The sequence below is a fragment of the Pyxicephalus adspersus genome, chromosome 3 (genome assembly GCF_032062135.1).
Source record: "Pyxicephalus adspersus chromosome 3, UCB_Pads_2.0, whole genome shotgun sequence".
NCBI lineage: Eukaryota > Metazoa > Chordata > Amphibia > Anura > Pyxicephalidae > Pyxicephalus > Pyxicephalus adspersus.
This window is the reverse complement of record NC_092860.1, coordinates 55498777-55570865: the sequence shown is the minus strand read 5'-3', so window position 1 is coordinate 55570865 and position 72089 is coordinate 55498777. Positions and strand designations below refer to the sequence as shown.

At 37.7% G+C, this 72089-nt stretch overlaps 1 protein-coding gene across 2 annotated transcripts; it reads left to right on the top strand.

Annotated features, from left to right (window-relative positions):
* Nucleotides 1-46927: 46927 nt before the first annotated feature.
* Nucleotides 46928-65756, top strand: SPMAP2 (sperm microtubule associated protein 2). 2 transcript variants are annotated; one of them, XM_072404749.1, is made up of 7 exons: nucleotides 46928-46987; nucleotides 47571-47690; nucleotides 58327-58373; nucleotides 58930-58996; nucleotides 61267-61393; nucleotides 61964-62147; nucleotides 63809-65756. In XM_072404749.1, the coding sequence occupies exons 2-7, from the start codon at nucleotides 47602-47604 to the stop codon at nucleotides 64054-64056; spliced, it is 762 nt and encodes a 253-aa protein (XP_072260850.1). In that variant the 5' UTR covers nucleotides 46928-46987; nucleotides 47571-47601; the 3' UTR covers nucleotides 64057-65756. The 2 variants fall into 2 exon arrangements, with proteins under 2 accessions (XP_072260850.1, XP_072260851.1); XM_072404750.1 differs by lacking the exons at nucleotides 58327-58373; nucleotides 58930-58996.
* The last annotated feature ends 6333 nt before the right edge of the window (nucleotides 65757-72089 follow it).

Genomic DNA, 72089 nt, shown 5'->3' with positions numbered 1-72089 from the left:
GAGTTAGGTAAAGTAGAGATAGGAAAACCCTTATGATTGACAGTAAAAATGGGTAAATAAATTATGTTAATGAAAAGTAGTATATGTATGCAGTAAAGAAAGAGTTAAACATTTTCTGAGCAAATCTGTCCATTTGTGGTGCTTTTTATGTGATCTAAAAAAGTACAAATAGCCTAATATAAAAAAAAACATTGTTACTGAACTGAGGAAAATCAGAATTTATTGTTATATATCGTGCAATGCTAATACAGAAAGTTATTAGGGAGACAAGCACAGAAGTGCAGGTGATACTCCAGGCAAAACTGAGGTGTGGGGGTGAATAAAAACGCTAGGTGAAGAAGTGATTCAGTCTTCTCCTGCAGTTTCTCTGAATCACTGGCTGTTATTAGCATCCTGGGGATGTGTGAGGATGAAATGAGATTACAACAGCTGCTCAGGGCTATTTATACCCACAGAGAGCTCCCAGAATCCTCTCTGCAAGCACTAGCATCTCTTTACTTAAATCTGTGTAAAGAGTTTGGGGGGCTTGTTTAAGCCAACACATTATCATAAACCTCAGCCACCCCCTGATGAAAACATAAGCAAACTCCCCATTGCCATTTTGCTCTGATTAACTGATAGGGTAATGAGATGATATAGTATAACTGCAACTGCTGGGAGGCTACCCCATAAATCCTGTCTCACAGGACAACAGCAGATAAACCATGCTTACAACTTTCAATGCACTGTGTCTTATTCTGTAAATCTTCTGATCCTGCTAGCTTGCTGACAGTCTTTTATTAAAGATATGTGTATTTAGAATCAGTGTTGTTTAAAAGGCTGGCATGTATAAGCCAATTTTTTGATACAGAAGAGGCTCAACTGAACAAAGAGCCTAAAGCAGATAAAAAACTGGGTCCACAAGTTTGTGATGAATTATGCATTTGAGCAAAATTAAGTGTTATGGTGTGTCAAGAAATTTATAGGGTAACTTGCAGCATGTGGAACACTGCAGCAATGGCTGTAGAGGCAAAGTATCAGGGTCCATATACATCTTGGTCTTGCTTTTAAAATAAACATATTAATATTGTTATTTCTACATTGTTCTTAAAAAAACGAAGAAAAAAATTCACGTATTAACACTACACACTAATGCGAGTTGAGGTTAGGCAGCCCTTTAATTTTAATATGCAACCCAATGCATTAAAAAACTAAAACAAGTGTATGTAGGATTCTGCTGCCATACATTACAGTAGTAAACACAGAAGTGTGCACTGGGATTAGATTCAAACTCGTAGACAGGTACTTCAGACTTTTGTTCCAATCTCTCTTCCCACTTTTATTGACAAAGCAGCAACATAATGCAAAATTCCAGGGTTTTTCTACAAATTTTAACCTCCTGGCTCTCTGACACTCTGTTCAGAGCTGCTGGTCCCAGACCTAAACTGTGGGAGACCTTTTACCAGCTCACAGGCTTCACACAGCCCTTCTGCTTGAGCCACACGTGGCTTCAGGCTGCTACTCCCCCCTGATTTATAGACCAGGGGCACCAGAACCAGTGCTTCTTTTGTAAGAAAAAAGGTGTCGGAACTCACATCTTGTTAATCCTCCAGAGTGCAGACATTCTCTGCCTCCCCCTCCTCCAGATACTGTGCCAGACCTTTCCCCATAGCACTCCATACAGAGATATGTAAAGAAAAGGGAATAAGGAAAGCTTTTATGAAAACTTTAAATTTGTAATTCTCCTTTACCTTTTTCCCAGCCCAGCCAGCATGTATCACTGCACTGTGAGCAGAATACTCTGAATCACTGTGTCGTCAGAAAATTGCCAGGCAAATTTAAACAACTGGCCCTCCTCAAATGTTGTCACAGGTCACGCAGCTCACGCTGCACATGATGACATTTCCCAAGCACTTAAGCTGCTCAGCCACTGTCCAGTATAAAAGCACACATCCGTCGGAAAAAGGTGCTGGAACTCCGTTCTGGTGGGTTCAATGGTAAAAAAAGCCCCGACCAGAGCCATCATGATTTTCTGGCCTGGAAAAAGGAGTGCCTGGCCCACTCAATGCTTCCAGGACACTCCGGGCCTGGATCTAAAAAAAAATTCTGCAGCAACACAATTACTAACAGCCTTAGCCAGGCCCTTTAGTCCCCATTTCAGGGACAAAATGAAGGTACATAATGCCAAACATCTCATCACGAAATATATTATGACTGGATTGTATACAAATCAAATGTAAATAGAATAGAAAAAGTTCACATTTAAAGAGATATCCAATGAACTGGCAATCTTCAGAGTATGAATAATTAACATTAAGGTGCAACTCTGTCTCTACATTCAACTTTTTCTGTAGTGTATTAAACATTTCAACATATTTTTATTCTTAGATTTCCCTCCATAGTTCAGCATTTTTATGTGTTCTTTGCTGAGCTGATGCTAGTGGCATAAGTGAGGGAGGGAGGTAAGGACTAAATAACACACATAGTGTGGAAGTTAGAAGTAAGTTATATAAAGAGATTAGAGAAGATGACAAGTAACAGAGTGAAGGCTTGGAGTACATAATTTATAGAGCAGAAAAACTTGTAAGTAATCCACAAACTGCAGGGGTAAGAAATAAGTAATGTGCAGAGTGCAGGGGTGACAAGTTGGTAAAGCACAGAGTCCAGGGGTCAGGAGTAAGTAACACACACCATGACAAAAAAATAACAGAGTCCAAGGGTCAAGGGTAAGTAATTCCCAGAGTTCAGGGGTAAAGAATAAAAAAGCACAGAGTGCATTGGTGAGACATAAGTCATGTATTGCATGCAGGGGCGACAAGTAATGCACATTGCGCAGAGGTGATAAGTAGGCAAAACAAAAAAGGAGAAAAAGAAGAAACATATAGGCTGCAGATGTAAAATGTTAGTGAAGTAAGAGTACATCCCAAGAAAAAATTCCACCCTGGAAATTCCACATGTGCAGCTGCCACTATTTTTACAAATATCTATTTTCTGCTCAGGTATTTGACCAAACATGAGTTCCTGTCCTTTAAGCAAGCTGTCAGTGGCAAAGTGCACCTGGCAATGGATATAAGGTTTAGTAAGCATAGGCAGGGTTGTTACATGTCTATTACAGGACACGGAGTACATAAAATGTCAGATGCATAGCAAGCCACAAGGGGTACACCTGCATCTTTGGTACCACCAAGAGTTTTAGGAGATTCAACCACCTCAAATATCTGTAGCACCTCCTCCTTATCCTACTCAAATACATTTGCTTACTCCTCACCCTTTGGTGCCATTCTGTGCCTAAACTACTCTGGCTAGGAAACCGCAGCCATACAGAACAAAAACTGGTGAATACTCTGCAGACCTAAACTGACATGTAGCACAAGCTCCGATCAGAGAAGCAGCAGTAAGAAAAGTACTAAAATATTCTCTTCAAGTAAAATTACCTATTCAAAAATCTATTTTTTTTAAAAAAGACACTCATTTAAAATGTACCTAACAGCATGATGGGGGATATATATAAGATATATTAGTGCAGTGACAAAATAAAACATGTTTTGTTTTGTTACTGCACTTTTAATTGAAGTATCAGGGAACTTTAGGCTGTCATAAGAGAAAACACAGTCTTCAAAACACAGTCAGTGTTAAAGCAAAACATGTCAAATAAATTTCAGACATGTAAAATGAACCATATGACAGGTGCTATATTTTTTTTTTAAATTGTCCTGTCCTACTGTATTTGTAGTAAATCTGCACATCTATATTTGAACAATTTGTGCCTGCTCACATCTTGCTGAAACAGAAGTTGGAAAGCTCTACTCCAATAATTCAATAGAAATATGCAGCTGCACATATAAAAGATAAAATGCCTGGACTGGCTACAAATCCAGAATATCTACTAATTTAACAGACTCTGATGTGTTGGGTACATTTTTATTTAATTTCAATATTGTCTCTTCAACAGAATAATGTAACATACATACAATTTTCACAAGGCCATCATAGAGGAATGCAACTCATCCTTTAGCTGTAAATCCTATAGATTTAATGTTGTTAGGGAAAAACTGTGATATAAATTATATGTGTGACATAACAGATAAAGCAACAAAACTTTTATTATTATTATTATTATTATTATTATTAAACAGGATTTATATAGCGCCAACATATTACGCAGCGCTGTACATTAAATAGGGATTGCAAATGAAGGTTTTCTTTTGCTGTTTTGTTATTTTATCTGCAACCTTCAATAAACCTGGCTGCAAGCCAGCTTAAGGCTGATACCTTGGTGTGTGATCTGAGTTGGATGAACCAGACAAGTGTCCTTTGACCCCAGCAAAGGCGATCCTGAGCGTAACCCCTCACACTATGGACTGTAAAGTGCTGCATATTGTGTTCCCCCTATATAAATACAAGTAAGTAATAAATGTTACTCTACATCTCATTCCTACACATTTTTCTTATTACACATGGTTCTGCCGAAAAGCAGCACAAAGCCTGCATGTACCATGTGTTATAGTGCGAATGGTGTCAATGTAAATTAAAAAGTGCTGTGCTATCTCAGATGTGAAGCCAGGCTTAGAGCAAATGTTTACTGACCATGCTAGCTGTAGCCACTTTAGTATCATTGATCCTTAAACTTTGTGGCAGAATCTTTTTAGTAATTATTAATTAATTTACATTCTTCTTTGCACACAGAAAGCAGGATGGACAGTGTGCTAGGATCTCACTTAAACAACAGAAGCACTTCTATTGTAAACTTTGGGGATTAATTAATTCAGAGTACCTGCAGCTACATAGTTCAGTGACAGAGTTTAAAAATGTATTTACTTCTCATTTGAGTGTCCATAGCCTGGCTAGTGTTATGCTTTCTGAAAGGCAGTTTGCTAAAGCACTTATAGCAGTATTTATTTACTTTGATTTTTATTAAGCAGTATGGGCAGATAATGCAATACAAATTTATGAACAACCAACAGCAAGTGCACTATAGATGCAAGCTTCTCTAAGAAAAAGCTTTTCTTTACATATTTACTATTGAACCCTCCTAATTTAAATTATTTAGAATCCCCTCACCCAGATACTTATTATGTAATGTTCTAGATTATATGGGGCAGTCCTAAGATTCCGAACACTGTCTTTTGCCTCTGGAGTCTGACAGTATATAACAGGCACCTTATAAATTGGAGAGTTAGGTAGCTGACCCTTCTCACCCATACCATCTATCAGGCAGTCACATGGTATTTTGCAATAGCTTCATCTACAGGAGCTAGGTAGTAGTTGGGGTGTAGGCAGCACAGTGAAGTAAAGAACCACATGTGGAGCATGGTAATGGAACCCACTGTTGTATCTTCGGTGAGGAGGGATTCAGAAGTCACTTTGGTGAAATAGGGCCTTCAGAATTAAGCAGTGGTGAAATTAGGGTGCAAACATGATCAGTGGCAGAAGGGAAGAAGGGTGCAGAGGTTGGCAGTAATAGAAGAGGATGCATTGTTTGAAAAGGTGAGCAGTATTAAAAGAAGGTTGCAGAGGTAAGCAATGTAAGAGAAAGGGAGAGAAAGTAAATTTTGGGCCCTTCTGGATGGACTGCACTTCATACCAATAACACTTACCCATGCTTGTTTCTTTAAATAACATATGTGATCATATTGTTCTTTCCATGATACAAAATGGGTTTTCCTTAAACCCACAATCTTTGACCTGAGCTAACACTACCTGCAAGAACAACCTGAACCCTAGTTAGCCCTAAGATGAGTGCATAGCCCCAAGTAAGAAAGGGTCCAGGCTGTGCTTGCAGATAGCACTAACTAGAGTTTAAGAGCATAGATTTGTGCACTGCAAAGAAAAAGTATAGCCTCAGTGTTGGTAGATCCTAATGCAAACCTTTCAGGCTAACAATTCTGCTGGGAATAATTGTTTCACTGGCTAGCATTCTTACCCTTGCAGCGTTAGGGTCCAAGTTTCTAATCTAGGCCAAGACGCTATTTTCATAAAGTAGGTTTGTATTTTCACCCTGTGTTTGTGTAAGTTTCCTCTGGACTTCCCAGTTTCCTACACATCTCAAAAACCTGTGGGCAGGGTTATTGGTTTCCCTCAGAAATTGACCTTAGAATGTGGTAATGACATATGATTACTGTATGGATTTTAGATTGTGAGCCCCTCCAAAAGACAGTTAGTGACATGACTAGTGACTTTCTAAAGAGCCACATGTGTCCTCCCCCTTCTTTAAACACTGCAAACAATGTTCAAACAAATACAGTAAGTATATTACCCTATTTACTGTGGTTTTGCCTCATGCATATGTGAATAAAGGAGTAACCACTGAATTCTTCCATAATCAAATTGAGAGCTATCAACAGCACAAAGCCATATTCCAGGTAATGTCAGATTTTAAACTCAATACAGCAACATAGTTTAGCATTCCAAAGATTTTACAATGACTAAAGATGATGTGTAATAGCCCACCAAGTTTTGTGTTTGCATTCTGTATGATTATTCAGTGCATTGGAGGCCTTTGTATATGGGTTTTTCTTAAGGTCAGGAGTAGAAGGAGGTTAAATTCAAGTCAGAATGGGTTCAATTGCAGGTAATTAGCACATAAAATGAAGTTATGATTATTGAATGCAGAAGAATCTCAAACTCTCTTTAATTCTTCAAACTCAAAGTATTTGAAAGCAAACTACATTTGATCACCTAAGCAGCACTACACAAAAAATGTGATTACACAATAAAGGTATCTGCTTTAATAAAATGTTGATACTAACAGGCATTCACAATGCTGTGAAAACCAGTTTGGTAAGATCCACAAAGTCACAGCAACCAGACATATTTTTCCTTGATTGGACTAATAACAAAATGTAGTATGTTGTTATGGATCACAACACCTAACAAAAAATATGTATTGTGGGCAATCCAAATTCATGTAGAATAAGTTAAATGCAATAATCTGTGTCTTTGTAGCTATTTCTTAAAATTTAAATTTATGTGTCAAAACAATTAAATGAAGGAACTGAAATATTAATATAAAGAGCAATATTCATCTTTCAGAAATAAAAAAATATGTTTTTATTTATATTAAGGGGACTGTGGGTAGTGTTTCAAGGGGGCTGTTATAAATAGATGGATGGAGTGAATATGAGATTGTCATCTTTCCTCCATCCCTCCTTAGTTTTCTTATCATAAACAGTTAAATCACTGTATCTCAATATAGCTCTCTGAAATTACCTGCTTTTGTCCTGCACAGGATGTGGGAGACAGTGAAGCTTCTCTATTCAGCTTGTAATCTTTGACAGCAGTGGTAAGATATAACAAAAGGGGGTCAATCTGGGAAGAAAGGCACACGTGAGAGCCCATTTTTTTTATTACCAGTCTGTATAATCTCAAATCCTTTTTTTTCAGAGGTGCCTGCTGACATCCAAAGCTTTAATCCTGTCTATATGAAATGAGCAGTTTACCAGGGTCACTGCTACCACAAGTAGGTCTATTCAGTAAGGCAGTGTTATTCTGTAAGGCAGAGCAATGATGATGTGCAAAATTCAGTAGCATGTGAAGACCTACTGGAAATCTCCCCCTCACGGATCTGATTACCTTAACTGACAGCTTATCATACAAGTTTTTTGTTATCTCCAGGGGTGACTGAATGTTAGCAACAAATGATCCCTAGAGAATACATTTAATTTTGCTATTGTTAATTGTAATCTCCAATTTAAAGAAATTACTAATTCACTTCAAATCAGTATTTGTCTACAGAGATGAAAACAAAGGAAGCAAATATGTCAGTTAAGAGGTAAAATGTTTGCTATACACAAACACAGACCTTTGATGGGTGCAAAACCTTAGTGAATTCCACTTTATTATAGTAAATATAGTTAATTACTGCAGACATAAATGATATTTTCCAGGGATACCTATCCTCCCCTGAGCTACCAGATTTTTGAAACATTTGATATCAGTTAAACTCACATTAATGATGTTTGTTATATTCAAAAAAAATGCTTCAATCTTTTGTTTAATCAGAAAAATGTATTGCATGTGTTTTTAAGGAAGCAAGTAAGAATTACATCTTGGCATATGTTTGCGGTAGAATTTTAGTCCTCTAATTAGACTATTTTTTGTGTTCCCTATATTTTAAAAACCAGCTGCTTGGGGATGTGGTTACAGGAGAAAATATATCTATATGTGAGTGCTGATTACGGTAATATGCTGCAGGGACATGAAATGCAGCTGTCCAAATTCTCAGGGTAACAGCATTCATTGTGTCTGCTGGTTGTACACCAGTCTAGAAATTCAGACTGAACAATCCTCAAAACAAGCTGAGGCAAATTTCAGCAATGCTAGCCTTAAGTTTAGATGTTGTGTATACCTGTGGCATACACCAACCAAGATCTAGTTCACGATCTCTCCTATAGTCTTTACCAATGCAGGATATCACAAATCATGGTCTTTCTACATCTTCAAGTGGATAATATTACAAAGGCTGTGCCTCCATTTTGCTTGCATAGGACACACCGCCAATAACATACACTAATGTTTACTGCAATCTCATATTTATCAATTAATCTTTTGAGAGAACGTGTACAGAGGCAAAAAATGCACTACATCCTTTTATGGTTTTTCTACAGAATACCCAAAACATCACAGAAAGAAGTGAAAGTCAAATGGCGTAGATGTAAACACATCAGCAGCTGTTCAGCAGGCTTCAAACACATCCTTTTATACAAGCTCTATGTTTATCTGAAACATCTATGCCACTGAAAGTTAAAGGTTGCTTTTATATGTAAAACAAGTCAGAAGCCCCAGGCAAAATATACCAGGCAGATAAATAATAGATATAAATTATATTAAAACCTAAAGTACTATAAAATAAGCAAAGCCTTTTTTCTGAAATGTTTTCTATTTTTTGCTGTATATTGTTTAATTTAGGATGTCATTTGCAAGTTACATATCTTGGTTCTGGTGCAATAACTATTGTTGCACTTTTCATATCTAGTAGCCTTTTAGCAATGTTTCATGGATGCTTTGAAACTTAAGCAATTGTGAAAACTTGGTGGAATATAGAACATAAGTTATGGAACAATGGTGCAAACCAGATAATAAAACCAGCCAAGCATAGATGATGGCCAAGGCTGAGATTAAAATATAGTTATAAACAGTGTGACCGAGTGTGGCCAGGGGTAACTAGAACTGAAGGTCAGAACAAGGAGAGCATTACAGGCAGTAAGGAGTCAGACTGGGACTGGGGTATAAACAGGTTAAACAACTAGGTCAAGCTGAGACCAACAGAGTCACACAATACAATATGGCCCAAAGAATGCAAGCATATAGAAGGAAGCAAAATCAGTCACGGCAATAAGTGAACACAAATATAATCAATTTCAAGGAAACAGAAAGAACCATTAGGAATATGCACCCACTAAGACCAGACTCCAGTAGACCACACAACACCTGGCTGTACCTTAGAGGAACAACCACTTCAATAAAAAAAAATTGCAGTGGTTATAAAGAATGATGATTATTAGATGTTAGTGACTATTAAAAGTCACTTGTTTATGAGTCTAATAACCTCTTCTCAGATCAGGTGCATACTGGGGAGTGAAGGAAACCCCTTCAACTTTTTCATATTTCTTGTATGGTCTAATGACTAGAATTCAAATGTAGAGAAAAGTTTTTGCTCAGTGCCTGGAACTCTGACCTGAGAAGATGTCTTTTTTTCTTCCTATTTACTAACAAACACTACAGGCTTCAGGTCCAGTTTCTGATGTTCTTCTTGGCTCCCAGGACTAATGGACCTAGTGTAAGGTTGGGTCCTGAGGGTGGGTCTTGGCCCTACCCTGCTTTGTCCTGTCCCTGCTGTACTAAAAGATGGGGCCTGCATGTGACATATTCTACAAGATCTCCTCATGAAGAAATAAGCATGAAAGTGACCATCAGAGTGGTACACCTTTCAGGTTGAGTCTTCTACTAAATCAGTGTTTTTCAACCTTTTTTAAGCCACAGCACATTTTTTAGATTGAAAAACCACACAAATCAAAAATGTTACAAAATTACACTCTGTAGCTAACATTTTTGTCTCTTAGAAAAAACAAGGCAATTAAGCTACCTACTGTCACCCACTAACATGGAAGTATTACATTACTCTGCCAGTCACCACAGCACAGACACTCGACAATGGTAATTGGGTAATTTCCCACGGTACACCTGAAGATTGTAAGTTTATAGGAGCAGTATAGAATTTCCAGTCTGACATTGTACCTTTCTTGAAGCCATCCTCTTCAGCTAACTAGCCCTTAAAATTATTTTCCTTTTAATATTTTGCTTGGTTCTAATAGACCCTGGGCTATTCTTTAGATAATGCAGATCAAACACTCCTTTACTATTACAAAATGCAGAAAAAGCAATGACAATGATGTTGATAATTCCGCATTAATTTAATTTCAAATAAACAGGGCCAGCAGTATCCATGCCCATGATTGCTGGAATCTTCTAAAAGACCTTACCAATGGTTTATCTACACTGAACTGCTAGGTCAATATAAAACTCCTGCACAAATTAGGCCAGGACCTCACATTGAGCACTCCCATTGGTGTTAATATGCCAAAAGCCTCTGTCTCTTAGTAGCACATTACTTAAAATATTCAACTTTGGCAAAAAGAGGACTGGGAATTGCAATACTATTGTTTAATTTTTGTATTTTTTTATTTACATTCCTTTTAAAATGCAGGGTATAAACAGCAAAATAGTTTGTAGCGATAATATCAATAAATGTCCGTTTGGAATGATTGCAGATCTAAGGTAAAAGTGGTGATCTTTTCAGCTAATTACTACTTTTATAATTGTGGCGAATAAAAAAATGGTATTATTTCAGTGTAAATATTGTTTTTTTTTTCTGTCAAACATTCTCTTTGCCTCCTTATAAGTAGCGTCACTTGTTTACAGTAACAGTACAAATTGCTAAATTGTATTTAAGCACAGCAGAGTTTACACTGATCTCAGACTGTGATAACAGCTTTAAAATGACAACTTCATTTTTTTGACTATCGTGTTTAAACATAAAAAGTTACATTTAAACATACCGGTAGTTAAAGTAATTGTGCAGATGAAAATGTGTTTTCCAGTAAAGTGCAGTTATGTGCAAATAACTTTTACTCTATTTAACTTTTGTAACATTTTATAACTTTTATATTAACCTCCCTAGCGGTAACCCCGAGTGTGACTCGGGGTAGAAAAAAGTTGCTAAAAGCGCTAACCTAGGTAACATAGGTAATAGTAAATACAGCCTTACCTGATCCGCCGGCAACCCGCACCATTTATTGCCGCGATCTCCGTCTTCTAACGTCTTCCTCCTGCCGGCTTCTGCACCCGATGAGTCACCGGGAAGTTCCTGGTGACGTCGGTGCGTGTGTACGTTGCCGGCGGGGCGGGGCGGGAAATTCAAAATCCATTTGTATTGCATTCAATTCCAAATAACTGTATTGAATACAATTCATTGGATTTATATGTGTAAAAGCAGTACATTGTTTTCAAGAACATTTATTTTACAGTATATCTATTAGTATTAGTATATTATGTATTTTTTTTTAAAAATTAAAAAAATTAAAAATATATTTTTTAAATATATAGATTTTTTAATTTATTATTTTTACATGATTTTGTGTTTCAAACTTTATTATACTCATTCTATTATATTATACTGTAAAATAAATTTTCATGAAAAACAACGTAAGGCTTTTAAACATACAAAACCGGAAAGAAATGAACCACTAGAACAAATGTCTATGGAGCCTTTATTAAAAAAGTAGCAATCAGATAACAGATTCCCTTCCTACTTCTTTGTTTGCCTTTTTTATTTTTCTAAATGACAGATTTGTAAACACAGATTTATAAAAGGGTGATAAGTGAATATTGGTTGTAATGTAATTAACCTGAATTGGGGATGAGAATTTCCAGTGACTTTTGTCACTTTATTTTAGCCAGGATCTCTTTTAAAAGTGTCCACAGACATTGAAAAAAGTGCTAATCTTGCACTTTGATTTACATTGTGGCTTATGGTACTCTCCGCTTTTGAAGTGGGAAATGCTTTTTGGCTAACTACAGTGATTATTAAGTTGATTGTCATTTTAATAATATAGAGAACACCATATTTCAGTTTCTTACAGTAAATCCTATTTGTGAATATATAGTATGCCATTATTCTGGAAAGCAGTGGGCCTGATTTTATAAAGCTTTCTAAGGCTGGAGAAGATAGACTATCATGGGTAAACCTGTGTGATCTAGCAAACCTGGAATGGATCTGGTCCAAGATTTAAAACATTTTCCAATCAATATCAAAACATATGTAAAAGAAATCCATTCTAGGTTTGCTGGATCACCCAGGTTCTCCCATAATAGTCTATCTTCACCATTCTTGGGGAGCTTTAGTAAATCAGGCCCATTGTGCATGGCAGTTTATAAACATACATACTTTATACAACATTAATATTACAAAAGATAAAGCATGTAGAAATGTAAAAAGTTCTACTGGAAATCACTTTAATTTAAACACTGCAATAATACCTCAAAATACATGCACTTTGCCCTCTATTCTCTTCCTTGTGTAATAACTTTTGCCTTAACATGTAATACACAGGGATGATATTGCACAATCTGCATTTCACTTTTAAGGTATGAATAGAACAATGACCAAGAGCCTTTTACCATCAAAAGCATTGCTCCTTTATCCCATACATCTATGTAATATACCCTGCTAAGTAACCTGTATTTTTTGTATTTATTGAAACTTTAGTATTGAGATTTTAACTTTGTTCTTATCTACCTAACTTAACTTTTAGGATAGTACTGCCCATTTTTGGATTTTCGTTCATTTTCAGATGTTAATAAAATTAAGAAATCCATTGAAATTTGTTCACTTGACAGGAACTGCCTTAATAGGCATAATATTGAGCACCCTGGCGTTACCATAAAACTGGTAAATGTCAGTGCTTAAAACAAAAGAGCTTGCATATACTGTACATAGAACATATGAAGTTATAAAGGGGTATGACCACATGTTAACAGTGAAAATTCTAAATTAACTCTCTGTGCACTGCTATGCAGGTTTACATATTTTTAACAAACTTGTGTAAATCAGGAATTGTTTTCTCTTTATTGCAATACATAGTAAAGTTGGCCAGTTTCAACCTCTTTGGCCAACCCTTGCTCTACTGCAATCATTCCTCATCCTTTTAACCTGGGGAACTCTTAAAATAACTTTTATATCTTCAGGGAACCCCTGCTATAAATACAATACCCACAGATCACAGTATATTAACATGATGGTCAGTGAACAGAATGCCTCTTACATTGCTGGCCAGTGGGAAGAACATCATCCTACAGGTAGCTAAAAAGAATATTGGTGTCACTAAAGCTGCGTACACACTTCTACAAATTATCGTTGGAAACGAACGACGAAAGGCCGATTGGCTGAAACTGTTCAAAAAAAGGTGACCAATGACGCCGACGAACAAGGACTGTTGAAGCATAAACTGCTGTTTTTTCAGTAATTATTATATAAATAATTGAAGTAATTACTTGTTCAAAGCACGCTTTAAAGCAGAAGTAAACTGAAAAAAAAATCACTCGCCTTTACCTTCGCAGATCCGCCGATCCCTCAGGAGGTTTCCTGGATTGGGTTCCATGTCGTCCTGGTATCCTCCTTTGTCCAAGAGTGGAGGAAGCGTTGGGCACTGCCATCTTCTTTGCCCTTCTTCCTGCTTCACTTGCTGCACTGCGGAGGTGTGAGATTAGGTGACATAGATGGGAAAAAAGGAATGTTGATCTAACTGCGCATGCATGGGATTGGCATTTTTTTTACTTCTTTGAAGAAAAAGCTCCTTCGGAGTAGAAGGAGCAGACAGGAGCCTCCTGGGGCGCAAGACCTATGTATCACGGGATGCTGTGCTCTCCCATTCTGTCTTGATCGCTGCGGCAAGCAAGACAGAAGGAGAGGGGCTTTGCCCTTTTTTAACCCCACCCCCCCCAAAAAAAAGTACCAATATGGGATGAACTGACAAAGCTGGGGAAATCCTAAAGGCATGGTCTGGTCACTGACCTTCATCAGGCTTTGGAACTGGAGAAATGTTATTTATTTAATATGTTAATATTTAAATATGTTTTTTATGTTTTATATGTTAATATTTAAATAGCTCCAGAATTGTCACTGTAGATGTGCAAACCTAAGGACTCCTGCACAGTGATAATCCTTGAATAATGTTAAAATATGATAGATGATGTAATACTTTCATGATAGAAGCTGATTTATCTATGCTGAATTAAAGGTTTGCATCAAAAATAAACTGCAGAGGTTTATGTATGGTTCTAGGTATAAAAAGCAGACCCTCAGATTCACAGAGGATTTAACATATGTTTAACAAATAATTAATTTATTTCAAAATTTATTATCACCTACTGATTTACATATGTAGGAGATGGAAGTTACAACATTTGACTGTTCACATATAGAAACATCACATTTGGCCTGTTCCAGATATACAAGACTTTTTCCTTTGTCAATTTTACTGCATTTTCAATCCATGTTTGCTAGTACACAAATGGTTCCCTAAGAATAAATTCTTTGGGCCTGATTTATTAAACCTCCCCTAGACTGATACACTTTCATTGTTGAACTTGAGATATCCAGCAGACCTGAAATGGATTTCATAAACGTAATTTGCTATTTGTTAGCAAATGTTTTTAATCTTGGACCAGATCTATTCCAAGTTTGTTAGAATACCCAGGTTCACAGATAAAAGTTTATCTTCTCCAGTCTTGGGGAGGTTTATTAAATAAGGGCCCTTTATTTGTATTTATTTTTATTTGCATTTACAAGACTTGCCAGCCAGTTTTAGGAATCCAGTAGTTGTTTCTGAGTAATACAGATGAATCCAGGCAATGAATGTGGGTGGATTTGTCTACCTTTTAAAATTAGAACCCTTACTGTACTCAATTAAAAATGTTATTGGAATATCTTATTTTGAGAACATTTAATAATAGATTAGGCATTTGTTCAGAATATTTAGCTACTCATATTTTTAATTTGAACTGTGGGTTGTTGCACATCATTATTCTTTGTACTGCGTTATTAAAAATTGCATAACATACCACACAAATGAAAGGTTGTGTGACCCATTTCTTCAAGTTGTCTCACATCCTTATTGCTAAAAACTGGGGGTTGATATTGAGAACATACAACCTCTCCACAAGACCCCTCCCTACCTTCAAACTACCATCCTATCTCCCTTCTCCCACATGTATCCAAACTGACCTGAGCATAAACTCTCCACTCTCCTTGACCCTCTCCAGTCTGGTTTTCAAGCTGCCCATTCCACCAAAACAGCCCTTACTAAAGTGGCCAATGACCTCATAAGTTAAGCTAAGTCTCAAGGCAACTTTTCCCTTCTCCTTGATCTTTCCTCTTTCTTTTGACACTGTTGATCACCCCCTTCTAATACAAATCATGCGCTCCATTTTTATCAGTGACACTGCTCACTCTTGGTTTGCCTCCTATCTGTCTGACCGTTCCTTTCAAGTTTCTTACAATGGTAATTCCTCCTCGCCCACTCTCCTCCCTGTTGGTGTTACCCAACGGTAAGTCCTTGGACCGGTTCTCTTTTCTCTGAACACCTCCTCTCAGTGGTCTAATTTTTTCTTTTGGTTTATAGTACCATCTGTATGCTGATGACACTCAAATCTATCTGTCCACCCCTGACTTGTCTCCCTCGGTCCTGGATAAGGTCTCATGCTGTCTGTCAGCCATCTCGTCATGAATGCCTGACAGATTTCTGAAACTCAACCAGGATAAAACCAAACTGATCATCTTCCCAGACTCACATTCCAAATCTACCAGACATATATCCTAACTGTTAACAACACTAATTTTTGTACCTCCCCTCAAGCACGTTGTCTTGGTGTCACCTTTGATTCTGCCCTCTCATATACCCCTCATATTCAGAACATTTCCAGGTCCAATCACTTTCACATGCGCAACATCTCCAAAATCCACCCCTACCTGTCCCCAGAGACCATCAAACTCCTTATACACGCTCTTATCACCTATCATGAACTACTGTAACCTCTTCCTCTCTGATATTCCACTAACCTGACTCTACTACAAACTAATATGAATGCTGCAGCCAGACTTATTCATTTCACCCTCTTCTGCTGCATCTCCTTGTAGTTCTCTTAATTGGCTTTCATTTCACCTTAGAATCATATTCAAGCTCCTGTGCTCTGCCTTCAAATCCCTCCACAGTTCTTTTCCCACTTACATTTCTCACCTGGTAAAAAAAATTCTCCCCTAGCCACTATCTTCGCTCCTCTAATGGCCTACTACTGATTTCCTCATTCATAACCCCATCACGCGCAAGACTCCAAGACTTTTCTAGAGCTGCCCCAACTCTCTGAGATAGTCTTCCTCATCCTTTTCGGCTTGCTCCTACTTTCTGCTCATTTAAAAGGGCACTGAAAACCCATTTTTTCAACCTTGCTTACCCGTCTTCTTCTGTCTTTTGAAACCTGCACTACTTCCCACCACTACATGTCCCCCAGATGTGTGTTACTTCCCCCACCTCCTAGATTGTAAGCTCTTCGGGGCAGGGTCCTCTCCTCCTGTGTCACTGTCTCTATTTGTCTGTCATTTGCAACCCCTTTTTAATGTGGAGCGCTGCCTAATATGTTGGTACTATGTTTATTAATAATAAAAATAATAATAAGAAGAAGAATGATAATAATAACCTACCCAGGCTCTTATTACAGAAGGCACATTTAAAAGCAATGCATTATCCAGATAAAATACATGTAACAATCAATAAATCAATACACAACAATATTGCATTTTTTTCAATGTCTGTCAAGTATTCAGGTAAAAAAGTGATGAAAAGTAATTAGGATAATATAGCCTGTTTTGAATAGCATTGAGTTTGAGACTAAACACAGAATATTATGCATTATGGTGAACCTCCAGCTCCTTGTTTTATGTCATGTGCTATAGACTGTTGCCACCTTATGGTTTGTGGGTATATTGCATATATTGCTCTGCAACAAAGGTCTAGAATCTCTAAGAATTTAAGTACCTATGCCAGGACAATCTCCACTTATGTGTAAAGAATGTCTTTCCCTGGCGTAATAAAAGTATTATACCCATAAAATGTACATCAATAGACTGCAACTATGTGCACACTGGGTATGAATTTTCATGGGTGTATGCAGCAGTTTCCAAAATTATTATTAAGATGAAGCTGAAGAAGTCTGCAGTAGGGATGAGCGGGAAGGCCTCTGACAGTCTCGCAAAAATTTCTCCGAACTTCCGGTGGGTTCGCGAAATTTCAATAGGCCGACTTTAAACATTAATAGCAAAGCCCGTATACATGTTAGAACCACCAAATTTGCTAGGTAAGTTTAGAAGAACAGTGGCAACAATAAAAAAATAAACAAGTTTCAAAAGACTTTGTGTTTTTTTAGAAAAAGGCAGGCAAAGTGACAGCAGGCAAATTGGATTTTTGTGTGATTGACAGTGTCCAGAAGGCAGCACAAACATTAGGACATGGAGAAAGGGTGAACTCAACCCACTAGCAACAGTCTCTTCTGTCGAAACAACCAGACAACGCGTTAATATTTAATGTACGCACCCCTATTTAATTTATATAGCTGCATAATTTGTTTATGTTATAGAAATCCTGTTTATTAATAATATTATTTGCAAGCTGGCATCATGACCTGGATGACGTGTTAGGAATGCCACCCATAAAGTTGTGGTTTTCCAGAAAATGGCAAGCAAAGTGACAGCAGGCAAATAGGATTTTTGCGTGATGGACAGCATCTAGAAGGCAGTATAAACATTAGGACATTGAGAAAGGATGAACTCAACCCACTAGCAACAGTCTCTGCTGTCAAAACACCAGAAAAATGCATTGCTTTTTATTGTATGCACCCCTATTGAATTTACATAGCTGCATAATTTGTTTACGCTATAGCTATACATAGCTGCATAATTTGTTTATAAATCCTGTTTATTATTATTATTATTATTATTAGTGCGGTGACATTAGGCAAAGGGATGGAGGACCAGAGACGGAGCGTGGGTCAGCGAGAGCAGTAGCAATGTGTGGCCTCTGGTCAGCTATCGCCAGGGAGACTGTATTGGTAAGAGTCATGGAGAGCTGGGTGTAGTGCATCGTCAATGCCACCCAGAAGTGTACAATTTTAGTGAATGGAGTACTGACAGGCAGCAGCAGCAACAGCAGGAGAAGGAGGCGGTGGGCCCTGAGACAGAGTAGGGACCGCATTGGTAACTGGCATCTCGAGCTAGGTGTAGTGCAGCATCAATGCCACCTAGAAGTCTCTAATACAATTTTTGTGAATAGAATACTGACAGGCGGCAGCAGCAGGAGGAGGACGCGATGGGCCCTGAGATGGAGCATGGATGGCATTGGTAACTGGCACCTAGAGCGGGTGTAGTACATCATCAATGTCACCATGAAGTGTACTATTTTAGTGAATGTTGTACTGACAGGCGGCAGCAGCAACAGCAGGAGGAGGAAGGGGAGGGCCCTGAGACATAGCGTGGACCGTATTGGTAACTGGCATCTAGAGCTGGGTGTAGTACATCATCAATGTCACCATGAAGTGTACTATTTTAGTGAATGTTGTACTGACAGGCGGCAGCAGCAACAGCAGGAGGAGGCGGTGGGCCCTGAGACATAGCGTGGACCGTATTGGTAACTGGCATCTAGAGCTGGGTGTAGTGCATCATCAATGACACCCAGAAGTGTGTAATACAATTTTTCTGAATGAAGTACTGACAGGCGGCAGCAGCAACAGCAGGAGGAGGAGGCGGTGGGCCCTGAGACGGAGCGTGGACGGCATTGGTAACTGGCATCTAGAGCTGGGTGTAGTGCATCATCCATGCCACCCCGAAGTGTGTAATGCAAATATATGAAATTTGTGATTAAACATAGAAGGGCCAGACCAAATTGTTTTGTGCGCCAGTTCTGCTGCTGTGGTGCCGGAAGCGTTAGGAAGGTAGACGGTATTGCTAGTTTGCATCATGAAGTGGATGACATGAATGCCAACCCTTAATCTTACAATACTTAGCTGAAAAATCAGGCAAAGGCAATGGTACCTATCAGTGTGGCAGTACTGGGGTTTGCATCTGCAGTTTGTTGGCCACCCGGAAGCAGCAGAAATGTAAAGTATATTGCTGGCTGGCACAATGGCAGGCATGACACTGGCGATGAATGCAACCCCTGGACGTTGCGATAACTAGCGGAAAAATGCAACCGAGGCAGGCTCAGCTGACAGGGTGTTTGGTGATAGGCGGCCACAGACTCAGCACAGAAGCGGTGTGGGTTCACAGAGGCATGTTGGTTGGCCAGTGAGTCCTTGTGTCAGTCAATCAGTGACATCTGCAGTGGGGATATAATAGTTGTTAGTAACCCACCTTTCGTTCATTTTCAAAAAGGTGAACGGATTGACATTTTCCGGCGACAGTCATGATCAGTTGTTTGTTACCACTAAGCCAGCGGCACTGAAGGTTCTTTCGGAGCACTGGATGCCGGGCATGAAAGAAGCTTGATGGCATACTGTGCCTACTGTGGGCAAATTTCAAGCCTGTTGATCCAAAAATTTGTGGCATCACTACTGTCAGGACAGGCATCCTCCTCATAACTGCTGTTGTCAACACCACCACTACCAGCCAGAAAATAGCCAACATAATCGTGCACCATGCGCTTTGGTTCTTGATGAATATGCCCCTGCACTTCACTTGTTTGAGGTGGCTGCATCAGGTTTCACCAGGCATCCAGACAATCCAGAAAATGTGGTGCGCATAACTCCTCACACAGCCAGTCACATAGTATTCTGCTCAGGCGGGTCATCTTTATCTTGCGCCGGGTTGGGTAGAAACTGTGACATTTTGTCTATGTAGCAGTGATCCAGAAGGGTGGCCAGCCAGTAATCATCCTGGTTTTTGATGCTGCAAACGCAGGGGTCTCTCCGTAGGCATCAGAACATGTGGACACAATATGTATGAGGGGTTCTCTGGGCTCATCCTCCTCTTGTCCCCCAGTAGGCGCCAAAACATCTTCCTCCTCATCACCCACCTCCTCCTCTTCAAGCTGCAGCAGTTCCTGTTGTTCCATCGCCTGCACAATGCCTGGGGAGTGATAGCACAAATGCGGGTTGAACGGGTCCTGTCCAGCAATCATCTTCCTCCTCTTCCTCCTCCTCTTGAAACTCCTGATGCTGGCTATGCACTCTGAAGTGTAATGTTACCCCCATCCTCCTCCCCCATTTAATCCCCTCCTCTCCCATCGCCACTTTCTATCAGCCCACACAGGGTATTATCAAGCAGAAAGATGATGGGTATGACATCCTTCCAGCCTGACCACTTCCAACTCACAACGTTTGTGGCCTGCTCAATGGAGGCCAGTACTTTGCACAGCGTCTCCATCTGCAGCCACTGGTCACTGCTAAAATAGCTCAGTTGTGTGGCTGTACCAAGGGCCCCGCTGCCTCCATGCACCGCGCCGACCAAGTAATGACGGACGGCTAGCTTTTGCTCACACAGAAGCTAGAGCGTGCTCAGAGTGGAGTTCCATCTAGTTACAGTGTCACAAATGAGTCTATGCTGTGGCAGCCTCTGTTGGCGCTGGATCTTGCTAAGCGCCGCAGCTGCAGTAGGGGACCGGAGGGCATGGCTTCTGATGGAGTGAGCCTGTCTCAGTATGTCCTGCAGTTCTGGGTACGTGCGGAGGAACTTCTGTAGCACCAGGTTCAGTACTTGCGCAAAGCAGGGCACATGTGTTATGTGGCCCATGCACAGAGCGGCCACAAGGTTGGCCCCGTTGTCGCACACTACGTTGCCTGTTGTGAGCCGGGAGGACATCAGCCAAGCCTCAACCTCTCTGTGCAAAGCAGACAAGAGTTCTCAGGCGGTGTGACTTTTCTCCCCCAAGGACACCAATTTCAGCACTGCCTGGCAACACGTGCGCTTGAGGGAGCCGTAGTGGCATGCCTGCTTAACCACAGTGTCCTCCGCTGCTGGTCTTTCAAGAAGCGTATCAAAAAGAGAGGGTTTGCCGGTAGAAGGAATGAAGAAGGAGGAGGGAGAGGACTGGGGTGGCCAATGTTTTCCCACCACTCCCCTCGGCAGGGGTACCCAGTGAGCAATGCAGGACAAGTTGCGTCCCACTCCGTGCCTGGTTGTCGAGGTGTCCATGGAGACGTGGATTTGGCTAGACACCGAGAATGCCAATACCCGAGAGAGGTTACCCATTACATGAGCATGTAAACTGGATACACCTGTGCAGGAGAAGTAATGCCTGCTTGGAATATTCCACTGCCGCTAGGCACAGGCCATCAGATCAGGGAAGGGAGCCGAGTCCACAATGCTGTACGGCAGTAGCTACAAGGCCAATATGTTGGCTAGACACCAATTGAGCTCAATGACTCTTTTGTTGGTTGGGCCCATAGCCTGATGCCTTGCGCAGAACTCTGGTAGAGTGGCCTGAGAGGACTGGGAGCTAGGGGAGCTGAAGGGGTCACTGGAGTACCCATCATGCAGCGACAAACATCGTCTGACGCCACGAACCCTGCAGCCAGAAGCTGATACTTCCTTGCAGCTGAAAGTCTGGCTGGCACCAACCTCCTGAGATGTAGTAGCAATGACAGTTGGAGGTGGAGAAGGAGAAGGAGTCAATGGAGGTTGAAGAACAGACGATGACGTGTTTGCAGCTCCTTCAAGAGAACGCAAGTATTGCTCCCACTTTTTGTGGTTTGTGGTTCTTGCCTATGTGGGAAAGCAGGGATGTTGTACCCAAATGTGATCCAGCCTGTCCTCTGTGAATCTGCCTGTGGCAGAGGATGCAGATTGCTACGCACCCATCATCGTCTTTCAACGTGAAAAAAAACCACACTGGAGAGGTGCGTGCAACCACTCTGCTGCTCTTTTTTTTTGCCTGCCTCTGCGTCTGCTGGGTGCCCTGCGTCTGCTCCAGCTTCATCTCCCCCCAGTCACATCATCTCTGACTATTCCCCAGCATGTGCCCACTCGTCTGTGTGATTTGCAGCCCCTTCCATCCCCAGTCTGTTGCTGCTGCCTTTCCTCTATGTCTGTTTCGAAACTGCTGCTAGCCCTTACACCCACAGGTGGTTCCCAGGTGACATCACAATCATCATCATCCTCATTTTCATCTAAGCCAGGGGTCGGCAAACTCCAGCCTAATGCCCCCTGGCCAATCCGCCCTAATGCTCTGGCCTAACGTCCCCTGGCCAATGCAGACTAATGCTCCGGAGCCGCCCCCTTGCAGTTGCTCCCCTATTTATCACGGCCGGCGTTGATACTTCTGCCACCGTGGTAAATAGGGAAAGCTCCCTTTAGGTAAATCTCTTCCCTGGTGGTGGGCGGGGCCATTAGGGCCGGTTTGGCCTGGTGTGCTCCTGCCCACCCTTTAAATCGCCTAGTGGCCATAAATTTTTGCCAACCCCTGATCTAAGCCAACCTCTGCAAATGTAGCCACTGATGCAGAACCCTCACCCAGCAAGTGCTGACCACATTCTCCAAGGGTCTCAAAGTCTGCCTCCTGCTCTGAAATTCGCATTGACAGACCCTCAGGCTGTTCGTCAAACAACAAGGGAAAGTCATTGGGAGGTACAGGCACATTAGCGACACTAACTCCTGTCTTTGCTCCTGTCATGGCTGAGCTGGTTGCTGCTGCTGATGCTGCAGAAGAAGAGCCTGCTGCACTTGAGACCCCTGAGACCCAGTCCACAATACTCTCCTTATGACGTGACTGTATAATTGTAGTATGCCTCTCAATAAATCTACTAGCGTACTGGTGCTCCGCACATATCTCAGACCTGTTTGACAACTTGTGCTGCTGTCTCCAACAGTTTGCTGCTGCTGCTGTCCTACAGTGGCAGACTCCCGGGGAGTATGCCCCCTACCAGATGCAGCAGGTCGCCCAACTCCACGCCTTCCTCTGCGTCTACCATTCATCTTTTATTTATTTGGGCAAAAATGCACCTGTACCAAACAGTCTTCTTTTGTAAATAGCAAGAGCTATCAAATAGTAAAATATCTGTATTTTTTTTGAGGGAAATACAGACATTTTTCTGGCTTTTTTGATAGATAGTAAGTGGTATCAGAATGAAATATCGGTATTTTTTTGAGAGAAATACAGACATTTTTCTGGCTTTTTTGATAGCATGTGGTATCAGAATTAAATATCTATATTTTTGTGTGAGAAATATAGAAATTGTTTTGGCTTTTTAATAGATAGCAAGTCGTATCAGAATGAAATATCTGTATTTTTTTAGAGAAATACAGAAATTTTTCTGGCGTTCTTGATAGATAGCAAGTGGTATCAGAATGAAATGTCTGTATTTTTTTGAGAGAAGCACAAACATTTTTCTAGCTTTTTTGATAGCAAGTGGTATCAGAATAAAATACCTGTATTTTTTGAGAGAAATACAGACATTTTTTTGGCTTTTTTGATAGATAGCAAGTGGTATCAGAATTAAATATTTGTATTTTTTTAGAGAATTACATACATTTTTATGGCTTTTTTGATAGATAGCAAGTGGTATCAGATTGAAATATCTGTATTTGTCAGAGAGAAATACAGAACTTTTTCTGGCTTTTGTGATGCAAGAGGTATCAGAATTAAATATCTGTATTTTTTGGAGTAGGACAGAAATGTTTCTGCCTTTTGTGATAGATAGCAAGAAGTAGCATCAAAAACTGCACAATCTGTATATTTCTATAGAAATATACAGATTGATCTACGGAAGGATTGTAACCTGTATAGATCTACTGAAGTCTCCTAACCTGTCCCTGTCACAACGCACTTCTCTCCCTGCTTCTTTCCCTCACACAGATCACAAAATGGAGTGACTAACCCCTCCCTCCTTCCCTGTATATATGCCTGTGCTCAGATCTCTCCTGATTGGGCTGCTGGGCCGTGCTGTGCATCCTGGGAGCAAATCATTTGCTCCCAGCTGCTCTATTCCCGCTGGAAATAGTAAATGAGAAAGGCCTGATTCGCAGCGAGATCAAACTTACATATCTCACTCGCTCATCCCTAGTCTGCAGCGAACATACACCCCTGTTCATATATGTGTGTTTAGATTTGCCATCAGCATACACTGCTAATATCTAGAAGATTTTGCACTTTCCTTTGTAAGCATTGATAAACAGATGCAATTTTGCATGCTCATATTCTCATTATGAAAAATCCTGCTTTTTTGAAAGTAACAGAGCGAGAAACTGACATTCAAATCAAAGTAAAATAAAGTAACAAGAGACTTAAAATGTCATTTATAGTTGCTAAGAGTACTAAATCATCCTTGTGTTACATCTTAATATTTAAAGTAAAAACTAAAAACTAAAAATGTCTATATATTCCTGTAAACAAAGTAGTGTATATAAGTGCAAAATTGCTCTTACCATATGTTCTTATGATAAGTGATTCTGCCAGGCTTCCAGTCTGTTTTTCTCTATTAGGGGGTAACAACACGGCAGGTCCTATTTTGAGCATGTAATGAAGTCTGTCATATATATATGTACTTATAGTACTTGATGATCTTATTAATAGGTATCTTTTTTTTTACATTCCTTTAACAGACCAAACTGTCCTTCAAACAAAGCAATGAGAAGGCTGAGAGGAACCTTTAAACATGACATAGGTACATACAATAATATACAAAGAAAAGTACTGCAACCACCACATCTAAGGACTCTTGAGCTGCAATATATTCTGTTTTTATTCTTAGGGTTTACATACACTCTCTTAGATAATAGAAGGAACAGCCCTGCTTCTATGATAAATGCTTCTGATGAGCAAAGATCTCAGTAGCCCACGTGATGATTTCACAGGGGCAAAGATATAGACCTATCTCCTACATAGCAAAAGGTAAAAAAGGAGTATTACTTTACCATAAAGAGGGGACTACTTAAACAGAAAGAGAAAAATCTTTTTTACATTTTTTGCATTATTGTGTTGGAAATGATTCATCATGCACCAGTTTTCATCGGATAACAATTCAACATGGCGAGCTACATCAGTAGCTCACAAAGTACATCAGCAACCATTAAAAAGTTTTGTTTTTAAAGGAAATTGAGCATTGCTTGTTCTCACAGAAAATGTTTTTAATAATCTAAGGGGCATTTATTTATTTTCAAAAGACTAACAGAATGTTTTTCATTCCAACGCCCTACTCAAACGCAATCTGGCTTCCAAACAGCATGCTTGACTGATATATCTCTCACAAAGCCGACCAATGATCTCCTTAGAGCAAGGCAAATTTTTTTTTTTACCTCCTCCTGAAACATCCAGTTGCAGTTATTAGGGTATGCTCTTTGTTGTTTAGGTCTTTTACCCTGTAAGCTGAGCTAGATGCAGGGGCATCTCAACAAAATCTGAGACCTAAAACAAATGTAAAAATGATGGCATAACACTGCAAAAAAAAGGGCTTGTTTATGAAAAGAATCTGGCCACAGAGTGGGCATAGATAAAATGTGATTTTTTATAGTTATAGTAAATAGTTACTTATTTACATTTTTTTACTATTCATTAATTTTACTAAAATTCATATTTTCAGCCATGCAACTTATAAATAAACAATAAATAACTTCTGTTCCATGCATGGCACAGTGATAGGGTGTAATTGAATCAATGTGGCTTCACAAAGTTTTTCTAGCCAATAAGTTACCTGTGTAGAAATAAGCACTGATGTATGTTCGAAAAACTCATTAGAACCAAAGAAGCTACTTGGAAAAGCAGACTTTTATTTTTTTAAATGTAAATAACTATTAGGTTAATTCACAAATAGTATTTCATTAGCTAGTTTCTTTAATTCATCTGTTGTATAGTAAATCCATAAACCCGGCAATTTGCTTTACACGTTTTGCATTAAAAAAAGCTCCAATCACAAAGTACAAGTAGTAAGTGCCTTACTAATGCATTCTAGTTTATACAATTAAAACATTAATCTAAGTTCGCTGTAATGCATTGCATCCCAAGAACACACAGACCACCCCAAAGGGTCAGCATAGGCCATTGGATCCGTACTTAATAAGGCCTGCTTTATGGCAAGAGACATCAAGATTTTGTGTGTGACAACAGCAAAGAGAATGTTCCACCATCACAACCAGGTACATGCCAAGATCCCCCAGACAAAGAGATTTATGTCCTGTTTTTACAGTTTACAGTGTAAAAACAGGGAAAATTCAGGCACTAAAGCAATGCCAGGATGAAAAACGTAAATGATGAGCAAGAAGATTGTTCTCCCTGTATGCATCTCAAACCTGAATTTAATTGCAGCTAAAAATGTATATTATGCTGTTTAATCACCAAACAAGTAGGACATGCAGTGAATAAGCCACATTCCAATACTAAACTTCCCTAACACTGTAAACTGTCAAACCCAGTGTCTGTTTAAACATTCTTGCATTTCACATATTCACCCAACAAGGGTGATGACACTTATTCCATGTAATTAAAAAAGTGAGGAGATGCAACACTAAAAGCTGAATTATAAACCGGGATGTAGATGAATCTGAAAACAAGCTTTGAAAGGTAAAACATTTACCATTCTTGTATTTAGTTTTTTGTCTGGGGTTTCCATTTAAAGTAAAGCAGAAATTTGGTTTAAAAAATGTCCATGACTCTTTCTGTTTTTTGTAAATACCACTTTTACATACCATCCATAAAACTAAAAAATCTCAGGTCCTCTTTTTCCAACAGTAGCAGTGGTCATTCTTCTATCTACAGTGTTCTACTGTGATCCCAATCCAAGGTGATGTTGGCCATTACTGAAACCAAAACAGGAACGGCACTGAATGTCTGGAGCTGCAAATCTTTCAGGTTCATTAATGCATATTTTTTATATTTTTTACTTGCTAAACTCACTAATTTCATATTTACTAATTGGATGTAGATTGCCATCTGAATACTGTCTTTGTTTTCTCACACACAACTGCAAATGCACATGCACCATACAAAAATGTCTGCTCTGACTACAATGTAGTTTTTTTTGCCTTAAGCACCAAAAGGGAGCTTGGCAGGTGGTGGGAATATATACCAGGTGTCTCATTTTCATACCTGTGTTTACACGGCTTGAAATGGTAAATTTGCAAATGATGCTTAGTGGCTGCAGCACTAATTGTGACATGATGAAAACAACCAAATATTGGGACATTCATATCAGAGTGTTGGCTGTGTCCCAGAAACATGTGTAAAAACATAGGACAGTTGCTTTGGTAGCAATATTTTCCATGAAAAAAACAAATAAATAAGGCCTTACCAGACTGGAAAGAAAATCCACTTTTTCTAACTACCGGTAAATATTATGATTTTATATAGTTTATAAAGAATTCCACAGAAACACAGTTTACTTCTTGGCACGGTGCACATTTTTATTGTTTCAGTTGTGTTTTTCACATTATTAACCCCCCTAGCGTTCTAATTCTGTCTGTATTTTCACGCAAAAAGCATTAAATGTTTTTGCATGGAAATTTATTTTACATTGTAGGCTTATAATTCTCAGGCATAACTCACTGAAATATGTCCAATATTTAATAAATTCTATAATAAACTTTAAATATAAAAAACACAAAAAAATACAGAAACCTGTAATATAACTCTACAGTAGCATGTATTACATATATAATATTAATATATATATATATATTTATATGGCCCCGAAGTCACACTCGGGAATACCGCTAGGGGCGTTAAAGAACTTTAGTTAGGCTAAAAAAGTGAAAGACCTTTTGGAATAAGTTAGTATTTCATCAGAGTCATATTTTATTGGCTATTTAGAAATCTACTTGGTCACCTTTGGTTGATTTATAGGAGGTTTGCTAGTTGTTAGTAAGAACCAATAGACATAAAACTGTATAAGGATTTTATTCAACCATGTAAAAACCATATTCATATATATGTGCAGTTTTGAACATATAATATGACAATGGTAAAATAAATTGTCATTTTATTTTTTGGTGGGATATTGCTCAAAAAGGACCAGTCGATAGCTAATCACAATTAATTTTTTCTTAAGTCCTATTCTAATTATTTGCCCTATCTGATCATTTCATTTAGGAGAAAAGAAGAGGAAGACATACTTAACTTACTCTTGATTTCCCAACTTCCCTCTCCAGTCACCCTAATGATGTGGATTGGCCCTCAATATCTATAAATATAAGATTAGATGTATGTATGTGTGTATGTATGTATGTATGTTTCACCACCACTCGAAAACACATGGAGACATTTCAACCAAACTTGCTATACATATGACTGAGACCTATATGAGTGCACCAGTCATCTTTGTACAGCGCTGTAGTATATGTCAGAGCTATATATGGATGTATGTATGTATGTATGTGTGTATGTCATCACTAGGAAATGCATGGAGACATTTCAACCAAACTTGCTATGTTCCACCATCACTCAACAAATCAACACATTTCAACCATTTGTGGCTGTCAATATTCCTCGGTATACTCTCTTTCTGTCACGGTCGCTTCCGTGACTGAAGTTTGAGGATCTGTCAGACAAGCCTCATGTGAGATTATCTGACAGTCTCTTTGTTTTTACTTGTTTCTGTGTTGTTGTTTGTAATGACCACACCCCTTGTATCAGGTGCAGCTGGTGGTCATTACTGCTCCTCCATTTAGTCTGGCCTCACACTTCATGCTGTGCGGTTGATATTCACTGCTGGGTTGTGAAGAGCTGGAGTGGTGTGCCATCCTGAGTTCCTGTTTATATCTGCTAATACGATAAGTTGCTTTACTTTTGGTCTTTTGGGGTTTTAGGGAGACACTGGGTCCTTCATAGGGGAAGGAACCAGCAGTCTCAAGCCAGACACTACTGCTAGGGCTTTAAAGGGCTAGTAGGGACTAGGTTCCTGTGTATGAGTATCTCCACCATCAGGGGATACTCATACGGTTAGGAGTTAGGGCAAGGTTAGGGTGTCTGCAAGGGGGGACCATTCCCTTTTCCCTAGCCACTGGAGGCCTAGTCCAGAGTATAACCCTTTCTGTTTCCCTCCCCTCCCCTGTTATCCGTGACACTTTCGTAAAGACACAGTAAAACAAAAGGGTGGTGGTGTCTGTATGTGAGAAGTGATCTAAAAGTGAATGTGAAAGAAGAAATTGTGGATGGAACAAGCGATGAGGTTGAGTGCGGGGTTGAATACCACCCAAATAATTATTGGAGTCTGCTATAGGCCCCTCAAGTGCTAGGAAAGAAATAGAAAATCCACTACTAGCACAGATAGAAAAAGCAGCAAAAATTAGAAATATTTTAATTATGGAAGATTTCAACTACCCTGACATTGACTCGAGTAATGGCACTACAGGAACAGCAAAAGGGAGGAAAATTGTGAATTTTATGGTAGAGTTTATAGAAGCCCCAACTAGAAATGATACTCTACTCAACCTAGTTCTTTCTAACAATGCAGAGTTTATAACAAATGTGCATATAAAAGAGAATCTGGGTAGCAGTGACAATAATATGATTTAACTTAAAAAGTGGAAAGCAACTGATCATTTTACAACAAAAGGATAAACATCTGCCAGCTTCCCAATCACTTAAGACTTTAAAATCGAAGCCTTACACAGAATTAGTTTCCTCAACGTTACCAAATTTGATGAACCCTTACAGCTTAATACAATTACTCCATTTATTAAGCAATAAGGTACCAAGTCCTAGTTTAATCACGCTATCCAGTGAGATGTCACTCTTGCCTTAAGCAGTTGAAAAACAACAGATCCCCAACCAATGAAATACAGCCCAAAGCCTCCAAATTTGTCATACTTTTGTATTTCTTTTTGGATACTGGGAATAAACTCTCCATTCTTTCCTTGGGGTGATTATACCAAGGTCTCAAAATCCCCTGAGGAAGCCCACGAGGGCGAAACAAATTATTTTTGGCATATTTGTTCTACAACATTATGGACTCTGAACATGTGAGAGCATCTTTAAAAACTAATGTTTGGTCAAATCTGAGAGGAAATGTCAGTATTTTGTCAGCTTTTTCTTAAAAATATGTGTTGTGTACATAATTGTGTATTTTATTTATAAGTTATATAAATTATAAGTTGAATAAATGATTTTAAGACAATTTAGATCTATGATCTTGCCATAAAGAGATGCTATCTCTTTCATCTCTTTTTCCCTTGGCTAATAATATTTGGCTCGGCAACTACCTCAGTAGTGTACTATAAACAAAACCACCGTGGGATTAGTTTTCTAGTGTGTAATTACTATGTTCCACCATCACTCAAAAGCGCATCAACACATTTCAACTAAACTTGCTAGACATATGACTCAGGCTCATGTGAGTGCATCGCTGATCTTTGTACAGTGCTGTGGTATACGTCAGACGTATATTTACATGTATGTATGTATGTTTGTATGTATGTGTGTATGTATTGATCAGTGACAGTGTGCCTTTTGCTTATATTTTTACATACTTTTTTTGGACTCTTTTACAAATTTCTTGCCTGTAATAATGCCTTAAAGAAAATGTAAGGCAATTGGCAAAGTACAATCAAAGGCAAAAAAATGAAACAACACCGTAGACAAGAAGGACAGGAATAGAAGACTTGCCACGCTGCGCGAGAGAGCTACTACGTCTAGAGCTTCAGAGACAGTACAACAGCATGAGGCCTGACTACAGGATAACAAAGATAGTGCTACTATATCTAGAGCTTCAGAGACGGTACAACAGGGTGAGACCCGACTACAGGATAAGAGAGATAGAGCTACTACATCTAGAGCTTTAGAGACAGTACAGAAGCGTGAGACCCCAATACAGGAAATGAAAGAAAGAGCTACTCCATCTAGAGCTTCAGAGACAGTACAACAGCATGAGGCCCAACTACAGGAAATGAGGGAAAGAGCTACTACATCTAGAGCTTCAGAGACAGTACAACAGCATGAGGCCCAACTACAGGATAAGAGAGATAGAGCTACTACATCTAGAGTTTCAGAAACAGTACAACAACGTGAGACCCGAGTACATGATATTAGAGCCAGACGATCATTCATCCCATGGCTCACAAGAAAGCTCTTGAGGCTCTTCATGTCACTCTGAGAGATCTGAGAAGAAATGACAACCTGATAGGAGGAGCTCTGGTACTCCTCTGTGGAGTATTCGTCAAACTCATCATCCCGTCAACAGCGGCTGATGAGATCCATGCATGTTTAAAACATTCATCTTTATGGAGACATGTGCAACAGATAACTTTAAAGCAAACATGAGAGTACATCTGGGGGATGAAAGTATCCTAATTTTCTTTAAAAAACTACTTGAAATTGGAGAAGGTAGGTTACCAGTTGAGTCTTCTGGCAAGATAAAATTGACATTCGATTTCTGTAATCTAGTGTCATTCATTGCAGAGCTAATAGATGCAGTCTATCCTGCAGTTTTACAAAACTAATTAGTTAATTACAATTTTAACTGTTTGTGAGAGAGGGCCATTCTTGCTGCTAAAAATAAGAGTTGTCCACGAAATAAACAATCAAATACTTGCCATGTTACCAGGCGCAGTCACTGAATACAAGTCTATCGATACCGTAGTAGATGCTGATGAGGTCAACAATTTCCCAACAGAATTCCTAAACTCACTTGATCTGGCTTGATTACCACCACATCTTCTTTTACTTAAAGTTCTCTCCAATTATTTTACTACGCAACCTCGACCCACCAAAACTTTGCAAAGGCACAAGGCTTTGTGTTAAGAAGCAACGGCCAATGTAATTGAAGCCATTGCCCCTGATTCATCAATGAAATCCGCGCTCGCTGGAAGTGCGAAAGTACGCGCGGCCAGCGATCGCGGATTACCGCGGTCCGGACTCGAGTATGCGCGTACAGTGAAACCGTTTTTAACCCACGGATACCACTCATTCCCATGGATCTCCCTTTTCAATTTGAAAGATTACAAATTCCAGTCAGACTTGCGTTCTCTATTACAATCAAGAAGTCACGGGCAGACTATTATGTACTGCAGAGTGGATTTGAGATCGCCTTGTTTCTCCCACGGACAACTCTATGTTGTTCGCTCAAAGGTGCTCATGAATTTATTTATTCTTGCTCCTGGAGGTGAAATTAAAAATGTTGTTTATATTCAAGTTTTGTATAAAGTAATATTATAGTCAATTTGTCAAAGATTTTACATTATAATTTGTATATTGCACCTATACTTTTAAAACCTGTAAAAAAAACATTTTTTTGATTTAACACTATAGCTTTATTCAGCTATTTATAACTGATTCCTTTTCCTGTATATTATAAGATTGCAATGAATAAATACTTGGGCAATGCCGGGTAATCAGCTAGTCCCTAATAAATGCAGGACTGTACACCAGTTTTGTAGATTGCAAGTCCTTTTAAAGACAGCAAAGTCTTCCAGAGCTCAGCTAGGTATTTCTGCATGTAGAGTAGTCTGTATTGTGTAGAAGCCTAAAGATCCATATATAAGAGAAACAAGGGCAAGTATAATGTGCTTCATTGTACTTAACTGCCCCCAAGATCTTTATATCCTGAAGTTAACAGATTAACATACAACTTAGGAAATAGACTCTATTAAGGTACAGTTCATTAAACAATGAAGCTGAGTATGAAGGCAATTCCAGCCTAAACATTTTCTAATTATGTGGATCAAATAACTGTATTAACTTCTTGCATCAGTCACTTTACTTGTATGAGCACCATGTTTGTGACTTCTTTTACATTCAAAAATATAATATGCAGATCATCTGTAATTCGTATCATCTACTGCTTTTTGTGTGACTTTCCTCCAAAAGTTAAATGACTAAATTGACCATAGGATTTGTATTTGTGTGTAAGACTGTAATGTGGGCCATGTAGGCTTTTTGGGGATGTTGGCTCCACTTAATCTCCTTAGTAATATTCTGCAATATACAAATATATAAACAGTGTACTATTTGCCCCTGATTCATCAATAAAATCCGCGCTCGCTGGAAGCGCGAAAGTACGCGCGGCCAGCGATCGCGGTTTACCGCGGTCCAGACTCGAGTGTGCGCGTACACTCGCCTCCTCACTGCATGCCGGATTCCTGCCTTCATAATAATGAGCAATAGGGGGCACGAATCTGCGAATTAAGGCGATTAGATTTCAGCTGCCCGATTAAGGAGGATCTGTTAAGCTCAATGGTGCGATCATAGCAATTAATTAGCGCGCACCTGCTCTCTGTTCTGTGCTTATTTACAGTCCTTTACAGGTCAATTAGAATCTTTAATGATGATTTTTTAGGGGAACAGTGACTTTTAATGCAAGCTCGCCAGTGTAAAGCTGCCGGAGATGCGCGGCTCCGGCCGCGAGCTTTTTCAGTTGCTGAATAGCGCGACTGCGTACGATTTCGGATCGCGAATACGAATGCGCGAGCGATCATCCGATTCTGCTTGATGAATCAGGGGCATTGTGTCTGCAGTACTGCATGCTTTTTTTCCTATGGTTTCTTTAGAAAACAGTCACTGGCGTTGCCCTGTTTGTATTTTAATATTTTTATTAGGTTTTCCACATAAAAAAGTAACAAAGAACATAAAGACATAACAATCGTATTCAACCAAATATTCACTTACTGCGTGCTAGCAGTGATTTTAATATTACAATCAACAGGAAGTAAAAGACAAATGTGACAACAAGGACATATAAAAACACAATAAACAAAGAAGAAAAGTGGTTATATTTGTTGTATGGTAGAGTTGTGAAAAACCAAATAATAAGTGCTTGATGACAACCCTTCATCAATATTCTTATCATGTTCGTTTTCCAAGCTTCTGCTAAAGTAATTGTTCCTGCTAACAGTATCATCAGCCAATTTTAGAGAAGGTTTAAGAAGAACCATACTTAAGTTACCGAACAAAGCACCTTTAGGGGAGATTGGAAACTCTTATCTTTAGTAGTGTAGACATAAGGTTAAATATTTCCTACCAGAAGCTCTGTGCTATCGAACAGGACCACGAAATGTGTTCCATGGTGCCCCTGGAGTTACAGACTCTAAAAAACAGTAGTGAAGCTGAGGGATAAAAGTTGGCTAAACATTCTGGAACTAGGTACCATTCTGTCATGTATTTAAGCTTCCCTTCTGGGGCAACTAGAGTTAAGTAAATTATAGAGATTTGCCCCTTGGTATCCGCTAGAGATGAGCATGTGCTCTCAAAGGGTAAGGACAGCATTGGTTTAATAGCCGGTCTGGAGCTTATAAATAATTTCAATTGTCTATGAAGTAAATTATCCTGACCTGGTAGCTCATTTACTAGAAAGGTATTCAAAGATCAGTATTGAATGCACATCAATTATATCCTTAAGTCGCATAAACCCCTTAGTTATCCATCCTTTAAATCTTTCTGAATCCAACCCGGAGAGAAATCAGGATTCCCCCAAAGTGATGTAAGAGGAGCATGCGTAGAACAAAGTTTGGGATTGTCACAATATTTGTCCCAAATTTGTATTAAGTGTATAGGGGGGGGGGGGCAACAAAGGGCCTTCCTAGATTTTTTTCCTTACCCACATTAGTGATTCTATGGAGCCATGGATATTATCAAGACCCTCCAATTTTACACATTGGGAACCCCCAGGCCCCCTTGTTTCTTTGGAGAGAACATGGTGGCTTTTTAAATTCTATTCTTTTTACCAGCCCAAATGATCATAATTAGAAATAGTTTATCTTTCCTCGTACTCTCTTTCAACTGAAGAGAAACAGATAATAAACCTTGGCTTATCGTTTTGTCCATATTCTAGTTTAAACAAATTTGAACTGATTAAAGATATTAATTTGTTCGCTAGAAACCTTACCTTAAAGGTTATGTATGATAAACCAGAACTGAAAGATCAATTTCAGATTTTAACAAAATTCAAGAATTTTAACATAGATTTCAAAATGTTCAAAACTTTATATTCACTTTTGGAAGTGAATGAGGAAATCTAAAGACAAGAAGTAGTATCTATTTTACCTGATATGGTGGAATCCAACAATACTACAATTCCCACAAGAGGTCCTAAATCTAACTTTTTTCCTCTATAACCTAATTTCCGCATATACAAACATTCATCAGCCTAGTTACCTAAAAAAACCTCCTGTTACCCAAACCTTCTACTCCTTTCCTAAAGTGCACAAGGATCTCCATAATCTAACACGACGACCAATTACATCTGGCATCAGATCAATCTTGTCTAATGCAGGTGGGTTGGTCAACTCCTACCTGAGACCCATAGTAACAACCTTACCTTCTTTTTTTAAAAGACACAATCGAGCTACATAAACTAACGTTGAACTTGAAGATTCCACCCAATTCACTCCTAGTAACAATCGATGTGTAGTGGTTGAAATTGATGGACTAATGTCTTTTTTCAACCTAACCTACTATGTAACTATGATGTGGAAGCACTTTATTGCAGCATACATCAAAAAGGCTAAGAAATCATCCAGAATCATCTGAACTAATATTACTTGAATAATACTTGAATGCTCTCCTTCCAGGCACTTTTAGATGCGGCAAATATTCCCAAAGTCAGCGGATTAAGGAACAATCCCCTATATTAGCCAATAGGTCAACACACAAATTACCCTATCATGTAAACTGTCCCACAACAGGCGTCATATACCTTATTACCTGTATATGTGGCTGTTTTTATGTGGGAAAGACTAAATGAACCTTTTAGGAAGGGATTTACAAGCACATTTATTCTAAAAACTCAGGTAAAATGGTTACTCCAATAAGTTATCGCATTGGGTCAAAACATAGGTTTGATAGTAAAGTCCTCTCATTTATAGCGTTGGATAGAATTCCTCCAAATCCCAGAGGAGGTGATTTGAATAAGTCCTTCCTACAACTGGAAACCAAATAGATTTTCAAACCTAAAGCCAATACTTAGTCAGGGCTTAATGATGTTTTTTTCATTTAAACCCTTTTTTGATGAGGATATACTCTCCCTCTATGTGATTCTAGTATTCCTATCTGATTGCAATATAGGCAGAAATGTTATAACATTAGATTACTTTTACACTTTTTTGGACTATTTTATTTGTGACAGTGTCTTTTTCATATGAACAGACATTTATGATGTAATATGATGTGGGGTATTTTACCTTGGCATCATGAGGACCACTATTTCTTAAAAAGCTGTGGACAAAACCACTAAAACCAATAAGTAACATCATTTAAACATTGTATCAAAAGACCATTTATAAAAAGTTGCAAGCCCTATTATAATATTACATGGTATATAGTAACTGTTTAGATTAGGTAAACCCTCGAGATTAGGACTACCGTATGTATTTGTAATTAGGTGACACTTTTCTATGATGTTCATACCAACTCCTATATAACACCTATGCTTTCTGATGTACTGACTGAAATTAATTTTTGATTGCAACAACATGGTATCACCTATGCCATTGTTGTCATCTGGAAATAATGCAAATTTGTGTTCCACTTGACCACACTTGATGCTTTTAATATTCTAACTAATATGGATAGCTATGGCCAAGGGCTCTATTGCTAGAGCGAATAGGAGCGGCGGCAAGGAGCAACCTTGTCTGGTCCCTTTTTAGATGGGAATGGTTGATGAGAGAAATCCCCCTAAAAATATTTTAGCTTCAGGCTTATCATACAAGAAGCGCAACAGATTGATAAAGTAGTGACTAAATCCCATTGTTGTTAAAACTGGAAATAGATATGACCAGGAAAGATAATCAAATGCCTTCTGTACGAGGTCAATTGAGAGTAGCATTGCTTGTCGAGGAGGACCCCCGTCTCAATTTGAGTGCACTGCTGAAATAAGATCAATTGATCTCCTTGTCTAATCAGTGGCCTGCCTGTGTTGTAGGAAGCCCACCTGTTCCAGATGGACACAGACTCCCAGAAAGAAGCTGAGATGAACTGATAAACTCTTTGTCATGATCTTCAGATCACAATTTATCAGAGAAATAGGCCTATACTTTGCAATTTCTGTAGCATCTTTCCAAGGTTTGGGGATAAAACTGATATATGATCTATTAGCATCAGGCAGTAAAGGATGGCCTTCTCTTAAATAGTTAACCTCCTTGCAGTTAAGCCCGACCTTCGCTCGGGCAAAAAAAAATTGCAAGGATGGTTAAGCCCGAGATTTTTCACTTACCTGGTCCCCCTGTGCTCATCCAGCGTCGTCCTCCATCGGTCATCGTCCGCCGATCTCTCCTGTAAGTTACAGGTCTACAATTTAAAAAAAAATTTCATGAAAAACAGTGGATCACTTTTGGTACAGAAATCTAGACCTCAGTGTAACGCTTAGGTGGTTAAAATAGTCAACCAAGTGGAGTATCAGTAACAGACCAAAGACCTTGTAGTAGGCTTTGGAGAATCCATCTGGACCAGGTGAGCTCCCAGTTTTAATTAGTTTAAAAACCCTCCCAACTTCCTCATTTGAAAAGGGTTTCTCAAGAATTTTTTTGTGTTTTGGCTTCAGCTCTAGGATATCTATAGTCTCAAAAAAAGTAAGCAAGCCCTTGTGTGAATCATACAGTTTTTTATAGAAAGCTTCAAATGCCAATAACATTTTTTCAGAATTTTGGGTTAACCTGCCATGCTTAAGCAGAAGACAGAGAGTGAATCTTGGATTTGGGATTAATTTGTTTGCTAATAGTCTACCTGGTTTGTCTCCCAAAAGAAAATATTTATGTAAAGCCCATGTTGGCACTAGTCATGATAAGTAGGTTAATTTCCGTATGTAATGTTTCTATCTGAGGCCTTAAATCTGTTTTTATTTAATATTTTATTTTTGTGGCAAAGCTGTAGTTTGTGATATTCTTTAAGTTTATCCTCCATGAGTTTGTTACGTGTTTTCTTACGCGTAGCTCCTATCCTAATAAGTTTTCCTCTTATATAGGCTTTATGAGTCTCCTAGTTATTTGCAAAAGAAGTATCACCTGGTTTATTAACTAGTAAGCTTTCAATCTCCGCATGAATTAAAGGATCAATTATTAGGCGTTCATTCAGTCCGCATCTAAATCCAGGTTGTTTTTGTTTTAAACCCAATAAATGTACAATTATTGGATCAGGGTCTGACCACAGTGTAGATCATTTACATACCCTCTCAACTACTTGAATAGCTTGTGATTGGAGAAATAAATGATCAATGCGAGAGTATTGATTATGTGCTACAGAGTAGTATGAATAATCTTTAGCAGATGGGTTAATTCCTCTCCAGATATCAATTAAATCAAATTATTTTAGTAAAAGGGATAGTTTGTGGTTTTTGGAATGGAATCGTAGGAGAAGTGTGTTTCTAGTAGAGAGAGGATATCATTAGGGAATTGTAATAATGAAAGGCTTTGGACCTTTTAGTTGGGGAAATTGAGCCCTTGGACATTATGGCAGAGTACTACCAGTTTAGGTGAGACTCCTAAATTATGTACTGTATTAACCGACAGATATTAATAGTTTGGTGAACGTTACCTCAAGAAGATCATATCTAGCAAAGTCTTCTGGAGAAGAAGAGTGAGTGGTGGGAAAGGGTGGGATTACAGAAAAAACAAAACACAGTCAATATTATATTTTTGGCGTGATTTTAACTTTAGAGACTGATGAGAATATATTTTCTACTCTATTTTACCAAATAAAATGCTTATGCATACAGGGGCAATCCCGCAAAATGTTGTTTTTTTTTGTAACACACTACTGTCACATATATTTTCAAATATTTGCAACAAATATTTCAGTTTTTATTATAATTGAAAACAGGAATAACAGGTCATCTTTGGTACTGTATGTTTAGTAACTTACCCTTCACTATATGCATTTCTTAAGCATGTTATGAATTAAAGAGGAAAGAAAGTTCCACTTTTTAAAATGTTGGATCAGGCATGTCATTATTGTAGAAAGGGACAGACAATGATGCCTAATCACTCGATGAAACTGTCAATCAAAATCAGCTTTTCATATGCTTGCCAGGACTGAATGAAATCCCACAAAACTCCATGAGGAGTTACGTCATCCTGGCCAATTCAGATGGTTGAAGAGCACAAGTAGAAAGTAAAAAAGGAAGAAGATAGCAGTGCCCTGCAAAGAAAAGGTCAAAAGGTTTAGCATCCTGAGCTTGCACTCTTGCTTATTATTCTGTTGTCAGGGTGTTTATTTTACACAGACTTCTGCTTAACTTACATGTGGTGGAGTCACAATTCATAAGTCATGGTACTAAAGGGTTATATCTCCTGTGTTAACAGAGCATAGAAAAAATACAGAGGAAGGTTTGTGATTTATTGTGCTGTCAGAAGTGGCAGAGGATAACAAAGGTTAGTGGAAAATCATTTGAGAAACAAACTCGGCATGGGGGCATGGAGGCATGGAGCAAGTTCTAGGTTTGATTAGAATTCAGTGTTAACAGGGGAGAGGATTGTCCTGATTTCAGTAAGTGGGAGATATAGAGTTGCCTGAACACTATAATGTACACCAGGGGTCCTCAAACTTTTTAAACAGGGGGCCGGTTCACGGTCCCTCAGACTGTTGGGGGGGCCGTACTATAGTTTGAAAAAAAACAGGAGAACATTCTTATGCACACTGCACAAAACGTATTTATTGTATAAAAAACATGAAAGAACAATACTATATGCACAGCACACTTGCCGATCATTAAAAAAAAAAGTGGCGTCTACTTTGGCTTTAAAATTGCCTGAGATTATTCCTTTGCATGGAAAATGCACAGATAAATTTCAATTTTCACTGTGTGTATTGAAAATGCAAATTTATCTTGCATTTTCCATGCAAATGAATAATCTCAAGCAATTCATTCATTTAGTGGTGTCACGTGACCGGGTTCCCTGGAGTGCAGATGGCAGGCAGCCAGAGCTCAAGCAGGAGAAACAGCCTGGGCAGCCGGCGGGCCGGATGGAGAACCTCAGCGGGCCGTATTCGTCCCGCGGGCCGTAGTTTGAGGACCCCTGATGTACACCATGCCTGCAGAGTATTAGAACCATGATTGTCACTAAAGATAAAAAAGGGTGACAGTGCTGACCTTTGAAGGCACTAGAGAGGTCAGTCCCTGTCTTATCTGCACTGACATGCCAGTTTATGATTTCTCACTAGTCACAGAGGCTGGCAGAGATTTTAGGTTCCTTCTTCAGCCTCCCACAGATAGATCTTTTGCAGCCCCTGTAATGATGTCACAGAGCCCAGGAAAAGGAAATACACAGTAAAAGGTCCGGGTAATAAAAAAAGGACACTACACAGGAATAGGAGAGTGAGGTTTATGGATACTTTTAAGGTACTGATTAGAGTTCAGCTTTAAACATGCATTATGAAATATTAAAATACCATTTTGGAAAACATGGCTAAAGAATAAAATACACTGACATAATATAGGCTGATCAATTAAATATATGCAAGGTACAATCTACAGCAGTGTTTATTCAGAATTCTGTGGAACACTAGGGTTCCTCCAGAAGTTGCTAGGGGTTCCTTGACCAGACTGTGGCTCTTATGTCAGTTACCACTGACACTAATGATCATTTTTAGATATCTGTAAGAGTACCATTTTTCATACTGGCCAGCGATATAAACAGAGGTAAACATCTTATTGATCAACAGAGTAATGTACCATGAGCTGTGGATAAACTAGTTTTAGCAGGGGTTCCCCAAGAAACCTGAAAAGTCTTTTGACTGTTCCCCCATGTAAAAAGGTTGAGAAACACTGGTCTACAGTATGTACAAGGACTGAGACTTTCAGACAGAAACTTCTGTGTGGAGCTTTGGGTAACTGAAAACAAATTATATTAGGGCGGCCAGGAAGTTGAATGTATAGAATTAAAAAAAAACTGAAGAAAATACTATTAATATTAATATTATTATTAATAAAGAGGATTTATATAGCGCCAACATATTACGCAGCGCTGTACATTAAATAGGGATCTTACATTAAATACTATCTTTTCTGGGACCTGCTCTGCTGAACCCAAATGGGAGCTTCTGCTTTGATAGGGAGAGAATGGAATTAAATCAAAAATTTCAAGTAATCCTTGAGAGGTAAATCTTCATTAATATAACATTTCAAGTGTAGCGTCAGACTATTACAGATGCACAACAGTGACTTGACAGCACTAGTAACCCATTTAATTTAAAGCGGAAATAAAACTTGTTGGTGGGTGGTGACCTTCTGCCATCATCAGCAAGCATGTGCAGCATACTTGCCAATTAAGGTACATACCTAACCTGTCATCGCTGCATCCTAGGAAAAGCATCATTTTCACCACCGGCTCCAAGGCCAACATCTGTGGGGAAGGCATGAGCCCTGAAACAAAGAGCCACCAAGAGCCAGGCATCTAGTTTTTGCAAGTTTTGCTGAATTACCCAGGTTCGTCAATGATGGTGGATCAGTGTTGGGGGACTTTAGAAAATCTGGCCCATTAAGCCTTCATCAGCTGTTATCTATAAAGGAATATGCACAACTGAAAAATTTAGGGAAGTTTAGCAAATAGGCAAAGTGAGGTCCTAGAACTAGAGGCTTTATCCCACTCAAAACCCCAAAAAGATTCCAAGCTTCAACTCCTACTGTAGACCAAAAATGCCCACAAACACCACTGGACTCCAAACACTTGGAACAGCACCTGCAATAACCACACATGGAAATCAAACACCTGTGTAATCAAGCTTCCTCCTGCAGGTCCAATGTCTGCTCTAAGCTAGCTTTCCTGCTGTTAGCCGACAGAGTTAAAACCAGGAATTTCCCTTGATGCTGCTATTAAAAAAAAAAACTAAAGTTACAATCCTGAAACACTGACTAGCTGCTGTTTGAAGAAACAGAAGTGTATCCTCATTGTGGCTAAGCCTCCCCCTGAGCAGCCAATTAGTGTCTCCGCCTCTAGCATGGAGAAGATACCCTCAAAGCATTTCACAGCTGTAAATAGTTTTTAAGCCAACAGTAGGGGAAAGACTAGGAACTAAAGTAATTGCTCATATCTAGGCTTACTGTAAATCCACAATCCAAATTTAAAACACCATATCCATTGCTTGGCCACAGTTTAAGCATTAAAGCATTGGACAAAGAACAGCTGTCTAAAGGTTAGTTCACATGGGTAGTGAGGTTGTAGTGCAGTTACTATTTCCTCACTGTCAGCAGCCATGTCTGTGATCAAGACACACCTTTCACTGTCTAACCCATGGCCTTCCAGGGAAATAAACCAGGGCAGTCGGGATGGCTAAACAATCACCATAGTTGAAGCTGCCGGATCCCCGGAAACTGCTGTTTCTAATAAGCAATTATTCCTAGGTGCTTTTGTCTGCATTTTAAGCAGGGGGTTTCATTAAAATGATATTCTGTTTCTATAGACTTGTATGGTAAAAAAAAACTAGTTCTGACACAAAAACTAATGTACACAGACCTTATATTTTTTAATTAAAGTTGTAATAAACTTTTGCTGGTAGTAATAAACAAATGCAAGTAAAGTGTAGCCAAATGTAAACAATAAATTATTCTGCTTTTGTTTTTGGGATTCTGGAGTTTATTAAGGATGAAATAAGCTTGCCCCACACCAGTACGAATACAGAGAACTTCATCATAAACTTTTTTGATTGATTTATTTTCTTCAGGGTAGTTTGTCTGATATTTGTGAACAGTTTAGGAATAGAAAGAGAATAAAAGTCTAGAGGTATATTTTACACTATAATATAAAAATCTAATCTAATCATGTATATCTAATATTTTTTTTCAATTGTATCCATGCATGATAAGTTCCAATGTGTGAGTCAGCTAGCTATATAGTACCTTCTCAGCATTTTGATTTTGGAAATTCCTGTTATACAATTCAGAAGGGGACGCATCACATCTATTCATTTTTCAAAGTTGAAAGAGTAAAGAAAAGATGTCTAAGAGAATTTTGAAAACTGTCCTCATTTAGCTCTATGTGGAGGCAGCAAAAAGCAATAGGAATGCCCTATAACCAACCAACCAAATTCCAAACAGCTTTCAGTTTTTTGATGACTCCAATAATTTCATTTGTTTGTTTAAATCTACAACAATTATACATAAACAAATAATCATTTATTTAAAGTACAAACTATTATTTATTAGTGTGACAAGAATAAAGAAACACTGTCAGATTTTGTTTCCATATTTCTTCATATGACTGTATTCTTGCTTCTAGTTTAGTTTACATGATATGAAGTTGAGGGAAAACTCCCTAATATGACAAAATATAACAATGGCTTATACAAACTATATAAATGATATAAACTCTCCTGGACTTTTAGGACAACGATCATAACATTGGGGAATGCATTTTTTACACTTACACTTACACTTACACTTGTTTATTTACCGATTTTTGGGTGGTGAATCCAGAAATGACCCCTGTTTCTTGCTATCACATCCAGTTTTTACGATACAGGGTACCCTCCATTGTTGTCAAAAAACATAACATTTTACATACAATGAAAAATTAATGAAATAATAACATGAATTTACGGTTTATTTACATTTATTTTGTTCATACAAAGGATTTATTGTTTTTCTATGACTTTTTTTTACAGTAAAACATTTGAAAGATAATGAGGTAAGCGGTTAAGGTAAATATTTACGCTTATAGCTTTTCCTGGAGTGTTCAGTGTTAGGACAATCCCGCCAGATGCTCCAACAATAGTCAGCTATCATATGTACATCACATCTACCCTGATACCGTCCTTCCATGACCTTCAAATCTTGGTGGAGTCGTTCACCTTGCTCATCACTTACTGCACCAAGGTTTTCCTGGAAGTTAAAAAGATGGCTTTGCAGAACATGCACCTTGATGCTCATATTGCAACCAAGCATTTTCTATCTCTCCAGGAGTATCTGGACAATTTTTATGTAATTATTTGCTCGTGTGTTTTCAAGAAAGTCCCTGACAATGGCTTTGAATGATAACTAAGCATTCTTTTCGACTTTTGACATTGTCCTGATGAAATGTTCATCTTTGATGAGCTGCTGAATCTGTGGACCATCAAACACACGGGCCTTTATTTTTTCAAATGACAGACTAGGAAATGCCAAAATGAGGTACTTGAAACAGTGTCCTTCAGTTGGCAAAGCTTTAACAAACTACTTTATCAGACCTAGTTTCATGTGCAGAGGCAGAAACATAATATTATTTCTATCAACAAGTGGCTCATGTAGAATGTTTGGATCACTTGGTTTTAGGGCGGATCTTGGAGGCCAATTCATTTCCACCCAATGCCTCTCACGAGCTCTGCTGTCCCACATGCACAGATAACAGGGATACTTGGTGTATCCGCATTGCTGACCAAGAAGGAAGCATACCCTTTTAGGTCAACAAAGATGACCCGATTGTGTTGGTGTTTTTGCAACAACTCAATGACTTATTTATGTCTGCATATTCTTCACAAAGAGAAACTGAATGGCCAATTGCGACTGACCTAAATATATTGCCAATAATTAGGAGGACACACTTTAAGCTCCGCTTTGAGCTATCGATGAATAGTCGCCATTCAGTTGAGTTATACATTGGAATTCCCAATTCCTCCATCAAACCAGGTATGTTATGTCAATACACAAAGCCACTGTCAGTTCTAAAGTACTGCAGAAATGCAATTTCTCTGGTTCAAAAGTACAATACCTTCGTTCCTTTTTCAAGTAAGTTTTTCTCACGCAGTCTTGATGCTAGGAGTTCCGAAGCTTTCTTCGATAGTCTCAAGTCACGTGCCAAACCACTCAACTAATGCTGATAAAATCCTTACGAACAGGGTCCTCTTCAACTTCAAACATTTCATCATTGTTGTCACCTAGTTCATCACCATAATCATGTTCTTCTAGAGAGGGTAGTGTAACGAAACCGGCACTGGGATTTCATCTGAATGAGCCACTGGGTGTATAGCTGATGGTAGACTAGGATACTCTATGTTAAATTTATTTTTCTTGTTATATCCTGAAGTTTTCACTATATAAAAGTAACAGTCACTGAAATGATCTCCTAGCTCTTGCCAAACCATAGGTATACCAAATAGCATCTTATCACGTGTTCCCTTTGTCCACATCTGTAAACACTCTACACACTGTTTGCACACCAAAGACTTATCTTGATCACCAAGTTTAACTTTGAAATATTCCAAATAGGCTTGCTCTACAAATGTGCTGATGTACGCCCCTTTGACTGGGAATGGTGAAACTGACACAGGTATACCAAAATGAATCAGGGTTGTTTAAGCACTTACAACGAGAAACAGCAGAGCCAGACATGATCTGAAAGAAAGAAAATACCTGGGGTAAGTAGAAAAATTAATTTTGCTTAATCACTAGGTAGAGCAGTGCACAACCTCTGACCACACTGTCTTGCGTGTAAATGAATAGCCTATACAAATCCATGCTACAGTAATTGCACTAATATAAGTGGTAGAGAAAAAAATCTGATGTGATACAAGAAAACTAACTGCACTTTCAGAATCAGCATACCTATTTTAGTTTAAATAAGCTGAAAAATTGAAGTCAACAAAAAATTTGAAACTTCCATTTCACATCAAAATTCTATTAAAATCATATTTTATTTAAAAATAAAAAGAAAATACATGAAATGTACAATTTTTATAAAAATATATCAAATTTCATTTTGACTCATTTTGCAGGTTTTGCTCCCTCAGGAAATCATAGAAAATATTGATATATCTCATCCAATTAAGCACCTATTAGGACGATCTGTCTTTATATATATCACATGACAATGCTGACTCCACAGAAACTTTTAATGTTTTTAATTAGTACATTTTAGGAAAGGAAGTCTAGTACACTCCTTAAGAACCTTTTCACCTCCTACCATGCATCCTATTAGTCTTCACATGATTTATCTCATCTGTTTGTTAGGTATTCCTATCTTGCATACCCACTCATACTATCATTTCTATATTTATTAAAACAAAAAGCAATGTGCATTAATCCATAACAACCAAACTGCAGTCATATGTCTTTGCTTTAATTGCTCTACTCTCTTATTAGGAGGTGTGTGCTGCTTACTTTGTGCTCTATTTATAAAACAGGGAATCTGTCATTCCCTCAAACATTCTCTGGTGGGAATCTTGCAGGTCAATGTGTTTTAATGGAAATAATTAATTGCCACCAGGAAGTTTTTGAGGGAATGTCAGATTCTGTTCTATAAATTGAGTTATTTGAGTAAATTTTTTGTTCTTTTTTTATCATAGTTGCTCAGATGTAACTTTTCAATGTAATGTAGAACGAAAGGCACATGTTTAAACTTGTAAGACAAAATGAACAAAAAATATGAAAGAGCAGTGTTGAGGAATCTCTGGCAACCAGCCGATCTTTCATACTTCCCAATACACAAGTCTGCTAAAATCTGCTTATTTGGGTAAAGAATACTGCAGGTCACTTTTCTCTGCTGTTAAACATAGGCAGCTAAGCAAAAGCATTTGTTTTAGCTGAGCATGTACTCATTGTAAGCGTATGCTATTGTGTCTGCACTGCATTTGAAAACACAAGCTAAGGCCAAACCACACAAGCCACGGCAACCAAAAGCAATTAACTGTTTGTAGTGAAGGTTAAAAAAAACCTTGCCACCTTTGTCAATTATTTTAAACTATAATTATTCAAAACTTTTTTTCTACTTCTCTAAAACTGATATTTTGGGGCAGATTTTATACCTGCATGTATGTTTACATTGTGCAAAGAAGCATTGATTTTATATACTACATGACCGAAAGGTATAAAAACTTCAGCCTTAGTTTGTAACCCAAAATGATATATAAATTAGGTTTTACTAATCTAGGATGTTTGTCATACCCTATAGCTTTTACCTAAAAGTCACTTTGTTTCCATATTTTGCTTGCCATGCCTGTCCTGCTTTGTCACATGACACCTTGGTGCACTGCATGTGACATTTATTAGTTCCCCTGGAAACCAGAGCATACTCAGTCTCCTAGCAACAGAAAAAGTGAAGGGAAGGCTAGACTGGGAACATGAGAACATCCAGGCTCTGGTGAATAGGGTAAGTTCTTGTACAATATATATTACCATACATGTATATAGTACATGTATACAAATTGGTATTATGTACACTAGTTTTTATCTGTGCAGATGCTGCTCATTAGATGTCAGTCTGGCAAGCACATAAGGTATTGACAGATAAGGAAGTTACAGTGTAAATGTAATTATTATTGAATGTCACAGACAGCTGAGCAAACAGAAAATGGTGATACAGATTTACTTAAGGACAAATGCAGAGACTTGTGTAAAATCACACATACTGTGCGCATACTTTTAATTCGTTTTTTTAACAGCCCTGTAAATCTAATCGTCAGCTCTTTGGCATAGTGCACACACAAGTAGGATGGTATGCGACTTTCTATAAGTCAATACATTTGCTGATAGCATGGTGTTATGTAAGGGGCCAGAGTTCTGTCTAAACATACCCGGGTTCAGGAACCTAGGAGATTTAGGAATACAATGGGAAAGTATGGCTTCCCAATGCTTGAATAAATGCTTATATAAATGTGCCTGTGTATAACATATGTTATAGTAAAGTTCTATGCCTCCTAATAACTTTGTATTGAATTTATGGTTTGTCATAGCTGGTTCTACAACTTCCCCGGTAGATCTAACATGTGTGCAGCTCAGGTGTCTGCGTCTCTAGAAAGTCGTCTGGACAACCTTGCTCGACCGAAAGTAAATTTCCTGAAATACAAAGACAGGTGAGTGACGATATATTAAAGTATTTATATGAGTAATGATATATTAAAATATATATATAAATAAATATATATATTTATATATATATACTGTAGAACTCTGTCCTTTTCGCTTTTCTCCTTTTGTGCTTTAATATATTGTAACATCTATAAGACACAGTAAAAATGTTAGTTGGTCTGACTGATGAACGGCTGTGTGTTTCTTGGAAAGCTGTCAGATTTTTTTAATACTCTTTATTAAAAGTGTCTGAAAGATGAACTGCCAGTGTTTACTGTAAGTTTTTTTATTGGCATATCTATTCTAGAGGGACAAGCAGCTATTGCACAAGGCAATTTTTGTTTCTATAGAAAATGGCTTTGCTACATCTTGTTTTAGTTTTCAACTATATTTGTTATAGTTTTTATAACATTTAGGTATTTGCCAATTTTTCCTTTTTTTAATGTAATTAAAGTTTTATTAGTATATCTTTTATAGATGGTCAAGCAGTTGCAATTTGGGGATTCACATAAGGCAATTATTTTTTGTTTCTTTTGGAAAATGTCTATTGTTATAGATTGTTTTGGTAATTGACAATTTTTTATTTTTTTAGTATGTGCCCTAGGGGTTGTTCACTCTTTTATTTCCATAATGTAAGATGGACCTTGTAAACTGGATGCAGAAAATATAGAGTGAGGTGAAATGTTTTTTTTGCCAAAAAAAAAATATTAATGATTATGATAACCCTTGTGTGATCGTTTTTAATTGAGGACATTGAACTGATTGTGATTCTTTTGATCCTTGCATGTGTTTACTTCCAATCAAAAAAATCCAATTAAAGGAAAATTCTTTTTAGTAGTTATTTAACATTTCTGAACCTGTGTATTTCTCTGCATGATAATTAAACTTAGGCATATCTTTATGACAGATGTATTTATGATACCAGTGGCATTTCTAGGATCTTTTATGCCATTAGATGCCCCCTGGGGACACCAGCCTTATCTGGCACATGGTCTAAGCTACAAATACAGTTTACTTCATGATATATCTGTGTTATACAGGTTTTTGAATATCTAGTAGTAGTTAGTCTCATTCAGCTAGTTCTTGTAATGTTGAAGATGTTTTGCAACCTTCCAAGCTGCTTCATCAGTTCTGATGAAACTGAAAGTGACTTTTTTTTAATTATAATTAATTAAACATTTTACCCTCATATATCATCTGTGTCCTACAATCTTTTTCTGTACTAGCAATGACCTAAACTTCCTGATGGGGTGCAAGAATACAAACCCAGCTAGAAATCATGATGTTTAGACTACATTTTGCAGACCTGACACTATTTAGCAGCCAAAATGTGATTGTGCTTCCGCCAGCACGGCATACCAAGAAAACCCAGGGGCCACAGTTCACATGCGTGCCCCACAGCATGGCAATTCCAGCAAGACTAGTTGCTACAATGTGCCTACGCACCCTAAAGTATTACACCCTGTGAATATTATAAAAATCTCACCAACACATCAGGTTGTCTATAGCAAGGGTCCATGGGACATGGTAAAATGGAAGTCAGAAACACAGCAAATATATTGGGTAATAAAAATAAGAAAGACATTACAGAGGGTAAGTGGTAATGTCTGTCTCTCAGACATATAAAAAGAAAACCGTAGGCAAAAGAGCATCCATAGGCAACTTAACATCCTTCAATACATATGCTTTTCTAACCACAGAATACAGATTTAGCAGGAACCTACAATAAAGGATAAAGATAATAAAAGAGTTTGGGGCTACTTACCAACCAACAAGTTATAAAGCCACCCGATCAGGTTAATGGGATTGAAAAATTGTCCCCTACCATGGACTCTCTTGCACTTCCTTGGAGCCTGATACCACAAAAACAAGTGTTAGGATGGCAAGTGGGAGGAAAGAACATTGTCATTTGTCTCTTCACAACATAAACCTGAAAAAACACAGATCTGAGAACTTCTGGGTCCAGTGCTGTCATGATTCCAGATTTGTGTTTGAGGAGACATTAACAGTCCAACAGGCCCTAATAAATAATAATTGAGATAGAAATTAGGTGTACGATTTAAAGAGTGTTTAAATATAACATATTTCAAAATAAATAAAAATGACTTTAATGGTCCTATAAAGGTAAATTGTGCTAATGCAACACATATTGAGTATGTCTGTGCAAACCAGAGTAAAAGAAATAGTCCCAGGTCTCTAATTTATGCTTCACTTTCTGTATATTGAGATTAAAGGCATTTAAAGTATGACCTAATGATAGTTTTGAATATTGTAGTTTAAAAATATAAAAGTGATAATATAAAAACAAAAAATATAAAAAACATTTTGGTACACCCTAAAAATGATCAGGATTTTGAGAACAAGGCAACCACAGCTTGAAAAGTCTTTACGATCTGCAATGTTTCATTAAAAAAAGCCAGCTGTCTGTGCATTCTCCATTTTGTTCCACTGATTCAAAGATCACAAAACAGTTGTTTGGTATTATCAGCAAGCAATTGTGTGACAATTATTTGTAGCCACTGATGGTTACAAGGGATTTTTTTTTTGGGGGGGGGGGGGGGGGTATTAGTTGCACAGGTGTGTTGTCAAATGCCAAATTAGTAACTTAAATTTCACAGACATTTGTATACTTGTACATTAGTTACATTTTCTCTGCAATGTTTTAGCTGTCCATTCACTTTCTGTTTTTGCACTGGTTGTTTCCCTGCGAGATTCCAGTATTTTAACCCCCATTGTTTCCAAATTGTTCTTCATGCCATTCAGCACTAATCATATTTAAAATCTACACTGTTAAATATAAATACCATCCACCAGATTGACAATAATGGTTATTATTTGTTGCCTGGTACTTATTATTTGTCATTTAATTACAACCTATTAATTGCAGATCCCCTAAAGAGCGAACATGGCTGTAATTACAGGTGACCCTTACTAACAAGCATTCAAATGCCAGAATGCTGACAAAACCTATAATTAATGTGTCACTTTTTTGTATATTCCGCATCAACCCCCACCTTATTCTCAACAAACTCAGGAAGTCTCATATTGCTCTCAGCATTGGTCACTAATAAGCAACAATGTAACAGGTCCTGTTTGGAAGAAGACAATAGCAATCATTTACTCTGTTTATTATAGATACAACCTGAAGTCAGTGAAGGGCGCTTTTTTTACATTTTGTAAAGAATGGCTAAACTAGGAGTAATGTTATTTTATAATGGAATTACAGTATGTACATTTATTGGCATATCTAAGAACAATAAAACATAACTAAACCCAAAAACAAAAATTATATATTGAAGCTTACCTTAGTTGTGTACCAGTTTCCTATTTTAATTATAGTTTATTGCAGCTTAAGTTTAAGTACAGAAAATATGTGTTTATCTTGCCAGAAATGCCTTTATCATTTTAGCTACACAGTACAAAACTATTTAATCTTCATTAATTAATCTACTATTTTTCCTATCCCGTATATAAAAAGAAGACATTTGAAGTCTAGCCTGTCTGACAACCATGGCTCTCCCCATAGACCACTACCACTACCACTACCCCAAGTGGTAGACTGAGTATGGCCATTCTAGGAAAGAAGGATGTTCCTAACATTACAATGATGAAATGAAAAAGAAACCATACAAAAGAATACTAATGCAGCTGTACATCTAAAAACTGATAAGCTGCAATGTATTACACTTTTGTTTGTGGGCTTAGATATGCCAAAATTGTCAGTTTTAAAGAATAAAATTACTCCTAATGCATTCTTCTGTAAGTTTATTACCCATGTGAAATGTAAAAGGTTGGCAGTTGTGCTAATAGATGAATGTGATAATATTGTGGTAGTTTTCAAAGAAAATCCTATATATCCCAAATGATAAATTATTACATATCCAATGCTGATATTTTAGGACATGCCAATGGTTTAAAGTTCCCTTTTTTATATTAGATTTAGGGAGGGTTGTATAAATCTGGTATTACTATAAATAATGCCCAGCAGAAACTCTACAGGTGTAGCAATTAGTGTAAAACTTTTGGATGTTGGGGGAACAAAACGAGGATTTGCATAATTGCAGTGCACTGCATACATTTATATAATACATAACATTTAGGTAAAGTAAGGTCTTGTGTGCTCCGGAGTTTTGTGATTCAAGCCAATTCTTCATGTGTAATGTAAAGCAGTGTTAAGACTGTTCATAGGCTTCATTCTGGTACTCAGAGGTTCCACCAGAGATGCACCTGGTTATATACATGGGAAATATTCTATACTGCACTAACCTGTTTTTGGCTAAAGTGTACACCGGCAACTCCTGGGGCACAATGAATTTAAGGATCAATATGTAAATTCAATCAATTATGTAAGGATCAATATCAAATATCAGTTGGCAGCTTACAAGTCTAGGACACATGGTTGCACATGGAAGCTACTCAAACTGAAGTTGAGGTTGGTTTGTGGAAGACAGGAGGTGTTTACCAAGCTGGTTCTAAGTGGAAGGAATTAGTGCTCGTTAGATTGGTAACATACGAGCAACGCGAGATAAGCTTAGCTGTGTAAAAAGTAGAAACACCAAAGACCCCAAAGTAGGATTAATGTTTGGAATGCAGTTGTAATGTAAATTAGTGGACAACATTTCCTAGATGAGCTAAGCCAAAAGAGTTTTCTGAAGGAAGAAAGACCTAAATGATACATTCTAAATGCAAGCAGAGAGGTTAAGAGTAAAGCTGCGTACACACTTCCAATTTTTGTCGTTGGAAAGGATCTTTCACGATCCTTTCCAACGACAAGGGAGTGCACGATGCATGAACGGTGCTGTACATACAGCACTGTTCATGCTCTATGGAGAGGGGAGGGGGAGAGCGATGGAGCGGCACCCTGCTGCGCGCTCTCCCCTTCCCTTTCATTAGGATCGGCTGTCGTCCATCGTCCGTGGATCCGGCAGGTCGGTCGTCCGGACGATGGACGACACCGACTGTACACACGGCAGATTTTCGCCCGATAATTGGCCGATGCCGATTATCGGGCGATAAAAATCTGACGTGTGTACGTAGCTTAACAGTCTGCATGAAGTTATGGTTTAATTTAAATAAATCAGGAGATGGCCTGTCACAGCAAAGTATTCTTGCTTCTCCTTTACTTTTCCTCTGTAAATGCAGACATTTCTGTTCCTGGTAGAAGACTGATACTGCTCACTGCCACCAGCTGTCAATTGTGCAAATGCCAGTTTAAGTCTGTGAATTGTCTGTGAGTGACCGAGAGGCTGGCAAGGTCTGAGCCTTCCCTCAGTATTGTGGTGGGATCTCCATTAATAAACTATTCAACAAAGCACTTCTCATAAATTTCTCTTTACATCAACAGCATTGACATAGTTGGGGGGAAATGCCAAGTGACAGTATGAGATTTCTTTATTAATAAAAATACTTTTTTAGCCTATGATTGACAATTATTTACCTGCAGGTAGTATGCTTACTTACCAAAAAAGGCATGTAAACTGAGTGTATAGGTCATCTGTAAGGGTGACTTTTTTCCCAATGGTCAGAAAAATAGGCATTCTTACCTCTGACCACCTCACAGATGTAAGCATCCCTGATTTAACCCACAGCCCCTACTTTACTACTGTGTGCTGAATATCACAAAATAAACCAGCATGCCAAGATCCAGAGCCACAGTAAAGCATTTAGTGGAGTTTTTTAACTAGCAACACAATATCTTGGGCACTCAAAGGCCTCTAAATCTGGCTAAAGATACAGAGAGGGACCAGAGAGAGACCATAGCTAGTAACCATCATGAGAAAACAGAGGAAATAGGGGACGCATATCATCTTTTATGCTACCCCAGGAAAGACTTCAGTGATAGGCATTAGCAGGCAGGTGATAAGCAGCTTCAAGGAGAACAGTGGCAGACAGTAGGCCATGGTTCATATTGGCTGAACACAGAATTTGCTGGATGGCGAGGACAGTGGATTAATAAGGAAAAGAAGGTTAGCAAACAAGGTTGTTGGACAATTACTGCAATAATCTGACCAGCAGCCATTAGGCTTCCAAATTGCACCCACAAAAATATGATGAGCACGAACTTACAAACAGTGCAAATGCAGCTGGGGTAAGACCTATTATGATGTCCAGCTGCCAAGTGTTCTATACCACCATAAGCCTTGTGTCCTTTGTAGTGAAGGGATTAATGGATTTCTGTATTTTCAATGTTGCATAAGAATACCTATTTCCTGTTTATGTTTTCTTTTCTTACTTTCTTTTTATACAATTTTTTCTTTTAATTTGGTACATATCACAAGATTGTAGTACCCTGCTTTTTAGTTGTTTTATTTTTTTCAGTTTTTTTTTATTCATTAGTTTGTATATAAACCCTGAGAATGGCCAGATTTAGCCCTACAACTTTAGATGTCATTTTTTTTAAGTTTGTTGATTTTTAAAAAATATTTGATGAACTAATGGATAATCCAGCAATAGATTTTAACAATCCACATTGTACAAATTATGCACAAATGGGTTAAAAATGTGCAAATAGTTTCTATCAATATACTTGTGATGGTACACTGCATATGTTAAATGTGTTTAATTTAGCCTAATGGAAGATATCAATTAAATATATAATTTTCACCCACAACATCAGACAGTGTAATCATCTGTTCACTGCATACAGTTTATCAAACTTTAAAACAGTTTCCATCTATGCTGCATGAAATAAATTAGAATACAAGTATCATGGGCAAATACAATCACCCATGTACAAAAACCATAAATAATGGTGGATTTTTTTCTATTCCTTTTATTGTACGTTAAAATCGTTGGGTAATTTTCTATATCATATCCAAGGGCAAAGCAAACAGTCAGTTACATTTACATAAAAAGAGAAAGTATATTAACCTTTTTTGCAACAATATTTTATGTATATTCTAACCTTCAAACATGCTATTTTAGATGTCCTCCCCGAAGGAGGCTGTCACATTTCAATTCAACATAATGTATTCCACAATAAAGGTTTTTGACCTGGAGGCTGGAGATTATATTCATTGGCTTTGTTCACAGTAAATAAAATACATTTTTCTTGCATGTTCTGCAACTGTAAAATAACTGGGAGTTACACTTTTAATATACTGAAAGGATTATTTTATAGGATAGCTGTAGTTTAAAAACAACTTAACTTTCAAATCAAATCATCAAATTTTCCAGTGCAAGCAATGGTCCGGATTTATTAAAGCTCTTCAATACTGGAAAAGATACATTTTCATCAGTGAAGCTGGGTGACCCAGTAAAACTGTCAATGAATTCCAGGCAACTTTATAAATGTAAACCAATACTTCAGAGCACTGTTTACATTTAGACTGTCTGCATACTGTATTGTCATTGCTCAGTGATAAGTAAATACAGTATAAACTGTGTGCCCTCTGGATATCCAGACACATGCAATTTAAATTAGACAGGACTTTAGCTAGCTGTTTTTTAGTGATTGAAGTAAAGCTTAGTGAACATTTATCATGCTAAGTCTTGCCACCTTTAGTAAATAAACCTTTTTTTGTCCCTACTGCCAGCCCAGAAGCCATTAACGAATATGCATACACCTGCAATGCAAGCATCTATTTAATTGACAATAGAAACTGCTGGAGCAAGAAACTTTTCAGAGTTCTATTCTATCTATCTAAGTGCTATTTACCAACTAAATTTCATGATAAAAGGTCTAATTGTCTCGCATCTCAGAAAGTATTCATATATTAATTATCTTTTAAATCCTACCGTAGATGTTTTGAGGCGTTTTTTTCATATTATCATCCAGCACAGACAATTAAATCAATGCAGTGTGACTAGGCACTGGATATCCTAGTTTTATGTCAGTTTTATATTGATTTTTCCATATCAATAATAGCAATGTGCAGGAATAATCCTTATTAGGAAAAGTTTATCATGGTTATAGAGAAAACATTCAAAAACCCATTAGGTGATGTGTTTCGCATAAAGGGTTTGCTTCATCAGACTTTTAATTGCCATCCATTATAGTAAACTAAAGCTACGTACACACTTCCAATTATTATCGTCGGAAAACGAACGACGAACGTTCCTGCACAATATATATGAACGATCGTATAGCACCGATACTGCACATAGAGGTAACGACACGATCGTTCGTAGATATTGTACACACAATAGATACGATCGTTTAAGCGATAGAGGAACTATGTGCACGACAGGAAAGTGAACGGACGTTCGTTCATCACGCATGCTCTGAACATGGACGATCAACGAACGACCGTACACACGAACGATGTTCAACGATCGTCGTCCAATCCGATCCGCCGGTCCGGTCGTTCGTTTCCAACAAGTTTCCTCGTTCATCGGCGTCGTTGGTTACTTTTTTACTAACGATTTTTTGCCCAATCGATCGTACGTCGTTCGATTGGAACGATAAAAATTGGAAGTGTGTACGCACCTTAAGTTTGACTAATTACAAGTCATATTCTGAACACATATTCTGACTCCTTTGATCATAGTTTTTAGGAAAGTTGTAACATGCAACAAGTAAAGTCAAAGGATAGTATAAAATATTGTTTTACATACCAGGTTAAATAAAATATTGCAGCTGGTGAATCAATGTCACAATCAGGAAAGCAACGGCAACCTATATTTTTTTAAGGTTGTTTTTTGTCAGGTTGTTAATGTCAAATTCTGGAATACAAGAACATTCTCTAAGGCTGGATCAACACGGATGGTTTTAAAAACACATGTAAACATTCCTACTACGTTTATATGCGTTTTTTTTGCACTTTTACAAGCATTTTAAACCTTGTCTTTAAAACGCTAAAAACTTTTATAAACGCCTCTGACGCGTTTTGCTGCGATTTGCCGCAATTTTACATAGGCGTTTATAAAAGGTTTACTTTTAACCCTTTCAGCGAATCAGTACAAGGGTAAATAAAAAAAACCTTACTCGTTACCTGAAAGGGTTAAAAATATGTGTAAAATAGAGGAGCTGTGACATGTCTTCTGTATCTAAGAACACATACTACAGTTCCGCTAGGGCTGCAGGAGCAATCAGGAGAGCGGAGCTGTCAGCATAGCAGAGCTCCGCGATTGGCTGAGGAAAGCGAAATCCTGATGATGCTTTAGCTGTCATCAGGGTTTCCCCTTCTTCAGCTACTCAGCACTGGACTTGAATGGCGAGACTTATCCCCATTCACCTCTAGTGCTGAAAAGCTGAGGAAAGGAAAATCCTGATGACGACTCAAGCATCATCAGGATTTCCCTTTCCTCAGCCAATAACGGAGCAGAGCTCTGCTATGCTGACAGCTCCACTCTCCTGATTGCTCCTGCAGCCCTAGCGGAACCTCAGCCAATCACGGAGCACTAGAGGTGAAAAGGGAGACTTGCCCTCATTTGTCCTCTAATGCCCCGGGTTCCCTCACTGTCAGAAGTCACATGGCTGTGCTCATGTCTTGAATGCAGCCATGGGAATCATCTTGTCATTGTGGGATAACCTGTAGAAAAAAGTTTAAGTTACACAAAGCACACATATTTAATAAATTACTTATTACATTAAAGCCTCGTCTTATTTTTTACACATATTTTTAACCCTTTCAGGGAATGAGTAAAAGGTTTTATGTAACCCTGTACTCATTCCCCAGGGTGAGCTGGCAGAGATCTAGGAGTCTCCTTATTAAGGGAGGCTTCCAGATTCCAAAGTCCTGCTTAAAATTCTTATAAAAGCCCCCATTGTTTTCAATGGAAGCTTTCACAAACAGCTTATAAACGCTTGTAAAAGCCTCTATTGAGTTCAATAGGAGCAATTTCATTCGCATTTTCCCAAGTTTACCCTGCATTTTACTTTTAAAAGCGTTGCAAGGAACATTCTCTATACCGCTCAAAAATATGTCTCAAGGAAACGTGGTGTAGATTAATCTCCTGGTGTAGATTAGCCCATTGGAATACATGGGAATTTCAAACATGAGCTTTAGAAGCACCAGGTTAAACGCTGGGGAAAACGTGCCTGTAGACTAAGTCTAAAGAAATGTGGAAAGCTTACTTGATTGCTGTAAAAGAACTCGAGAAAGGTTTAGCTGTCACAGACTTAGCTGTATTTTTGTCCTTAGTCCATTATTACTTGTATAAATTGGGTCAGAAATACAGAATAAACTGCAAAGAAAAACCTTTGTGAACAAGCTCATAAAAGACAACATGAAGCTTAGAACATAAGTAGTAACAAAGGGAATTATGAGCAAAGTGCTTTGGAGTGATAAATACAAAGAAGAATACACAGAAATACAAAGCATTAGGACAAATATTTTGAAACTGACAAGTATTGTGGTGGATCTGTTCAGTTGTTGAGATGTGGTCAAAAAGTAACACCGGAAATATTTTACAATAACTCTAATTCAAGCAGTGGGCTGGGTCTTAGGGCTAATGCAAAAAAAAAAATGCTTTGACACACAGATATCAGTCTGGAGGTATGTGCATTCCTAGAAAAGCTTCTACCCAAAAAGCGACTACCCTACATAATGAAGGGACTAAAATCCAATAAATGAAAAGTGTAAGTCTACTTATAGAAGTTATGTTTATTTATATTAGGGCTTCACAGACTTTTACATGTTAATCTTTATATACCTGTTTCCAAAATATATCAGTATACAGTTTCATTTTTGCTTCCAGGCCATCAGTTTACTGGCAGGACAAGCCAAAAATGTCTTCCATTTGTGGTAAGTCAATCATTTTTTAGACCATAAACTACTTGTTGAATCCTTCTGGGACAGACTGCACATACACAACTAAAATTGCATATAGAGGTGTTTTATGTCTATGTAGCAGAGATGTAATTATATTTTTGAACCCTAGTGAATCTTCTGACTCTTCAAGCTATCTTCTGTGTCCCTTGGCCTTTTGTGGTGTTTAGCCTAAAGTGTTGGTATGACGAAAAATGCGAAACAAGAAAGAAAATTTTTGACTTTGACTTTTCTAAACCCGATGACCTAGAAAGTGGCCCAATATAGTAAATACAATCCTTGGCCCAGGAAATAATACCTGAAGTCTTGTAAAAGATGAAACGCCACACATGTAGTATACACTCTCTGGAATACCTTTGCCTTCACCTACACTCTTCATCTAAATCAAAATATATTTAGATAAAGCTGAAGTTTGGGCAGCAGCCTGAACATAGCAGATGTGTTGACAGCAGTGATGACTAACAAAGCTGTAAATATGTAATTCCATTAAAAGACAACATGCCAATCTCTTTTTATTTATTGTTTTCAACAGGTTTGACTGCAAGGCAGGAGGAGTTGGCAAAGCACAAATCAGTGAGCAATATGTATATTGAAGACAGGTAATATGGATAACTGTGGGAGCTGGATAAACAATTCATAACTGTTAGCTGATTTACAAAAGGAACTCAAAAATTTAATTTAAAAAAATTGACTTAATATTTACTTGAAAAATTGGATCAAGTGTAAACAAATTTTTGCTAATTTATTTAATTTACACGTGACTGGGAATTTAATATACTTTAATTTACTATATATACTCGAAAAAAAAAAAATAAAAGAGCTCAACATAAACCAATGCACTTATTTTTACCTGAAAATACAGGAAAATGCTTTGACTCGTGTATGAATCTAGGGCACAAAATGCGTTTGTTACTTCTAACATTTAAAGTAATTAAAAGAAATGCCAATAACATTTACATGAATAAACACATTCATGGTGCGTTACTCTTAAAACATTTTGTTATATAACCTTGGTTATAATACGTTTTGTGCTTGTAAATGATCTTTTGTGCATTATTGTTGGCCACCAGTAAATGGCGCTGTATCCCTATGTAAAGTGCGTAACAAACTCATGTACAGAACACAACACTATCTAATAATTTTACTTTAATGGCATTTTGAGGGGAAAAATATTAGTTAATACTTGAGTGTACACATTAATAAAGCAGACCTATCACCACATTTTTTACTTTTATAAAAGCGTGGATAAGGCTTTTATATAAGGAAAAACATTTTTTTACATTCGAAGGGAAGGACCCCTGCCCCTCCAACTTTACTGCAACAGGGGATAAAGACTGAATGGGAAACCTGCAGCCTCCTGGGATACATATGTCACTATCTCAGGCATACGCAGAAGGGACTTTCCTCCAAAGTAAAATATAATTATAATATTTTATAATTATGAATATTAATAATTATAATAATAACCCAAAGAAGACGAAGAAGATGGCAGTGCCATCAAGGTCAAAATCTGTAACAAAGAAGGAAGACGGGACAGTGCAGGACTGACTGGATTAGGATCACGCAGCGATAGACAGGTTTCCACCTATAGATGGTGTTATATAAGGTGATTCTTTTTTTGATCCGCTTTAATTGAAAAATTCTCGATTCCTTTAGTAAATTATTGTCAGTGTTTAGAAATACTGTAGCTGTCCAAACAGTGGCTAGTATTTGTCCTTGCTGCACCAGGGTCCCAGAGCAGGATTCTATCTCCCTGTTTTTGCATGTGGTTCCTCAGGACACTTCAGTTTTTCCTTACATTTTAAAAAACATACTGGTAGGTGAATTGCCTTCCTCCCATAATTAGATGTATATGTTACAAGCATTGGACTATGACAAAGGTAGTGTAAGATTTTCACCTTATGGTGAAAAATTATTCAAAATATGCACCTTTGTGAGTTACAGCACACATACCCGGTGTCTAGGAATAGCTGGGCTTTTAGCCAATTTTTTTCTACCTCTATGTCCTAGTCCACATATCAGTTACTTTCTTTGATGAGTATGTTACCCATCAACCAAGTTTTCAGTTTGATGGCACATTTTTTAAGTTAGGACCACACACACTAAAGGAAACAGGTGACATTCTTGCATTTCATTTTCCAAATTGCAAGAACATATGTTGACAAAACCAGTAATGCTATGAGAGAAAGACTCAGCAGAACAAGTTGTGCTGATTACACCAATAAGCATAGGACATTGGGTAAAGTCATTACACGACTTAAAAGGGAGTTGTAAAACTAGAATAAAAAGGCAATGTTTGGAAGAATAGGGGGAGGAAGACAGAAAAGATGAGAGGAGGAAAAAGATCTTAGATGACAGTAGAGGTGTGGCCCATTAAATGTTGGCCAAAGGAAGGCAACTATTGCTTGAAGGCCCTGTTTATAATATTTGTTATATGTATGTATTGTCTTTGTGTTATGTTACTCTTTTTTTGCATATAGGAAGCTGTGTACAATATAGTTCTTTTTTACACAATTCTTGTGTGTTCACTCCTATGCTGACGACTGCCCAAGAATTACCAGGGAATGTTATTATGGGATTAATATTCATCTTTTACTGGATATTATCCTGGACCACTTCTTTAGGAACTAATATTATTATTACACTGAGTAGGATGTTTGCGCTATATCAAGAAAACATAGTAATAGGGCGACAGATTGTGGTACCATATGACTGAATGGAAAAAACGCAATATCTGTATTTTTAAAATTGTGCCTTCCTGATTCAGCAAAGATACATTTGCACCATCTGACAAGCACTGAATATTAGATAAGAATGGAGAAGAAGGATCTCCAGAAACAAACAAATAACTAATGTGTTTTTTTAACAGAGCATCTCCTATATGGCCTGTCAGCTCAAGAGCTCTGCAGGCTGTCCCTTCTCTAAGAGTAGAGAAACTTGCAGAGCCAAAAAGTGTTAGCCAGCACTGGATGGAGGACCGGTCTGTGTATACTACTGTAAGTTGGGGTACTTTTACAGAATATGTGCCTATTCAAAAAACATAGACACCAGGTTAGGAATCTTACCCTGATATGTTTGCTTTGTGAGCCCCATATACAGGGCTGAAATTCTATTACTGTAGCCTGTAGGTTCTCAGCTTTTAGTACCCTAAGTATAACACCTCATGGACATGTCCTTGTTTCTGAGGTTCAAACCTGGCCTTAAATATTGTGATAATGTTTAAATACCCTTTCATTTCATTACGTAGCACATGCACAGCTTCCTCTACGTTCTGAAGAAGACAGCAACAGGCAGATCCTTTTCTTTATTGTAGAAGAGAAATCATGGGTCTTTTATTATTATTATTATTAGTATTAATATTATACAGGATTTATATAGCGCCAACATATTACACAGCGCTGTACATTAAATAGGGATTGCAAATGACAGACTAATACAGACAGTGATACAGGAGGAGAGGACCCTGCCTCCTTTTGCGATGAAGAATTGCATGTTAGCTATTTTTTCCCAAGTTTAACATTTAGAAATATCTGTTGCAGCCAGTTATGATTTCATATATGTTACAGGTAACTGAAGGAGCTAAAATAGCATCTGCTAGTGCGCGCATTATTGAGCTAGCCAGGCCGAAGAATTGTGCAAATAATGAGATACCTAACACACCAAAGAGTTACCTGAATGAAGATGAGGACAAAGAAAGCCTCAGATCTAATAAATCAGTGACTGCTTCGGCTAGAACAGAAGCTTTAGCAGGTAAAAAACTTTTATAAACTTTTGTAAAAAATATATATATAACAACGGCAGCAGTAACTAAATCAAAGTATGTTCTGGTTCATAAACTCACATTGGTTTATTAAATTTATATAGTTTATTTTATATTATATAGGAACTATTGTAGTTACATTGCATTTTGCAATGCCAGTGTACTACACGTTCTATTTACTGCTTTATAACTAGACCTCAAGATCAACATCTATCTGCATGGCTGGATGCCTGCTGTTCGGAATGGACAAATTCAGAGGGCTTGACCGGTTCTCTGTCTATTTACTCCAACCTTATATTTAATATTTCAAATAGTATTGGGGATTATATTGTGTTTTTGTGCACTAAAATGTTTCTGGTAGTTTAACTTAATTTGAGTATGGAGTACAAGCAAAATCAGAGGAATGAGATTATATATATCACATATATGGCCACTGTTTTACCACTACACTCTCTGTGCCCAACATGTCCACCACTGTACCCCCCACCACCACCTATTTTGCACACACACTTACCACTACCACTGAAATACCCCTTGGACTTCCTACCCTCCCACCAGCGATGCCAGGAGTAAGAAGAAGGAAAGCCAGCCAAGAGAAAGTCAGTGTAGGGACAAGAAAGATGTTAACTACTTCAAGTAGGCATAGCTAATCCTGTTTGGGTGGAGACAAATTGCACATTTCAGGCTAGCCATTTTTAAATATCCTGATTAGGTGGTGCAGGATGATGTAACACCTTTCCATTCCTTTTAATACCTACAGATATTTGTAGGACCAAAGTTATCTGTTATTCTGTTAGCAAAGCCTACCTAATACTGCTTCTTGTAACAGTAGGGCAATAATGCATCACTGATTCTGAATTCAAAACAAAGTTGCTACTTTCATGTAGTCAGTATCTGCTTGTACCTCAGTGGAACAAAAACACTTTGCAGGAGGCCTAACTTTCAGCATTGCCATTGCTGATTCACCAACCTGTAGCTTGTACGTCAGCCTCAGAGGCACAGAGAAGACCAGCAAAGTTTTTCTGTTTACTTCATGTGGCTTGTGCATTACATAATGGATGTGTTACTTGTCAGATCTGTCATGCAAAAGCTTTTAGTTGTACTGCATCAGTGCTAAAGGAAGGACTAAGTAGATCTATGTGAGGAAGTAGGAAGACCATATTTAACAAAAATATGTTAATAGTAACATGCTGTAAATAAAGAACATCTAGTGCTTTTAGGGATAGGGAGCATACAATGTGCTTCCCTTCCTCTCTGATGATAGAATTGGTACTTGATGGCCAACCACCTAAGCACTAAGTGATGTCACATGGGGTCAGACAGAATGTCCATAAATCTGTTTAAAAGTTACAACTAGCAACTTTCGTAGGGCTTAATTTCTTAGCTTCCAACAGCTGAAAAGAATGCTGAATGACTAAAATAAAGGTAGATTAGCAACTGTTTTGACTCTACTAAAATAAACCAGTTGATTTGTCCTGCTTGGGCAAAACACAGGTTCGGTTTATAATCTTTTTGAGGGTCAGGATTGTATGGAGAAATAAAAAAGCATGTGGTACAAGAAATTAAAAAACAATTAAAAAAAATGTTAGTGAAATATATTTGTAAAAAAAACATACTGTATACCTTCGTTTTAATATCAGATTTTTTTCAGCACCTAAGACGGAACACCCCCAGTACCAACATGATCTTCCTGTTCTACGGAATGTTCCTGCAGCTGCACTTCATATTCAAGCATCAGACAGAGTCTGTCAGCTTGCAAAACCAAAAATTCGCAAACATATCTTCGAGGGATATGACCCCTACCGCATTTCTCCTGCAGCTAAGAATGCTGAGGCCTCTCCACGTATAACTGAGCTTTGCACCCCTCCAGCTCGCAGGCAACGTCATAAGAAAATATAAAATGGAGAGTTTCCTTTATCATCACAAAATGGCAAAGACTTTTAATGCAGTCCTCGGGCAAAGTTCTTTTTTTCCAGTTATCCAAAAGGAATAACCATGTAAAATATTGTGAAATAAATGTCAATGAACAAGCAGTATGTAAACCTAAGGCTGGGTCTACACGGACGGTTTTAAAAACACATGTAAACATTCCTACCGCATTTATATGCACTTTTACACGCGTTTTGAAGCTTGCCCTTAAACTGCTGAAAAACACATCTATCCCACGTTTTGCTGCATTTTACCGTGTTTTTACTGCGATTATACAATAGTTTACACTATAAACATGGGAAAACGCCCCCGTTGAAATCAATGGACATGTTTACCCACGTTAACCCCACGTTTTCATTTTTAAAAATGTTTCATATATAATATAATATAAATAACTCTCAAAAACAATCTTAAGGAAACCCCTTGGTGTAGATTAGCCCTTGGAATGAATGGGAATTTCAAACATGGGCTTTTAAAGGCTCAGGTTAAACACTAGAGAAACAGTCTGTGTGGACCCAGCCTTAAGGTCTGGAAATAACTTACTAATTCAACACTGAAGTGGGAAGCACCGTAATTAATTTTAGGAAAAAGTATAGTATTCTTTTATGGGGATTAAACCTAACTCTTGATAAAAAATAAAAAAACAGGTGAGTGTTGTACATTCTTCTTTTTTCAAAATTTGCACCAACCTTTTTTTTTTCTTTTTCTTTTTTTCACATTTTTTGTTCTTATCTTTTTGGTCCATGAGCGCTAACATGGTTACAATTACCTTACACTTGCTACAACCATTCATGATGCATGTAGTCAGTATTCAAAATCCAATATGTATACCCTTCCAGAAGTGTGAAAACATTACGTTATAAAATCACATACATATTGAGCAAACCCTTGCTTACTTTGAGAATGTGCTGTGGTTTGGTTGAAACTATATTTCTACAGCTTTTCACTATATTGGGCATATTTAAGCCTACTTTTAGAGCTTCCTTTTCTAACACTCCCCTAGCCAAACATTTTACCATATACTATAATTGAACCTTCTTAACCTCCCTAGTGGTCTAATTCTGTCCAAATTTCCATGCAAAAAGCGGTACAATTTTTTGCATGGAAATTTATTTTTCATTGTAGGCTGTAATTCCAAGACATAACTCACCAATATTTATTAAATTTAATAATAAACTTTAAATACCAAAACACAAAAATCTGTTTAAATGTAATGTCATGTAATGTAACTGTACAGTAGCATAAATAATATATATTTATAATATAATTATATATATATTATATCAATATTTCTTTGTATTGGACTCAATATAGCTATTTTGTATTGAATCCAATACAAAATTATTTGAATTTCCCGCCGATCTTCCTGCCCACACCGACGCATGTACCAACGTCACCGGGAAACGTAGATCTTGTCTCTGCACTTCGTGGCTGGAGATCGGAGGAGCAGGACGTGACCCCAGGACCTGTGGGGACCAGCAGGATGTCGGGGGACAGGGACAAAACAGGGTAAGTGGGTTTTTTTTTTTTAGTTAAAATTGACCTTGAGTGTGACTCGAGATTACTGCTTTTTGCATGTAAAAACCATCCCGAGTTACACTTGGGATAACTGCTAGGGGGGTTAAATAGAAGGTATCTCTATGACCAGCAGGGATGAAGTCGTAAAAAAGAAGAGGGGGCACGGTACTATCCATGCCACGCGCTTATGCGCACCATTGTTATGTAAACGCCTTATTCCCTAAAAAAGTGAGGGCACAGCATGCCCGCCCCACTACACCCCTGATTTCAAGTTGCACTTGGATCACCATAGAAACCTTAGCAGTTACCCCATAGAAACCTGACATTATTAATAATTATTAAAAAAAAATATTTTTTTTTATCCTTTTTATTGTTAGTATTGTTACAGGCTGGCATGGCTCATCAGGGACAGTTTTCCATGGTCTAATACCACCCTGCCTGGCTCTCTATAGTTCCAATGCATTGCAGTGCATTCCCAGACATATGCCTATGATATGCTTAAGGGGAGACCAGCTGCAGGAAGCCAGAGGTACCTTTGAATTACACTATTAGACCAAATGCAGGTCTCTAATTTGTGCAATGACATTTTTATGTAGTGTTTTATTACATTTTTAGTGTGGGTCTGGTTGGAGGAATCCATTCAAAATTGTTCTATGGGGCCTATTGATTTCTACCTACACTCATGTATTAAGCACAAAAATCTAAAAAAATGGTTTATTCCTAATTTCCAGAATTATTTCATTTTTTTAAATAGTATACAGTTGTTTCAAGTTTACTGGTCATAACCAGCGCAGTGTATGGAAACCATGGCTTCTTCTTTCAGGGCCCTAATCTACAGACGCAATTGTTTTGTGATTTGTAATGGAAATGAGACATGTGTACAGCCTTTGTCATAAGAAAGCTACGCTGTGATTATTCCTAATTTTGTGCATGGATTTTATTTCTTTTAGCCCACCTCATTATAATCAATCTGAGTGTATCTTAAACCGGGGTAAAACATAGTTGTCACAAAATCTTCCTTTTGTGTTTCATTCGATGATGCAAAGTCTCAGGCCAGAACTTTCAGAAATCTTTTAAACTGTGTTCATGCACATCCTCATTCTGTATTGTTTAATACAGGCACAGACTTGTACATGATTCAAATGTGCTAACAGTTTAAATAACAGTTAACAATAAATTTATAATTTGGGTTGCTACGTCAAAGGGTGTTGCAAACCTCCATGCAGATCAGTTACTGAGCAAGTATTTTCCAGGAAGGAGTTAATAATCCCATGAAATTTGGCTAATAAAGGTCCTAGTAGATGGATTCTACCACCTACACCTCACTGGTACATGTCTTGGTAACTGCCAATGGCTTCTTTCCTTGTTGATCTCTTATGGAATTTGACAGCTTAGTTGAACCAAAACAAAACTAGTTGAGAACTATTAATACTACATATCCTACAGCCAACCATAGCCAAAGTTTTAACATTCCATTTATTTTATTACTTAACATCTAAAAGCACAAGAAAGTGAAATTCACATATGTTGACCATATGGGGAGAGCCATATATGTTGAGTAAATGAGTAAATAAGTAAATTAGTATGACAACTTCCAGTTGTGACCACTCTGATGCAAGTATGAAGCCTGCCCCCTTCTGGCCATACCAGCAACCACCCTTCTCTCCTCATAAGGGGGCCCCATGGTTGGGGAAGATGGCCATATCCCCACAACCTTGTGGGGGTCTGCAGAGGGTAACGTAGCATCCGAAAGCTCCCATTTAAATAAAGGTTCCTCAGACATCCATCTTCTCACCCTGGTGAATGAGTACAAAGTACTCACAGTACACCTACCCACCCCTTATAAATAAACTGTACACACAAAAAATACTTTATTATTTATTTAACTAAAATTTACATTGATAGAGTCCAGTAAAGTCCAAAGAGAAAGGAAAATATAGGGGGTGGGTTTCCCTTGACATCATTATCCATATTCAGACAAAGGGTGAGGGGGCATAAAATTTGCTGGTCCTAAATTTGTCAAACTTTAGTTTACCCATGAGAATCCTCATAAAATTTTCTCCTTTGGGGAAATTTCTCAGCAAATCATTGATAAATACACCTCTTAAACTTCCAGGTTTACTAATTATTTTTACTTGTTCAAAACTGGAGTTGAGTTGTACAAGAAAAATTGTTCTTTATGCTAGGCCTACCTAAATAGGAAAAAAGGTTGAGGGCTGTCCCTTTTGGTGTGGCAAAGGTAAAGAACTTACAACCCTAACTGATGCAGACAGCCCAGATTTTACGAGTAGACACTATTCTTACAGGTTCACTTTCTGAAACTCCGTCAGTATTACCAGTGTTCTATTGGATAGAGCATGGAGCCAAAAATGGGAAAAGCAACACTGATGTGAAGCCACAGGATCCATTCCAGTTGCAGTTGAAAGGAATGTAAAGGGGTTGTGAACACATTTTTCTAATTCATTATTCTCGGACTAATAAAAAATGTATATTTATGTTTCCGTATGTTTGTCAGAAAACATAAAACGTGAATATTATACTTTTTATACGACTTATTTTAAGAGCTTCAAGCATGTTTGTTGTATTCTTTCCACCTACCACAAAAAAGTATGTTTACGGACAGTCAATGAATGCATATCAATTGAAATTTTAATTTATTTACCTAAACATATTCCAGGCAATTTAAAAAATAATGTATGCAAAGTCAATTTAATGCCAGCATGCTACAGAGATGGACCCTTACTCTCTGTGTGAAAGCAGTGGTCCCGCTGTGGAGATCTGGCATGCCCAATGTGGAGATAGAGCTCTTAAATAAGCAGAAATTTTTGCTATGTACAAGTAATGGGAACTCATATGTAGAATAAATCCTTGTATCAAATGAAGCAAGTAGAGGCCATTCTTATGACATTTTTTACTTTCTTATATGATTTATTTAAAATATTACAATATGTTCAGCCCACATTGTTATTAAAAATATTTTTTTATAATTGTTTCTATTTTTAACCATAAAAATTGTAATTCTGCTACAAAGCCATGTTAAGTTATATTTATACTGTCCTTTAAATATTTGCCCCATTCAAAAAAACAAAAACAAAACTAATAAAAATGTAAATAGCAATGATTAAAAAAATTGGCATACAAAATAATGATTAGAAAATTAACAAAGGGAATGGTGGGTTAAATAGTTCTGAGCATGTTTTACTAAGAGTTAATAAAGGGATAATAGGAACAACCTCTTAAGTTTGCCTACTTCAAGTGCGGATCAGAAATCACCCTTCAGATCTGAAATTTTAAATGAAACAGAATAAATACAATCTAATAATAATGTCCAGTGTTTGATGGATCATCAGCTTCTTATCCATCAAGGACTGTAGTCACTGATGCAGTACAGAAGAAGCTGGTATTTTGACAGCTAGAATTTGTTAGGAGCAACAGGGGGTGTATTCCCTCTATGTTTTATTTATGTGTTCAAGGGCACACAGTGCATGCCAAAAACCCAAGTTGAATAAATTAACCCTCACTATCATCAATTAGGGATGATTAGGTGATTCTAGCATGCATTTTTGTAAATAATGAGCACTGACTGGTTTATTTGCACTTGTATAATGCATTACAAACAGCCCAGTAAAATGTTGACAAAGGGAATCTGTAATTTTATCAAAGGAAGTTTGCAACAACTATAGTAATTGACGCTCATCATGATTGACGTAGATTTACATTCCCTGATGATGTGATTGACAGATTAAGTTCGGAGAAATAAAGGTTATTTTTTTTTAAATGAGCATGTGCTGTGTTGAAGCTCATCATGATTGACATGGATTTACATTGCTGTATTTTAAGGGATTGACATTAGATTTAGATTTTTTTTTTAATTCAGCATGTGTGTTTTTGTTAATAGAAAATGTTTTCATAGCATGTGTCATTATTTCTAGATATACCATTATTTTTCAATGTACCCTGCACTTATTCCCCAGAGTGAGGGGTGGTCATCATACATGGACCCCTGTAATATTAGGGGATATATGTCTTGGCACTAAACCATTTTGCTGATCTGATCACACACACACAACTCCAGCCCAAAATACTAAAAATGCATTTCCCAACCTATATATTTGAAGTGAAATCAAAATGTCAGCGGCCTTAGACTTGCATTGACAAAAATTTTTCTCAATTACACTCATCAAGCTTCAGGACCTAATCACCACTATCCCCATCAATGCCCTTATACTACATTATTTTTAAAAATATCAGGATAAAATGTACTAGGCAGAGCACTATGACTTTGTCTAGTCACAATCGCATTTACTAATACTTTTGCTAAAACCTACACTGTGTCAAAGTACATAAAAGAGAATTTTGAACCATTAAATGTACCTCCAGTTAAAACCATTTCCAGCCCTTCCCTGCATTGAATACAGTGGATTAAATATGAATGAAGCACACTATAGTCTCTACCACTAATCTCAAAAATGTTGGCTCACCTAAGAATACCCTATTGTAACTTAGCTTGTCAAATGGACAGCCTGCAATATGATCCAAAGTTAAGAAGGAGATCAGTATTTAATAATGTTCTTATGGGTTCATAAATTATGTGCCGCTTTTCTGACCCAGAGAAAGCATGCTGATAAGAGAAGAACACATAGTGACAGATAGGGAACATCATCACTTTCTTGGATATTCAGTGACTTAAAAATGTCCTTCACTTGTGCTTTTTAGCTACATTTCTGTGGAGTTAGTTGCGTGGCCTATTTGCTGTGTTCATGGCATTGGTCCGTGGTCTAAGCACTGGGGACTTATTACTGTGGGTTTAGGGAAAGGGGCTGTATGCAGAGTGGTACCCAACAAAAAATTTTTTGCACTGTTTGAGAGTTGACCAATAATACCTTTATAGTTTAGATTGTAAATAATCTAGCTAACAGAGTGTTGTACAGAAGAGATTCAAAAGTAACACTAATATTTATTATTAATATTATTCTTATATTATTTTAAACAGTATTTATATAGCGCCAACATATTAGCCAGCGTTGTACAATAAATAAGGGGTTGCAAATTACAGAACCAATACGAATAATGACACAAGAGGGGAAGACCTTGCCCAAAAGAGCTTACAATCTAAGAGTAGGGGGACATAGCACACAATAGGAGGGGGATTTGTATTGGTGGGTAAGGAGTGTGGGTTTAATGGACAAAAGGTGGGAAAGCGAGATTGAAAATAGGTTTTAAGAGCTCTTTTAAATATGCTGGGGGCTTTCCTAAACCCATTGACACCAATAAAGAGAAATTACTCCACTGTCATCAAACCCAGGGCCTTTTTTTACTCATACGGACCACAGTCCACCTCCCCAATATTGTATTGGTGCTGTGCTAAAAATAGGATCCATTGTATAGGTTATGCCATGATACTTCATTATAACTAATTCTATTTACTTTAACGCAAACTATGATACTTAACTTCTATCCAATGATTTTAATTATTTTCTTAGATATATATAAAATTGTTACATAACACTGAATTAATATTCTTAGAAGCAATTGCATAATCATAGCAAATTGCTTTTAAAATAAGGTTGCTATGGATGTGTCAAAGCTTTAGTCAGCTTAAGATTCACTGTATGGATCTTCTTTCACAAGTCTAATTTATGTGTGTGTCAAAGCCAAGAATCATGTTTTAAGCCTTCTGCCTTTATAACGCTATAGCATAAATTATCATTTCCTTTAGTCTGAAATTCTAATTTTATTAAGAAGTTAACAGGTCTGTTATGCCATTGCATGAGTTTTAAAATCCCAATAACCCCACTCCCAATAATCCCAATGCCCCAATAACAAACAGTAGTGCTGGTGCCATAAATAACCTATACACAATTTAAATTAAACTAAAGGAAACTAATATAAACAGTAAAAAATGTTGTATTGTGCTAACTGCATGTTAACATGTAATAGGAGTATTCAGTATATAACTTCTTTTATTTTACTTGCCATTTTTTATACTTTTCTCCACATTTACATGTAGGCCAAGATGTAAGCCAAAAAGTTTCAAGGGTTAGGAGCCAGAACAAATTTACAACATTGCTGAGGGTTTAATAACACTCATGCGGTTGATTGTTTGGCCCTTAACTGTTTAAATTGTTTCCAAAGAAAAATATTTATTTATTTTTTACGTACTTAGCTATTTTCTCTTTATGTCTCTTATATTTTGCCTGTAAAATAAAAATGAAAAGTGCATTTGGACATTGTCTTTTGAAGTGCTAAATTACCTTCATGCATATAACACATAGGACTGTGGTGGGGAAGGTGAGTGAAAGGTGAGAGGAGAAGCATGAAAGAGAGTGAAACGGGAAGAGAAACAAAAGTTAGGTCATATGTATATCCTCAACATGATGACAAAAAGAGAGGTCAGTTTAACATAAAAATAAAGAGGTTGGGGCACCAATGACCCATAATATTTGGTATTCCCCCTAGGAATTTTTTTAAGCTAGTTGGGAAGA

Coding starts and splice junctions, on each gene's coding strand:
- SPMAP2 (XM_072404749.1), top strand. CDS start 47,602: ATGTGTGCAGCTCAGGTGTCTGCGTCTCTAGAAAGTCGTCTGGACAAC. Junction 58,997..61,266: donor AATATGTATATTGAAGACAG/GTAATATGGATA, acceptor TTTTTTTAACAG/AGCATCTCCTATATGGCCTG. Junction 62,148..63,808: donor TAGAACAGAAGCTTTAGCAG/GTAAAAAACTTT, acceptor GATTTTTTTCAG/CACCTAAGACGGAACACCCC.